This window comes from Hirsutella rhossiliensis (genome assembly GCF_020360975.1).
Source record: "Hirsutella rhossiliensis strain HR02 chromosome Unknown scaffold00020, whole genome shotgun sequence".
Taxonomy (NCBI): domain Eukaryota; kingdom Fungi; phylum Ascomycota; class Sordariomycetes; order Hypocreales; family Ophiocordycipitaceae; genus Hirsutella; species Hirsutella rhossiliensis.
The window spans coordinates 316,206-388,294 of NW_025408686.1; the positions used below are offsets into that span (position 1 = coordinate 316,206).

The 72,089-nt window shown below is 38.9% G+C and overlaps 4 protein-coding genes across 4 annotated transcripts; all 4 read left to right on the top strand.

The window, feature by feature from the left end:
- Positions 1-9,449: 9,449 nt before the first annotated feature.
- On the top strand, positions 9,450-11,784 carry HRG_11334 (modin protein; the record flags this gene model as incomplete). Its single annotated transcript, XM_044869804.1, has 4 exons — positions 9,450-10,542; positions 10,610-10,917; positions 11,017-11,277; positions 11,332-11,784. The coding sequence occupies 4 exons, from the start codon at positions 9,450-9,452 to the stop codon at positions 11,782-11,784; spliced, it is 2,115 nt and encodes a 704-aa protein (XP_044715066.1).
- Positions 11,785-14,833: 3,049 nt separating this feature from the next.
- HRG_11335 (f-box-like domain-containing protein) lies at positions 14,834-18,259 on the top strand (the record flags this gene model as incomplete). The annotated part of the gene is made up of 3 exons (XM_044869805.1): positions 14,834-15,106; positions 15,270-18,080; positions 18,149-18,259. 3 exons carry the CDS (start codon positions 14,834-14,836, stop codon positions 18,257-18,259), a joined length of 3,195 nt encoding a protein of 1,064 aa, XP_044715067.1.
- Positions 18,260-20,645: 2,386 nt separating this feature from the next.
- Positions 20,646-22,481, top strand: HRG_11336 (uncharacterized protein; the record flags this gene model as incomplete). Its single annotated transcript, XM_044869806.1, has 3 exons — positions 20,646-20,702; positions 20,814-22,087; positions 22,133-22,481. 3 exons carry the CDS (start codon positions 20,646-20,648, stop codon positions 22,479-22,481), a joined length of 1,680 nt encoding a protein of 559 aa, XP_044715068.1.
- Positions 22,482-23,841: 1,360 nt separating this feature from the next.
- On the top strand, positions 23,842-24,770 carry HRG_11337 (uncharacterized protein; the record flags this gene model as incomplete). The annotated part of the gene is made up of 2 exons (XM_044869807.1): positions 23,842-24,058; positions 24,232-24,770. The coding sequence occupies 2 exons, from the start codon at positions 23,842-23,844 to the stop codon at positions 24,768-24,770; spliced, it is 756 nt and encodes a 251-aa protein (XP_044715069.1).
- Between the last annotated feature and the right edge of the window lie 47,319 nt (positions 24,771-72,089).

The following is a 72,089-nucleotide window of genomic DNA, read 5'->3' on the forward strand; positions in this document are numbered from 1 at the left end:
CGTTCCTTTAAGACTATAAGGAAGGAAACTTAGTTATTTTTAATACTTAGAAAGAAGGATAGTACGCTAAACTCTATATATTCCTATAAGTATAGTAATAGTTTCTTTATATCTTCTAAGTTCCTTATAACTTTACTTATATACTAGTCCCTTATACTACTTAGTAAGAAGGGTAGGAATATAGCTACTTAGCCTTAATAATAATTTAATACTAAGTTAAAGGTATAGTTAAGCTATACCTTAAGATAATTAAGTAGCGATACTTAAAGGTTAAAGTAATTCTAAAGTAAAGGTATAGGGTAATATAAGAAGCCTTATAAATAGATAAAATCTTATACTAAGACTAGTATTTCTTTAAGCTAGATAAAAAGATAAGTATAAAAAGCTATATTAATAGGCTAATATATAGAATCTAAGCTATTATAACGAATAAACTTAATTATATATAAGCGATATTATAGGGTAGTAGAGTTTCTTAGTAGTTTAATAGCGGGGTTAAATAACTATAAAAGATACTATTTAATTAAGGTTTAATAACTTTCGGCGGAGTCTTTCTTATAAGGATTCCTAGGTATAAACGGATTTACTAATATAACCGTATTATTCTAGGGGATTAAAAAAAATAAGACTTCTAGGAAGTCCTAGAAGTAGTTAACTTCTAAGATAGGCTTAGTAAATAGAAACTACTACTTTAAAAAGATATAGAACTAGCTTATATAATAAGGAGAGCGAGAAAAGAGCTAACTATACTAGCTACCCTTATAAAGTAACCTAACTTAATTACTTAAGCTATACGCGGTTTCTTTATAAAACTCCTCCTTAAAAAGACCCTTAACTATCTAATCGCGCTAATAGGAATTAAGAATAAGCCTAGACCTTTATTACCTTAAGCGTTAACTAAATTAAGCTCCTTATTTAAACTAAGTAGCCTTTCCCTAAGTAACCTTAAGATAGGATCCCTACCTTAAAATCTATAAAGGAGAGAGCTAAGCGCTTTTACTAGTTCCTTTATCTATATAGAAATAATGCCTTTATTTTCCCTCTTAGATATATAGCTAATTAAGCTTACTCCTTACCTATTATTAACGACCCTTTTAAATATATAAAGGAGCGAAAGACTTATAACTATACCCCCGCTAATAGCTTAATAAGAAGCTAGTAAGGAAAAAGGGTAGATAGTATAGCTACTAACTCGTCTTAGGACTCTAAAATTACTAGGCGCTTAGTTAATTACCCTAAGGCTAAAGACTTTAGTAACGCTTATAGCGCGCCCTTTTACTTCTTAGAAATAAAGTATAGTAATAGCCTCTCTAGCTATAGTCCTTATAAGGTTTATACTAAGCTTTAAACCCTCCTAAGTTAAAGGAGTTAAAAACCTAGGAATATATTAAAACTATCGCTAGGATATTAACGACTATAATTCTATATATTTATATAGGACTATTAATAATATAATAACGACTAGTTTATAAGACTTTATAGCTTATTTAATCTAGCTATACCTAAAGCTATAGACTAGTAAAGATACTAACTACTTTATTTCCTTAACTCCTTTAAGAATAATAAGCGTAAATACTTAGGAGCGTATATAAGGGGTAGTAGATAATTATTTAAAAAAGGAAGTACGTAAGTAAAGATAGAAAAGAGCTAAATAAGTAGCTTATAGGTAAAGGGAGGAATAAATAATATAAAAGGAAAGGATTATAGTAAAGGAGAAAAGTTCTATTAACGGTTTATTTACTTACTTATATACTTAGGAAGAAAGCCTTACTTATTATTATCGCGCCCTTTCTATTAGTATCTTAGGTCGGAAAGTCGCTAGGGAGGAGTTTAATAAGTAAGATCGTACCCTTATAGATATTAGCCCGTTAAAGGGATAAGACCCTTAGTACTCCCCTTTTAACTTACTTCTAAGTATACTTAAAGGCGTTATAAAGACCTTAATTATTTAATTAAGTATCTTCCTTAATTATAGTTAATCTAAATTTTTATTTTTCCCCTTTAAAGTAGAGCCCGCTAGTTACGCGACTCTAGTAAAGATAAAGAGGTATAGAGTAAAGAAATCTCTAAGACTTATATTTATAACCTAAGGCCCTTAAAGCTATATATAGGACCGATAATTAAATAATTATATAGTTAATTGCTCTATTAATCCTTAGCTATATACTATATATACTTAAGGTATATACCCTTATCCCTATTAAAGTAGCGGGCGCTCTTAAGAGGCTAAAGGGCGTTATAAGCTACTTAAATAAGCTATAGCGTATATAGAACGCTATCTTTTACTTATTACCCTTTAAGATCTATACCTTATAGAACGCCTATTTTATATTTAGCTTTATAAACTACTTTACCTTTAAGAGGTTATAGAGCGTATCTAAGATTAAAGGTAAAGGGTAGCGGTCTAGGTTTATAATTACGTTTAAAGCCCTATAGTTATAATAGAACTATATCCCGCCCTTTAGTTTATATATAAATAAGACTAGCGCTCTTACTTTAAAGCTACTTACTTAAATAAAACCCTTATCTAAGAGGTCCCTTAGCGTCTTTTTTAGTACTAGTAGCTCTATATATAATATACTATATAGCGGTCTAAATAGTATAGGTAGTTCTTACCCCTTCTTATTAATATAAAGTACGATCTTATAGTTTACTCTTAGCTTATATAGGTTAAGCTTATCTACTTCTTAGGACTTAAATAGTAGTAGAAGGTTATAGAAGCGCTCTAATATCTACTACTATAGCTTAGTAGTCGACTTTAGCTTTTTTATTTATAGGGCTTTATCGATATCCTCTAAGCTAACTATATAAACTACTACGTTAGCCGCTACCTAGCCTTCCTCCCGCTCTACCTATTATATAGTTCCTATAAAGATAGAGGCAAAGACTTCTTAGGCTAAGTATAAAGCTTATATACTTAGTCCTATACTTATAGAACTATCGTCGTAGTAGACCTATTATTATATAGGCCTAAACTATAGCTTCTTTTAATATAGAACTATAAGAATATACTTTTATATTCCTATTTTACTATTATAAAGAAATAATAGGTATAGGGAGGCTCTATAGAATAAGCTAGTAAAAAGAGGCTCTATAATATAGTCTAAGGGAATAACCCTTAAAGATAAAGACCTCTACTAGATATCTATACCTTCCTTTAGGAAAAGCGGGTTAAGATAAGCCTATCTTAATAAAATAAAATATATATAAATTATATAAGTTAATTATAAGTAGAACGGATACCCTATTACCTATTTTAGCTTAGCGGTTCTAAAGATATCCGCGATATAAAACTAGGTAGGGCATAGAATATTCTAGTTAACTCTATTACTTATACTAGAACCTATAGTCTTACGTTAACTATTACGTTATAATTAGACTACCTACTAAGTTAGGAAGATATACTATAGATAGAGCTTTTTAAGCACTATAGAATATACTAGAAAGCTAACTAATTAGTCTACTAGTAGGCGAGCAATAGTCTATAAAAGACTAAGGATTTCCTTAGGAGTAGTAGATAGAATAAGTAAGTTTATAAGTATCTTTTATAACGCTATTCTTTTAATATATTATTTAGCCCCTTATATACTCGTTATAAATTCCGGACGAAATCCTACCCTATACTCCTTCGACCGATCTTTCCGCTTATATTATTAAGAACCTAATCCTACGCTTATTACTTATACCTTTTTATAAGAACTTAGTATAACTTTATATATAATAACTAGGGTTTCCTAAGGATTAAGGGAAACTTTAGTTAAGGGATTATATAAGCTACTATAAGCTTATAGTAGCCGTCGACCTTTATAGCTAGCTATATAATACCCTTAATTACTATACCTTTTATTGCGCCTAAGGTACCCTTTACTCGCCTTAAAGCGATCTTTTCTACTAGTACTTATATCTCTTATATAAGCGCCTCGTCGAATATAGCGTAGTACTAGTAGCCCTTATTTATAAGGGCGGCGATAGGTAAGGAGTTATTAATTATAACCTATATTAAAGTAGGCTCCTCTTTTATATAAGTAGATAATTCCTCTTTCTCTCTTATTAGTACTAGTAATTAGGGCTTTAAAGCCTATCTTTACTCTAGAGCTACTCTTTTTCCTCCGGGCCTAGGGGGGCGGAGTCCTCCTTATTATCTAAGGTAAGGAGTAGTTTTATCTTTACTACTTAAACCGCTATAGGCCGCTTAGCTAAAAGGAAGGGGTATTTTAGTATAAAGTATATAAATACGCCGTAATATAGGTAGCGGCCGTTAGCCTCCTTCTTTTTAATTTCCTTACTTATTACTTACTTCGCCCGCTACTTAAAGTATAGGGCGGTATAGGGGGTAGCTAATAGCGTCTTCTTACTACGTTTAGCCCGGTCTATATAGGTAGCCGATATTAAAGTATCCCTATTTATATTAATAGCCGGTTATTTATTTTATAGAGGGGCAGCAATTCTATCGCTATTATATAGCGTGCGCCTATAAAGCTTTTAGAAATATAACGTCTACTTATAGCCCTATACTACCTTTATTAACTAGCTTATATACTTATTATAGTTAGTAGGTATAATTATAAAGATAAGTAGCTCTTATAGGGCTAGTATAATCGAATTCTATAGCTATATAAGCTTCGCGCTATCTTCCTATACTATAGTCCCTACTATTTATAAGAGCGTCTCTTTAAAATTAAGGAGGAATTCGCTAAAGGTTTATCCGTCTCTTTACTTAAGGGTTTATAGCCTATCTTATACCTTCTCCTACTCTTATACGTTGCCGAACGTATATATAAGGTATTAAAAGAAGTCTTATAGGTTACGTCTACCCTTAGGGCCGCCCTTATCCTAGAATCTAAAGATCTACTATATCTAGGGCTTTAGTAGTATATAAAGGAGTAAATACTATACTATATTATAATAGCTATTTAGGCCTTATTTCTCGTTAGTTATAAACTTTATTTATAGCTAGCTAAGAAAGAAGTAAAAGGACTCCGGCCTACTATCTTAAGTCGGCTAAGAGAGCGGCTTTTACGTCGGTAGTATCGCTACTATAACTAGCGGTATAGAGGTCGTAGGGGTTAAAGCTAGTCCTATAAATAGCTCCCTTAGTATAGCGAGAACCTTATCCTTCTCGCTAGCCGTCGCGCTTTTAATCGCTTTTAGGATAGCTATAATACTTCCTATCTATCTAGGGAAAGGCAGAGTACTTCCTTAAGGAGGTAGCACCCTCTTTAAAAAGATATCTATTAAATCTATTAGTTAATAGCTTATACTATTACGGAGTAAGTAGAGGCGTATATATAGGTGCTATCTATAGGATAATATTAATAAGCTATATAGAGCTCTCCTATACGCGGCTAGCCTATATATATATATATAGGATCTAGCCTTTTATATATAACTATATAGCTTAGGCTATAGCCTAAGCCTATAACCTATAATAGTTAAAGACTCTTATACTTAGAGCTATAAAAGGAGCGTAAAGGCACCTATAAAGATAGCGAAACCCTATTAATATTAAACTTAAAGGATAATAAAGGTAAATAAAAAGTCTAAGAGATTAAAGACTAAAAGAGATTTAAGGGTAATACCTTTTTCCTTATTAAATAAAAAGGATAGCTAGCTAAGTATAACTAATAGGTCGATATTAAAGATATAGTAAATAGCTAAGACCTTATTAAAGAATATACTACTCGCTTAACTAGGAAAAAGAAGTATAAGACTAAGTAAGGTAAGGAAACTTATTAGTATAGGGAGACGCTACTAAATTAGTAACGAATCCCTATTAAATTACTACTAAATTATTAATATATTAGTACGCTTAAACGTCCTATAACTATATATAAAATAGTAAAATAAGAGAATAAGGGAGAACTATTTATATTACCTATTAAATATTATTAAGGAAAATAAAACTAAACTATAACTCTATTAAGACCTTAATAATAAAAAAGAGAAAGATAGTTATAATTAAATAAAAGAAATATAAGACTTATTTATTACTTTTAACTACCCCTTTTCTTTACTAGCGTAATAGGAACTAACTAAGGCGCCCCCTCTATTATACTAAATACCTTTAGAAATACTAAAACTACCTTATCTTTTACTCCTTCTTTATCTTCTATATTAAGACCTATCTTTATTAATATAGTACTTACCTTAGCCTTAGTAAATAGTAAGGTATATTACTAAGAAGTATAGCTTATATCGCTATTAATAAGGTAGAGTTTTAACTAAGATTCCTAGGCCTAGTACTCTAGGCTTATATAGGCAATATTAAATAAGGGTATAAGGTTAAAGCGAATAATAAGCTCGTAGCGCTTATTAATTAATATATAGTAGTTAATATACTTAACTTAGTATATCGTTAAGCGGTCGCTAATAAAAAGGTTAGATAAAACTTATAATAATAGACTTCTATATACTTATAGTCTTAAAGGACTTATAATAGGCCGTTTTAGCGACGTTAAAAGCCTTAGTTAAATACTATACTATAATAGTAAGATAGCGCTAATTAGCCTCCTCGAAAATAAGTATACTTACGTTTAAGCTATTATCCTTAGTATCTTTATTACTAGTTTTTAGCTTATTAAGCTTATATAGGTACTTAACGATAGCGACTATATTAGCTTAGTTATTAGATATAAGAGTAGTAGCCTTAAAAAAGATTAGCTTATTAATTATAATATTTAAAGTTAAAGGGAAACTTACTTAATTATAGGTCGTAGTATATCTATAGTACTACTTATAGCGCGTTAAGGAAACCCTTAAAAAATATAGCTAATTAAGAGCACCTTAATAAGCTTAAGCTCGGTTATACTATACTCCTTAATAACTATCCTAAAATAATATATATACTAAAGCTTATAAGGAATAACCCCTTAGGCCTTAACTAAGTAGGCTTTAGCCTTAGATTAAGTACGCTTCTTTATAGGAGCGCGACTACCTTATACCGCCGCCTAGGTACCCTTATCTCTAGCGCTGCTATTCTTAGGTTTATTAGTAAAAGGAGTTAGATCGCGGCTATCTTTATTATTACTATTATTATTATCTTAGCCCTTATTTAGCTAGGTATTAAGATAGTCTTAGCCTTTATTTAGCTAGGCCTTATTATTAATATCGGCCTACTTATTCTAAGGAGCGGCCTAGGCGATAATCTCCTATTAACTAAAGCCGCCCTATTAAAATAGAGTAGCTAGGTTATTAATACTTACCTAGGAGCGCTTAAGTATAATCTCCTTACTAATATTAATATTACTTATAAGGGTAATAGACTTATAAGTTTCCTAGCTTATAAAGGTAAGCTTATTAGGGGTTAGAGTTAAGGTATTTAGCGGGGTAATAAGGGCACGACCCTTACTAATATTAAGTCCTAGACTAAAAGTCTCTTAAGACTAGGATCCCTTATACCTTTCTTAGCTTTCTTTACTAAGGGGGAACTAGCGTTATTATAAGACTTTTAGGCTAATTACTTATACTTTAAGGGCGAACCTCCTACTACCTACTCTTATATATAGTATAGGAAATTAGTATTATAGTCCTTTATCTTCTTTAGCGTAAAAGGTATTATTATTAATAAATCGTTAATAAAAAGTAATATAAAAAAGTATAAGGGATTAATAAAAAAAGGCGTAAAACTTTATAATAATTATAAGTAAAAGAGTTAAAAAAGAAAAGAAAATAAAAAAAGTAAGAGATATATATATACGCTCTTTATATTATAGTTATATAGCTAATATATAGGCGATATTATAACGGTTACTTAGTAGTAACCGTTAGTATAATAACTATTAACGTTATAAAGTATAAACTAATATATACTTATATAGGCGTATATATATAATATATAACCGAAACTACCTCTCTTCCTAACTAAATATATATAGTATAGTAAAAGTAATATATATTAAAGTTATAGCTAAGACGTCTATATAAAAAGGGAGATAATTATAAGAGTACTACTAAGAGGTATAGGCTAATAAAGTACTTAGGTATATAGTACTAAGGTATTAGTAGGGTATTAATAGGGAATCGTGCTTACCTTACTTATAAGTTATAGACTACTCGCTACCTTAACTAAAGAAGAGAAATTCCTCTTCTTATAAGCTTTAGTCTTATAACGAGGAGAATATAATATATATAGCGTAGTACCTCTAGCTATCTCTACTACCTAAGTAATTATACCGTGATATATATTCCCTTATAATACTAGCCCTTAATAATAGCAAAGATATCGATACTAGGAGTCTCTAAGAGGTTAAGAACGCTCTAGGCTACTAGCTTAGTCTAGTTAGTAGGAAGGTTAGCTAATTTAATAAGTAGCTACTTAAAGTATAGGGACTACTTATCCTATTAATTTAAAAGCTTCTTTACTATATAAGGGGCCTTTATTATTATAACTATATTACCCTTATTTAAAATTAATAGGGCTAATATAGCTAGTTTTCTTATAGCCTTATTAAGCTTATTATAAAGAGCGATAAGGCTAATAGTCGGCGTTAACAATCCTTTTTTTAGCTTTAGGATAAGCTAGAAGTCCTCCTTTACGTTTCTCTTAGCTAGGGCCTTAGCCGGGGCCTTAGCCGGGGCCTTAGCCGGGGCCTTAGCCGGGGCCTTAGCTAGGGCCTTAGGCGCCTTCCTTACGGTAACCTCAGCCCACGAGCTAGCTTCGAGGTTTCCCTAGGTAGCCTTAGGCTGCCGGGCGGCCTTAGGCTGTTGCAGGGTACCTTGAGCATCTATTGCGCAGTGTGAAGCCAAACTCGCATATGTCCCGATCTGCACATTCATCTCTGCATCGAGGACGAGGGAGGCCTCTCACATCAGACAGAAGATTCGCAAATGGCAGGGAATTTTGCGCCTCGCCACCGCCTTCTTCAAGCTTCTCTGTGCCACGCATCCAGGCAAGATAACAGGCTGACTTGGCGCCTCGAAGCTGACTCCGCAGTACGAAGCCAAACTGCTCCCGGGCTCACACAATTGGGCCGTGGGCAGCTGCATGTGCTGCAGGAGGCTGCGGCCAACAGGACGAGGACCCCTGTCAGATGGGCTGAACGATGGCCGGCAAGTAATCAGCGTGTGTCTGTCCCACATGCTTAGCCATATAGTATTTGTTGGCTTGCCCGTTTTAAAGGCAGCAGACGCTGACTTGAGCCGCCAAGACGCCGTGCTCGCAACCTCCTACTGCCGCCGCTTTCTTCATAGCGGAAGACTCTCCTCCTCGTCGAGTCGGGCCATCGTCCGGTACGCGTGGCTATTAACGGCTGCCGACCAGACAGTAGCTCCCCCGCCATCAGCTGCTCACCCTGGTGGCGACAGGCGGACGGGTCGAGGGAAAGACGAGTTGTCCCAAGGGCCATCAAGCTGCAGTCGCTCCGCCGGGCCCTTTTCGCATCCAAGCCTGCTCCCGACGCCAGGTACGGCCGATTACATTGCTCTTGGCAGTCTCATCACCAACCGATACTATGGGAAGCACCGAACCCGAGCTCATTGTGGCCAGTGTGGCCCTCGTCATCTCCTTCGTCGCCCTAACGGCCACCTTTATGCAAGTGCTCCAGCAATACTATGCTTCTGCATCCGGCTACTCGCAGTGTAATCAAGAGGTCATGGGGGCATGGGCAAAGTCCAAGTCCCGCCGCTTTTCCTGGGAGGAGCTGCGGTTTGTCGTGCAGTTCGACGCTCCGGTCATCTTTGTCTCGCCCCCAAGCAATACCAAGGGGCCCATTTCCAACGCGCCCATTTTCTTCCTCGACGGCACGCCCAAGAGTCGCAACGAGACGGGAACGCGCGAGAGGGGGGACGAACCGGTAACGAGACAGACTCCTGGTAACACCATCATCTTATCGCCCAAGGATGGCAAACCCACCGAGGCCAACGAGAGGATTCAAACGGCCGACCACGAGCGAGCCTCGTGGCTTGTTCTGCTGTACAACGTCCAACGGATGGAGGCCGAATCCTGCAAGTGGCAGAAGGATCAGTACGCTGCTCATGGGCCGCCCAACCCGGCGTCGGAGAAATACGGATTGATGCGCGCTCCGCCGCCTCTTCGAGAATGCCATACCTTGACGGTAGCTGTCCAGCGGAAGCGCAAGAGCTGGGACACGATGCCAGCCTCTGTTTCCCGACCCTATGCCACCACCACCATGTGCCACCTCGTCGAGACCATGGCCGCCCTCGGCGTGTATTGGAAGGAGTTTGACCGCAGTCGCGATCGATACCGCGCCGAAGGCAACGGCTTCATGGTCTTGGGCGAGAGGGTGAGCAACCTAGGCCTCATGTTCTCTTTCCAAGTATACGGCCAGTGCACCTTTGAGCGGAATCGCGTCATCCCGGTCGACGAGGTCAAGGAACTCTGCTTCGGCTTCGTCCCGACCATCTACCGTGAGTCTTCGGACCCAAGACGGCTGGCGGCGCCTAGCGACGAGCTCCGGGACCTCGGCTCCCTGCAAATGGCCACCAAGAGTGAGATTGCGCAGACGCTTGTGGTCATTGGTTGCAACAAGAACTCTGTCCAACACTTCTTGGACGACAACGGCAAGACGGCCCATCTCTTTCCCAGTAAGCCTCCCTTTCAAGTCTGCCGAGGCCTCTGTAGTCGTCGAGACGCACTGATGCTGGTACACAGTGTCTTTTGAGATTGTGGGCATGCTTGCTCGCACATTCCACATTGACGATAGCTACTTTACATACCTTCCGAATCCGACTCCTGATCGCTGGGATGAGATGTCTCTGTCCCTCGTCAAGATCATGCAGTCGTACGGGACGCTGTTAGGAGCTGAACCAGTCGAGATGACGCGAAATGGCGTCATTTATCGTCGCGTTAAGGATCATGTTGATGAGATCTTGAGACATCAACGCGATGATGTCGTTGGGCGGCTTCTTCTCCTGAAAACGCTGCATGCTGCCCTTGCTGATGCCGACGAGATCTTGACAGCAAAACTCAGGGGCCGCCGTCACGCCCATGTTGGCACGCTGGCCCGCCCGAAGGCTAATGCATCGCCTCGGGTGGGTGATGAAGAGGCAAATTTGCAGCAGCGTCGGCGCGAGGTGGTCCGAGATGTGCTCCGATCCCACTTCCAAGAGGTTTTGCGACTACTCAACGAACGTGACGATAGGGGCTTTGACACTCAGTCTCTGCTTTTGACGGGCGTGCGGCCGGTCTCCCCCGTTGGATTCCGGCAGGTTGATTTGCCAGCTGACTTGCCGAGCTTTGAAGAGATCAACGAGGCAAGCCCGGACGACCGACAACACAAGTTTATGCAAGTGTACTTTGAGGTTATACGGCCGCATGTGGTGAGACATGCTCAAGAGTCGACAAATCGCCGAGCAAGCTCGAACCGTCCGCAGCCTCGGCACCGCAGAGCGAGCGATCCCAGCGCTCCCGCAGGCTACGGCCTGAGAGCCCGGGGGACGGGCGGGACGCAGGCCAGTGTGGCCGCATGGACCGATCCAGGAACGGTAGCGCCGAGTGCCGTCCCGGTCTCTCCAAGCGCCTTCTCCAGCGGGTTGGATGGGGCGTCGAACAGTCGGCTGCTGCGGAACGAGGTGGTTGTTGAAGGCAACGAAGGCGATGAGACGGACGAGGAACATGCGGGTCAAGACATGGAGAATCTCGGCGGGCAAGAGCAATGCGCAGAGCCGATGTCGCTGGCGAATGAGCCTGCGTCACACGACGACATTTGGTGCGTGCTGGTTTTCAGGATGATTTGCTGGCTGATGCTACACGATTTCCACCGGGAGGACCTTCAGGTGAGCAAGAGCGAGTTGCTGGGTAGCCGGATGCCTGTGTACATTGCTTGAAGGCGGAGTGAGGGCTGGTTGGATGTACAGGAGATTTTATGTCGGCCGACAATGAGCACTTTACGCACGAGCCAAAGCACGCACATCGAAAGGTTTGATGGCTATTGATCCTCCTCTCCACAATATCCCTGGATGACAATGTGGCGGTCGAGCCACGGCAAAGCGGACGGTAAGTTGAGGTTTCTGGACAGCCGGCCGCTGCAAGCCTTCCTAATTGCCCGGCACCGGCCCTGCCCGGGTCCGCATGAGCGTTGTACCAGGCACGCCAACAACGGCCACAGGCGAGAATGGAGAGAGATGGCAGGACCAGTGGAAGCCGAGTCAGCGACGGCGTCTCCGTCGGCGACGGATGGCTTAGCCGGCGCCGAGTCGCCCGAGGTCGGCCGCGCCGTGATTGGACACGAGGCCGTCGGTTGGTGAAGGACTGAGTCGGTGTTGGTTCTATAGCGACGAATTCTGCCGCCGGGATTGCGCAAGGGTCGGCGCATGCACTTTGCGCGCAGATAACAGCTGGCTGCTATATATCCAAGGTACCCCCACAATGCAGCAAGCATTAAGTCGAGGCGACTATTGTCCACCTGTCTCCCTTGGCCTGCGGACGGGGCGAAATGCTTTGCATGTACATCTACCCCTTCAGCTAGTGCTGAGGATGAGGATCGATCGACTGCGGACGAGAATCGCTGATGCTTTCGCCTGCTTGGGCGGCTGCAGGGCAGAGATGGCACGGCACGTAAGCACAGCTTGATCTTGAGACGTGATGGGTCTCAGGAAGAGAGGGGGTGAAGAGGACGATGCGAGACTGAACAATAGTGAAGTCGCTCTGGAAGCGAACGGATTCATGGTTCCTTTGCTTTGCAATGACGATAACCAACTCGAGCTAGATGCCAAAGAAAGGCTTAGAAAAAAGAGGCACCCCTCAAGATGGGATGAGGTGCTCTTGAAGTACTTTGTGCAAAGCATTACCAAGACTTTAAACTCAAGAAGTCCTACTTGGTAAGGAGAAGCGGAACTGGCGAGCGGTTGATTCATGTCGGCGCATCGGGGCGTCGATGCACGATACGCCCCTGTCTCTTTTATATATTGAACCGGGGGCGTAAATCTGGCGATTAAATAGTCATCTCGTGTCATGTCTTGGTCGCAGAGGCGCGAGGGAGAGACAGTCCTCGCTCCGCCACGATAACCGAGATGGGACTATCGTTGACCGAGGCTCTCGCATGAAAAACAGGTATAGTAGAAAGCGGCCGCTACCAGCCAAGTTGGAGACATGGATCCATGTTCGGCGTGGTTGAGTAAGTGGCCAAGACAAGTTTTGCGTCCCACCTGCCGCTAAGTGAGAAGCCCACGGGTACATTCAACGCTCGGAATGGCGACAGGTGCCAAGAGGAGTGGGGGGAAACCAGGTGATGGACTGCCGGCTGCCAATCCTATTGCGGTCTTGTTGGATCGACGTTTGGCCGTATAACCGACGTCGTGCTGGCTGATCCGAGCGTGTGCGAGACGCCTTGCAAAGGTAACTCGGAGGAAGAAGGGGCGACGTTTACCAGCGGACGAACCAGCACTCGAGAATTTGTGTTATAGGTGCTGTGGGTGTTGGGGTGTGTTGAGACGCGCCGAAAGAGCGCTGGAGGAGCGCTGAAAGCCCAGTGGACGTTGGCTGGCTGCAACGCCTCTCGGATGCGCGACTCGTCCATTTCCTGTTGCCTGTGGCCCCCGGGGCATGGCTGCCCGCTTCGGCCAAGATTACCAAGCACCAGAGGCGCGTCTCGGCGCCTAATAAAAACACTCTACACAGACACCACTGCTGCTGGCAGGGGGATCGATGAGCCCAGACCGAAAGAAAAGAGGCACTGTCTCACGGCATGTTCATCCTGTTGCACTGGAAAAGCGCGGCCGTGCTAGTCGCGGGCAACAGATGCGTGCGCCTCCCTCCAGATTGAGCGCGGCCGACTAAAAGTGGAGGTACCGCCAGCGAAGCGGAGAGGTATCTCCCGCATTTAAGGTACTTAGTTGTGGGTAAGACGGGTACAGGGGGCACTTGTACCAGTCTCCCTGGCAGAGGGGCAGCCTTCGTCTAGTTTGCACCGCCCCTCGTCGACCGTCATCGTGATCAAGGAGAAGGGGTGGCGGGGGGGGGGGGCAAGAGGCCGTTGAAAAGCAGTGGACAGAAGGCGTCCGGACCGTTAAAAGAAGCAGAGCGCCGAGCGGGAGAGTCAAAGCATTGAAGACGAGTGTTAGCCGGCTTCGTTTATTCGCCACCGCTTGCCCACTTGGCTTGCACGAACTGGAGATTTATTTTATTTTATTTTTCTATTTTAAAGCCGCGCCTAATCAAGAATCCGCAACAAACAGACTGTCTTTCATCCTTGTCTGTTGGCGCCAGCCTCGGCCTCACCTACCAAAGCCATGCCCCCATCGAGACTCGCACGCGGAGGTACCGACGTACCAGCTGCTAACCAAGAACCCCTAGCCCCAAGTTCAAGTACTGTAATGCCGCGGGCCACGATACGTGGCCGACGATCCCAGCAGGTCCTCGGCGCCCCTTGACGGTACCTATGAGCAAGGTACCTAGATAGATACCTTAGGTACTCGCTTGCCCGTGTACCTTACAGGCCGAGGCGGCCTGAAGAGGGTGCTGTGGGCTTTTTCCCTCTTCCAAATCCGCCCCCCCCCGCTCGTCGCCATCGGAGAAGGCACCATCCCGGCTTGCGCGCGACACCCACGCGCTTCCTTCTCCTCCATCGAGCCACGCAAGAGAGACGGCAAAGAAAAAAAATCGCTCGTCCTGTCCTCGTCTCCCTGACCGACACCCCAGGCGAACACATCTCCCCCTCCTCCCCTCTCCTCTCCCCGTCCCAAGCGTCTGCACATCTGCGGCTGTTGTCCCCTTCCACCGCTGCGTTGCAACCCCGACCCTTGGCCTGAAGAGGAGAGCGAGAGAGAAGCGCTCATCTGGATCCTCCCTCCTGCAACCACCAACCAGCCCATGACGCCCTCGCCTTCGCCTGTCGGGCGGCCTGGAGAGCCTCGGCGTCCCAGGAGTGCCCAGGGAATGGCCGACCACAGCTCGAACCGCCGCTTCCAGCTCCAGGTCAGCGAGTGCGTCGAGACCAAGACGGTCACAACCACGACTCGCCTCACCCGCAAGTTTCCCCATGTCTTTGTCCGCGACCCGACCCCGCTTGAGAAACTCGACTCCAAAGAGTACCCGCTCGCCCTGAAGCCCACGCCCCCCGAGCTGCTTGGCTTTTCGTACAACCTGCTCGACGGCGGCCGGCACGGTGACGACGACCAAGACGACGACGAGCAACAGGACGCCAAACCCGTAAGCATCCTGCTTCCCCAGCCCTGACCCGACCAACCGCCCCCCCCCCCTCCCCTCCCCCCCAAAAATAACACCGGGGGGGAGAGGGAGAAACAAAACGCGGCCGCCTTGCGCCGCTGCGGTGATTGCACGCCCTTGACTGACAATACACTGTTTCCTCCAGATGCATCGATCCGCCAGCCGTGCCATGACGCCCATGGCTGTCAGGTTCGAACCCGTCGCTCCTCACTCCCCATCCGCCCTCGACGGGCCGAGTCGAGCTACCCGATCTCCTTCCGAAAAGTACCCCCGACGCACGCGACAGGCACGTGCCAGCCTCGCCGAGCCCCCAAACACCACATCCTCAGCTGACGCCGGCGCCGGCGCCCCCGTGTCACAGTTTTTTGTCAAGTCCACCTCTAATAAACCTTCGCGGGGCCTTGCTCGGTCGTCCAATCTCAACGCCGTCTCGGATAACCTGCGTCGTTCCGTCGTCCAAGGCGGTGGCACTGCCATCAATTCCGAGGCAAGCTGCAGCAGCGGCAGCGGCACCACGAGCTCGAGCAGCCGCCGCGTCCTCGCGGACCGGCCCGTCCGAGACGGCCCCGGCTTCTTGGCTACCCCCGACACATCTGAATTACCAGGCCCCTCTTCCTCCTCGCAGCGTTCGTCACGGCGACGCTTGTTGCACCTGGAACGTCTCCAGAGCTCGCCGCCCGACTCGGCCCCCAGCTTGTCGCAGTCTGCCCCCTGCGACGCCGCTGCGAGTCCCTCGGGCAGCGACTCCCTCACCGTCTTCAGTAGCAATGTTGCCACGCCTCCCATCACCGACGCCGATGCGGCCCCATTCGGCCATGTCGACGTTGACGAGTCTCTCCAGCAGTCTGTTCGCTCGTTGCACCACCGACCCGCCATCGACGTCGTTGCTGCCCAGGATGCCAGTCTTCCTAGTCCGAGGTTGTCCCCAACCCTGGCAGCTTCCCTGCCCCCTTCTGCCGACCACGACGATGATGCCACCGCCAGCTTCCACACGTCTATGGCGGACCCTGGCTCGGTCTGGATTGACGACTCTCAGGTGAAGCAGGAGGGCGATGCTGTAGATGCAGGCTCCTCCTACCGAGATCTCGAGGACCTCCGCGTCGCCAACCCTGGTTTGGTGGATCTATCGCCCTCTCCCGTTGTCATGGACACGCAGACCCTGCTCGAGGCTTTTGATTCCATGAAGACGGACATGAAGACGTTCATGATGTACCAGTTCCTCCGCCGCTGTCCTCGGCCCACGCTCCGCGTCATTGCCGACGCCGTCAACCCTGCTCTGAAGTGCGACTTCCTCCAGCAGCTGCCCCTCGAGCTTGCCTACCACGTGCTCTCCTACGTCGACTGCCGAGACTTGTGCCGGGCCGCCCAGGTGTCCAGGCACTGGCACAACATTGTCGACCGCAACGAGACGGGCTGGAAGGAGCTCTTTGATCGGGAAGGCTTCACCCTCCCCACTGGCGAATTGCAGAAGGCCATTGATCAGGGTTGGGGATGGCAGGACCCTGTCGGTGCTTCGGGCTATGAGAAGGATCTGAGCATGCTCAGGCGCCTGACATCCTCGGAGGCAGAACTCACCCGTAACTCGCGTCAGGATGCGCTGCCAAAGCTGAGAACCCCGAAGCGAAAGCGTGGCCTCAACACGTACTCGGCCACGGAACGATCGAAGCGACGAGCTGCCGCTGCCCAGGAGGCGCCCGCCTCACGCGAACAGACGGCGTTAGACGAGGTGAAGCAGTCCAAGTCCGAAGGGCCGCTAACGGCCGCCAACCAGGCCGCCCAAGCCATCCCCGACCCTCAGTTGGGCCTGCCCAGTCTTCGTCAGCTGCATCTCTTCAAGTCCCTGTACCGCCGGCATCACATGATTCGTCGGAGCTGGACAAGCGGCGAAGTGAAGCCCTCACACGTGGCCTTTGCTGCCCACCCCCGGCATGTCATCACCTGCCTGCAGTTTGACGACGATAAGATCATCACGGGAAGCGACGACACGCTGATCCATATCTACGACACCAAGACGGGCAAGCTGCGCAAGCGGCTCGAGGGCCACGAAGGGGGCGTCTGGGCTCTCCAGTACGAAGGCAACATACTCGTCTCCGGGTCGACGGATCGCTCGGTACGCGTGTGGGACATTGACAGGGGTCTCTGCCAGCAGGTGTTTTATGGCCACACTAGCACTGTGCGCTGCCTTCAAATCCTGATGCCGACCGAGACGGGCAGGGATTCGACTGGCCATGCGGTCATGCAGCCGGAGAAGCCGCTCATAATCACGGGCTCACGGGACAGCCAGCTGCGGGTCTGGCGGCTACCCCAGCCCGGCTCGCGCCGATACATCCAGACGCATCCGCCGGCCCAGGAGTCGGACTGCCCGTATTTTATCCGCGTCCTCATGGGCCACACGCACTCGGTGCGGGCCATCTCGGCGCACGGCGACACCCTCGTCAGCGGATCGTACGACAGTACCGTCCGGGTGTGGCGCATCAGCACCGGCGACGCGCTGCACGTGCTTCGGGGACACTCGCAAAAGGTATACTCGGTCGTGCTGGACCATGAGCGAAACCGATGCATCTCGGGTTCCATGGACTCGCTCGTCAAGATTTGGGACCTGACGACGGGGACGTGTCTTTACACACTCGAGGGACACAGCCTCCTCGTCGGACTCCTGGACCTCCGCGACGAGCGGCTCGTGTCTGCAGCGGCGGACTCGACGCTCCGGATATGGGATCCCGAGACGGGCCGGTGCAGACACACGCTCATGGCCCACACAGGGGCCATTACGTGCTTCCAGCACGATGGTCGGAAAGTGATTAGCGGCAGCGAGAAGACCGTCAAGATGTGGGATGTGCAGACGGGCGAGTGCGTCCAGGACCTGTTGACGGACCTGAGTGGTGTGTGGCAGGTCAAATTTGATGGGCGGAGATGTGTGGCAGCTGTCCAGCGCGACCAGCTGACGTATGTCGAGGTGAGCCGAACCACCCTCCCTCGTCTGGCTCCCAGGGTGCCATTTACTGATGTGTGTTGGCGTGGCAGATTCTGGACTTTGGAGCGATTCGAGACGGCCAACCTCCCGAGAACCTGGGCAAACGCATTCTGCTTAACGAGCACGAGGTGCGGGATATTGTCGAAGACAGCCTGGCTTAGACTCTCGGGACGAAAGAGCAGGCAGCGACATGGAGGAGCGGGAAAACACATGCGACATACGGCTCGGTGAAAGGGGCGCGTCCCCAACGTGGCATGGCATGGCGAGGCTGGCGCACTCTTCAACGACGACAGGCGATATGAGCTGCCTGTCTGATCTTGCCTGGGAACAACTCATAATACCCCAGGGTGATCTTGTCTGGCGGGGACCGGACACGACCATGTTGGATCTTTGGAGTCTGGGGTGCACGGGATCCGAACTGGCGGGAACCATTTCTGATTTCACCATCCATTGTCTTTTTCTCACGTTATTATGTTTGCCAGACGGCGCCATGACGGGCTGATGATGGCGCGGCGCGCATGGGAGGCCCAGCAGCCCGAGTTGGGATGCCCGCAGGCGATGGCAATGACGGATACTGGAGCATTGCTTTTCACGGTGCATAGAGCTTTTACTGTACATGACAGAGGTATGGACAATGCTATGAAGTCACGCATTGCATCCTCTACCTTTGGCATGGTCGAGAGACGAGCGTGGTGAAATTGGGATGTGTTTGAGCCCGGTGATGTTGACATGTAGTTGACGAGATGAGCGAGTCAAGATGGGCCGTAGACGCCGTGTCCAAGTCAGCCGCGGGCTTGGGAGGTATCTCGGCGTGGACGCCTAGATGTCTTTCTCATCAGCCCCATGGGGAAAGTAACTTGACAAGGGCAAGGCGTGAGTGGGTGACCGGATACAGCTTTCAATGTTTTTTAAGCTTGGGCGCGTTTATCTTGTCGTGAGAATGGCCTGTAGAAGCGTCGATTTGTCGGCAGCTTTGCCGCCGCGAGGCGGGAAGCGCAGCCACAGACAAGCCGGAGACGTCGAGGTCCCGCCAACAAAGCTGAATAATGGAATGGCTTAATTGCTCAAAAGAGGGAACCTAACTGGTCTTAGGGGAAAGTGACCGTGGCTGAGGCTGTGTGAATATGGACTGCAGTAGCCCATCATTGGGCACCAAAGAAGAGTGCTATTAGGGCAGATGGATGCGTCTAGTAATTTTGGCCCAAGGACTGCCCGCAAATATTAAGGCAGGCGCGCGATTTGCTCGCCGTGGAGACGGCTCGCAGCCATGGCCAGCTCCGTGCTTTTCGAGAGCACATGCTTTTTTTACAGCTGCTATCCGTACTATTTGTACAGTCTCGGTACGTACTTGGGCCACAGACCGACTAGCAGATTGATCTCATGTCTCGTGGAGGCCTCCGCGTGTCCGGGAAGCGGGCGCTTGGCTGGACACATCGCAAACCCTAAGCCAGTCTCTCTTCCTTTGATCTCGACCCGGAGCACAAGGATAACTTGAGAGTCGAGGCAGGAAGGTAAATAGGGAAATTAAGCCAGTGCAGGAAGGTTGAGAAGCCGTGACGTGGCCGGGGACGAAACGATGGATGGATGGGTGGATAAGTGGATGGATACCCAACGGAAGCTGGGGGAATGATGCAATCGGCAATGGGCTCATTCACGGCTCTGTCGAGCCTTGGGCTCGCGTCGTGCGGCCCAGTGGTCTGGTAGCCTCGTGGTTGGCTGGCTGGCGCCGAGTCTTGGCGCTCTCGTCGTCACACGCTCTTCATACCCACCTAGGCCTACAAACTTCATTCAGGCGTGTAGAATGGAAAAGAGCCCTGCGCTTCATGCAACAGCGCCCGACGAGGCGAGGCGGGCGGAAACCAATCGGCTGGGCCACAACGCTGATCGGGATATGCGCGCACCCGTCCATCCATTGCCTCACTCCCTTGCCCATCGGCGTCTCGCCCCGTGTGTTGGCAAAAGCGATGCCGGCATTGGGTCTGGTGTACCGGTACAGTACATACACGGGGTTGACCAGGGGGTGGAAGATAGCCCTTTTTTGTTCCATCATCTTTGGGTATCAAAAGGCAAAGGACTGAAGTGGCTCCGTGCTGCTGTTTGGTTTGCTTTTTCTTGCGCGTCAACCACTGGTTCCGCCCCTCCCCCCATGCGATCGTCGCCAGTGAGTCGGCGCTTCACTTTTCCCTTGCAACAGACAGCCAACACGAAGCAGGCAGGTAAGATCCATCGTCGGCGGGAAGGACGGCGGCCGTCCCGCGGTGGAGTCGACATTGCGAGCTGCTCCTCTTCACCGACTCTCTTCCGTCTTTCTCTCTCTCTCGCCAGCGACCCTCTTCTCTCTGGATCCTTTGTCTGGACTGTCTAAATTCACGCAACCTTTCCTCCCCTTTCTTTACTTCAACCCTTGGTTCTTGTAGCATCCTTGCGGTTCCTCGCTTCTGCTTCTCCGAGTTGATCGAACTCTTTACATATCCCTCTTTCGATATACAGGCATCAAGGGAGAATCGACTCTTGGCGCAATAACATCGACAAGGCAAGGACCGAAACATGCCTCTGGAACAGACCGTCACTATTGTCAACAACTCGGGCAAGATAATCAGCACGGTATGCTTTTTCGTCATCCTGTCTCCTCCTTTCACTACGCATCGTACGAGGCCAAGTTGGCTACCCTATACCGCAAACCGCGCTAACGCCTCGCCGCTCCCTCGCCGACAGGGCAAACAACTCCTCTCCATCTTCAAAGAGGCCAAGGGCGCCTACCAGGACAAAAAAGCAGAGCTCCAGTCGGAGCGCTCCGTCCGGCGATCCCAGACCTTTGACGCCGCTCGCAGCGTCTGCCGCCACGACGACTCGCACCGCTCAAAGTCGGACTACGACCCCAGTGCCCGCCTCTACGACCGTCGCCAGATAAAGGACGGCTACGACGACGACGACGACTACGACTACAAAGACGACCACGGCCATGACTACAAAGAAGACCACGGCCATGACGACTACTACTACAGCTACGGCGGCCGGCGCCAATCGCACGATGCCTACAGCGAGACGGGCTCGCGGAGGAGCCGCCGTTCCTCGAGGCACCACCATCACCACCACCGACACCCTCGTGGCGGGGCCCTGACGGAGATCAACCTCAAGACCCTGAGCGAGGTGTCGGGCCGCCCCCCCAGCAGAGCGCCCCGGCAACAGCAGCAGCCGCCGTCGGTCGCCTACCGAAGCCCCTACGCCGAGACGATGCCCCTCGACATGGCCCTATCCAAGCTCGACGTCTCGCAAGCCACCGCCGACGCCATGCTGGTCCCGCGCCGTCGCTCGGAGCCCGATATAGCCACGGGAGGCAAAGAGATCGACATGAACCTCGCCTACGGCAACATTCCCCCCGATCTCGCCGACCGCGTCGACCTCGACCCGGGCCGCGGCTCCGAGCTCGACCGCAACCGCGCCCAGCAGCTCGTCCATAAGGTCGAAGGCCTGCTCGATGAGGCGCACTGCCTGCAGCACTCGGCCACCACCATAATCAAGAGCCTGCAGGAGAAGCCCGACGCCGCCGCAGAGGTCGCCCTGACCCTCGCCGACCTGTCCTCGGCCGTCGCCAAGATGTCGCCCTCGTTCCTCGGCCTGCTCAAGGGCGGCTCCCCCGCCGTCTTTGCCCTGCTCGCCTCGCCCCAGTTTCTCATCGGCACCGGTATCGCCGTTGGCGTCACCGTCGTCATGTTTGGCGGCTGGAAGATTATGAAGAAGGTCACGGACGCCCAGGCCCCACGTGAGGCGAGGGCCCTCGAGGGCGTTCCCGAAGACCGTCCCGCCCCCCTACGCACCCAAAGCGACTACGCCCACCAGAGCAGCGGCGTCGAAGAGGCCCTCGTTTTCGACGAGGAGCTCAGCACCATTGAGACGTGGCGCCGTGGCATCCTGCCTTTTGGCCCCGGGGCCGAGAGCGCAGATCTGGAGCTCATCACTCCCCAGGCCGACCGCGCCACCCGCGAGAAGTACGCAAAGGACGACCTCGACATTGACCTCAGGTCGTACCGCAGCTCACGTACGCGCAAGAGGAGCAAATCTCACCGCAAGAACTCCAAGGAGAAGGAGGCCTTTGACCCGAAGAGCAGCGGCGGCAGCCGCAGACGCTCGCCCCCGGACGCCGTCTCGGTCAGCGGCGGCAGCGATGCACGGAGCAAGCGGTCGGTCAAGGTTGGCAAGGACAGATCGACCAAGGCCCTCGAGGACGGGCGTGGCAGCAGCAAAGGCGACGGCGACGGGCTCGACGTCGTGTTCCGGCCCCGGGCGCGACACGGGGACAACATGCTCAAGGCCATCTTCCGGAACAAGAAGGAAAAGGAGGCGGACGGCGGCGGCAGCAAGAGAGAGCTGGTCCTGGCTTAGCAACTTGGTAGCTGCAGGGCGGCAAATCGAAGAGGGTCGGCCGTGCTGATGTGTCCGAGTGTCCTCTTCACGATGCTTCTCGCTTGGGCTGGACATTCAGACTGGAGGGCATACTGAGGTTTTAACCTGATGCCGGGCAGGGTTTGCTCGGTTTTATAAGGTAATGTGACGGGTGCTTATGTAGGCCCATGGGCCACCATATCTTTTGGCATTATCGGGTGGTTAGCTTTTTCGTTATTTTTCCTTCATAGACAGTGCCGGTCATCCGCGTTGTCCAGGCGCAATTCAACAAGACGGCCATGCGGCAGTCGTCGTTTGGATTGGCGAAAGGAGCCTGCCTCCGTTTCTACACTGCTTCTGGGTGGTCTATTCGTCGGACGACGAGCTGTCGCAAGCATGGCACGGTGCAGGACGAGTCAAGCCAGAGCTCGGTGGATTTACAACTTGCAAGTCCTGCCCGACACACCGAAAGTCATGATGAACATGGGCGAGAGAGCCGGCGGCAAAGGTTTTGAACAAGTCAGCGAATTGCGAGAAGCGCGTCGGAAGCCGAGCAAACCGTCCAGGAGCGGCTGTAACGGCAAACATCTAGTATTTGGCTGCGACCCGCTCTCACCACTCGAGCTCATCTCAGGGGCTGCATAGTATCTTATGCAGTATTGAGATCGGCTTTGTGCTAGAGCTTACAAAGGCGGAAAGGAGGGGAATAGAAAAGAAAAATTTCTTAAAGTGAGAAACGCGGGAGCACTGGCAGCAACATGTGAGATGAAGGATAGCGGAGGCTTTCGACTCTACCGTGTATGTCCCTTCCCCCATCGGCTTTCTTTGCACGGCATGGGATTGCCGTGACTCCGAAGTCCGCCGCCCGGGACGGACCTACGAACTCCTCCGCCCGGACCCGGAGAATTCTCAAGGAAAGGGTCGCGAACCATCATCGGGACCTATGCGGTTCAGACCAGTAAGATTCGTGGAAAAGGAACGCAATTTCCCCAACCAACGTGGCATCGTGGTGGCAAGGGCAGGAGTCACTGACAGGTAGGCCTGGCAGGAGCCGAAAGCTTGCAAGCTTGTCCTTTCCTAGGTGCTTCGACATCTCTTTGACCCGTGCTCCGTCCTCGAGTCACGGCGTCTCCATCTAACACTTCTATGCCCTTGATCCATTCCTCGCATCGCCTCCGCGTCTGCATTCTTTCCGACTTACACGGGGCTCCCCCCTTACTCCCATTGACGTGTCCACGCGAAGCCCTTCGTTCAATACACAACCCGTTCTCGCAAGCCTCTTCCTGCGTCGCCGCGAACACGCAGTCACAGCCGGCCGACGGGGCAGCGGCGCCATCATAACCCCCTCCGCGCCCACGTCATGTTCTGGCAGTCGCCGGGCGACGATGGGGCGGGGCGGGACGCGGAGAGGGTCGATGCCGTTGACATCGACGACAAGGACTGGTGCTCCGGCCACGGGGGGCAGCCGGCGGAAGCGAGCGCCTGGTTGACATGCCATCAAGTCTTTTACATGCTTGTCCTCGGCGGGCTCGGCGGCATGGCAATCTCGGGCAGCATTAACTTTGCCCTTGCCTATGGTATGCTCACAGGATCTTACTTGCGTGCCCCCTCATCGACAGTTTTATGTTGTCTGTTGGCTTGCCATACTCTGCGCCTTTCCTCCCACACACACAACTATTCATGTATATCTACATTCATGGGTTCTCATAGCGCGCTACATGGGCATTCCTCCCGCTGACGAGCCCACCAGCCATGTACACGACACAGGACACAACCAAAGCCCCTATCCGACTCTTCCAGTTCCCAAACACACTGGCCGGCGACGCCGCAGTCACCATCATTGTCCAGTGCATCATCACCTGGTTCATCGAAGCCGCCCTCGTCGCCCACGACCTGGCCCACCGCGCCGTCCAGCCCATCGGCTGGGCCGGCCGCGAGCCCAAGCACCACCTGCTGCGTGCCTTGTTCCTCCTCCCGCCCGACCACAAGGCGGCGCCTGTGGCCAGGGTGCGCCTGTTTAGGCTCGGCCCGCTCATCCAGCATCTCTTGCGCGCCTTGCTTGTTGCCGTCGTCGCTTTCGTGCCCCTCTGGCCCGCCGCCGTCGGCCTGCTAACTGTGGTCGGAGAACGCGACAGTGGCGACTGGTGGTATCAAGGTCGGTGGACGCCACAGGTCTTCAAGCTGATTCTTGGAGGGGCGCTCAGCCTGCTCACGACGCCGCTCATGGCCATGTTCTGGCTCGTCCGTGCCGGGTGGGTGGCCAGTCATCATGCCTCCTCGGACCTTTGAGCGCTGCCTGAGAACGGATGCCTACGTTGCGGTCCTGAGTCGAATCACCTCGCGATTCGCTTGAACAGCTCTCTGATACGTCTCGTTTCGCTCATTTGCACGGGTACATACATCACGCAATCACCCGGCCGGCTTCACACTGGCAGGCGCCTACAAACGACCGGAGAAGTTTCACTCTGTCCCTCTCTCCATGGACTTCTTGCGCCGCAAGGCAGTTCAATATGCCACGGCGTACGGCGACGAAGATGCACCTGAGGGTGCTTTTGTATAAGCCTAGCTGAGTATGAATGGAGAGTTGCAGGGGCGCCGGCGCTACTGAGATCAGACATTAGAGGACGTAGCTCGTTGCCGAGTCTCCCACTATAAATCACAATGAATTCTCGACAGTATTAAAAGATTATTATTTCGAAGGCGCGGGTAACTCGGGACTGGGTCTGGCGTCATCCTGCTCGGGGCCTCACGAACGCCATTGTTGAACGCACTGCTTGTACAGGTGTTATCCGATCCTCATCCACAAGCCTGACGGCTAAGTATGTAGTCAACTCTCTAATATTGGTTGAATACGTACATCTGTAAGCTAGAAACCTAATGGGTATTCAGAATACCGCCATCTTGCGGCAACTATCGTTCAACGGCCTAGGAACAGCATCTCGGCATCTCCAAATAGCACAATGGCCCTCTTTCTCATCTCAGCTCGGTAGGAACACCTTCTCCCTAAGAACCGGACACATGTTCCTGTTGCCGTACTGCTTGAGCATGGACCTGAAAGAGGGATCTTGGTGGTAGTACCACTTTATATTTACCGACCAAATGTCCCGTCCTGTATCCAGAGCTTGATAAGCATGCCAGTTTCAATCGCCATGCGTTTTGAAGGATATTACCCAGATGCACCAGTGCAGCCTCGAATGGCACCGGAGACGCTCACAGCAATCCGAGTCGACACGACAGCCACGCAAGTAAGCACGACACTCTGCCGATCCTTTCTTCTGGTCTTGCTCTGGTAGCGCTAGGCTGAGCCCGGTAGTAAGTGTCAAGAGGAGGATTGCGGCCTTCATGTTCGCCAAGGATTTGAAGTGCGGAAGGGAAGGGGCTGAAATTTTGGGCTTGGTGTCATGGGACTGAAGCGCAATGAAACTCCAAGCGACGATGAATAAGGGAGAAGGCAATCCTTTTATACTTTGACTCGGGGGCTATACACTCATGAGTGAATGTAGCCATGAATATCGAGGCATTTAGCAAGTCGACGGGCTGACTGAACTGCAGCAAACGCATCGCAATGCGATACATTCAGTCGCCCTACTCCCAGACTTTCCGCATCATGCTGGTCCCAAACGTAACGTTGCGTTACTGATAGCTTCCTTTCGGTACAATTTCCAGGCTGGGGAGGAGAATCGCGGCAGCCCTTCGCCAAGAGAATGTTTTCGGCGAGTTGCTCAAGCACGAGGAGGCGGCTATACAATGTCCTGGAATCGGTGGTGCCGTGCCAGAGAGCGAGATAGTCCACTTAGCGGTGCTTCTAACTAAGAGTATTCGCCGAAGACCTCCAACCATACCATCGATATTCAGCTGCGTGTTCTTGTTGCGTCGACGCAGCGCACCGTTCGTCTTTCACAATGCTGTTTAACCAACACCGAGATGCAGTGGCCTTACACGTTTGACGTCTTCTCTCTGGCATCTTTTGACGTCGTATGCAAGCTACGTGCAGAAGACACTTCACACTTGCACGGAGGTTCTCGAGACATATTCAAAGGCCCTGAAAGTTTGGTTTGGTACCTGGGAAGACCGCAGTCCCTGCTCTATGTACTTCAACAGTAGCCGGCCAGTGATTCTGTAAACAGTGCAGGGACGGGACTTATTGAACTGGTACTACGGCCATGCACTATCGTATGATGACGTGTTTATTCCCAACTATATGGCTGGTAATTGCCTCAAACCAGCAGCAGCTATCGAGTCGAGGCTGGATGCATTTTCCGTTTAATTTTCTGAGTGCTACACCCGTCATTGTTCGTCCGATATTGGGAGAGCCAGGCAATTAACAGTGCGTAGGAAGTAAAATGATTCGGACCAAGAGTAGATATTGGCGGGCTCCATCCCGTACTCAATCTATTTGCAAGGATAGTATATGTCACATTACTCTCCAGCTTACCTTCACTCTTATCATCGCGATGGACTAGTCGAAGGTTGGGTGGGCCAACCTGCCATCGGTGGAAGAGCACGCTACAATAGTCTGCCCAGCTGGGCGCACTCGACGGAGGGGCGAGAACCAGGCGGAAAGCCTCATAGTCATTGGGGGCGAAAGCTGAGTCAAGAAAACGGTAGGAGTGGCTCAGAACTTCAAGAAATGGATTGAAGAGTCTGTGAATTGGCCGGTTAGGTCAGGCGGCTTCGTTAGGCGCGGGCAGCCGAGTTGACGCACATCAGAGTGTGTAGGTAGTAGCTATAGAAACATGTACCGATGAGGCAGAGCGCGTTATTGGCACGTGGTCTGGTCGGCCAAGACTTCCTTTTTTGCGCTGTATGTTGACCAGGATGCTATTGCATGGTCTGCAACATGTGGTACAGCCCGCCAACGAGCCCCTTTGGCTTCTCCCTGGCCGCAACGAGCTGCCTGCGTCAACCAGGTTATCAAGCTATAAGCTGCCGAGACAGGCAAGGCAACGCCTAAGAGAAGCCAAGACCATGTCACGACCTAACATTGACTGATGCTCTGGCGTTCGAGTACTCGACCGCTGCAATAAATTGGATGTAACTAGTGTAGAATGTAGAGCTTGCGTTGAACATGCCCTTGAACACCCCACAAAACGTTCGGCGACTATTTTAGCTGCCTGCCCCAAGACTATCTTCCGAAGGGCCTGTGCTCTCAAGCCTTGATTTCTATCATGAATCGAGAGTAACTCGTTACTCTTCTGTGTCGGGCAATGGCGGTCTTCCCTTCTGGGGGAAAGTGGCCGCATGTTGCAGGCCCAGACGTTGTATTGAGGCAGCCAGACCCCACGCCGTGGCACCTGGAAAAGAGAGACCAACCTACAGATATCAAGTCGACCAATGACCTGCATGCAAAATCAATACTTCTGTTTCTTGGCAGAAGCGCTGTTAAGATAGTTAACTACCTACTATCCAATCACGTCTTTTCGGCCAACTTTTCGAAACCAAGCCTAAAATACAAAAAAAGCATACGCCTAGAACCCTCGTAAATAGCGTATTACGCCCTCCTAAGTGCAGCCTCGCGCAGCTACTAGTGAGTGCGTAATATGCTGCCGAAGTTCACGACTTAGGCTAGGTTTTCCCCTATACGGGTAGAAAACTCTTCCCCGCCCTCGCTAACTAAGGGTATATACCGTAGCTAGGGGTCTTCTTTATATCTAGGCTCCTATTTAAATAATATATCGAAAAGAATATAGCTTCTATATAAGCTGCCTTCGAAGGGCTATCCCGCTTAGTTTCTATATAAAAGGGCCTATTATTTAAAGCTTCTAAGTAGCTCTATTAAGCCTATATAACCTTTATAGTAAATATAAGGGAATATATATTACGGTATAATTAGTTAGGTAGTAGAGATAGCTAGAGGTACTATACTATATATATTATATTCTCTTATTATAAGACTTAAGCTTATTAAATAAGGTATTTTTCTCTCTTTAGTAAGCGTAGTAAGTTACCTATAACTTACGAGCAAGGTATATATAATTCCCTACTAATACCCTACTAATATATTAGTCCTATATACCTAAGTACTTTATTAGCTTATACTTTTTAATAGTACTTTTATTACTATCCTACCTTTTATAAAAGTATCTTAACTATATCTATAATATATATTACTCTTACTATATTATATATATTTAGTTAAGAAGAGAGGTAGTTTTAAGTAAATCCTTTTTATATTATTACTTATATATAGCCTCTAGGGCTATAGTAAGGCTAATAAGGGCCTAGGCCCTTATTAGTAGTACTAGGTAGCTATAAAGCCTAGGGGCTTATAACTAATTATAGAAAGGGTAGCTATAAAGGTAAAGATAAAGGAAAGGTTAGTTTAGTTCCTCCTATATAGTATTTCCCTCCCCTAAGCGCCCTAGTGCCCCTAAGATACTCCTTTTTAAGCTACTAAGCCGTTCCTATCTTTATTTTAGCTAAGAAGGTTAAAAGGGCTTCCCTTTCTTTCTTAGAGCTATAGAGAAAAGGTAAGCTAAGGGCCTCCTTTTATTATAAAGTAAGTAAAGGTATATATATAAGTACCGTTTATAAGATAATATTAATAAGCTATATAAAGCTCTTTTATATATAGATAGCCTATATATATATATATATAGGATCCGGCCTTTTATATATAACTATATAGCTTAAGCTATAGCTTAAGCTTATAACCTATATTAGTTAAAGACTCTTATATAATACCCTCCCTTAAGCGCGGTATAGCGCTACCTTATTAATAGCTTCTATATAATTAGGCCCTAGGCTCTATATACTACTAGCTCTACCTTACCCTTTCCTATTAATTATACTAGCCCTACTAGCCTTATTATCCCTACGCTTATTAGCTTAGGTAGCTAGAACCTAGCTCTATACTTATTAGTTAGCTAGCTAGTTAAATAAGGGCGTAACCTATTATATATACCCCTAAGTAGCTGGCAGCCGGCCTAGACCTATATAAGCCTTAGGTTGCCTATCCTCTTAGCCTTAAGTAGCTTCCTTTACTAAGGGGTATATAAAGTAGTATCCTATTTTCCCTCTTTCCTTTCTTTCTCCCTTTTCTTTAACTATTATAATAGTAGTAATAAGTAAGTTTTACTTTACTTAAAGCGTTAGTTTATTCCTAGCTATATAAGCTACTCTATTAATATATACTTATAGTAACCGCTATAATAGTAATAATAGCCTTAATAATAATAATAACTCTAACTAATAAGTTCCTTACCCTATAAAGTAAGAAGCTATATTTTATTATACTAACTTTTATAATAAATATATTTACCTCCCCTTCCTTTACCTCTTCCTTCTTAAAGTAAATAGAGTCGTTTATTAACGCTATATTAAGTATAGCCGACGATAACTCTACCGCTACCGCTACTCTTACCTACGCCCCTACTACTATGCCTACCGCTGCCGCTACTACCTCCGCTATACTAGCTACCCTTATATCGCCCTTTAAAGTAATAATACTATCCCTACTATTACCTTTAACGCCTAGCCCCTTAGCCCTTACCTCTATCTCTACTACCCCTATAAGTCTATAGTTAAGTAAGTATAATAAACGTTTTCTATTAACTTTATAAAGTATAAGTGCTAGGTATAGGCTAGAGCCGCTTATACCGCCTCCTATATATAGTATACGTTATAGGAGCTCCCTTACGCTAACTAAGTTAGGCGCTGCCGCGGCGGTAGTTATTACTAGTATATATATACCGGCCGCGCCTATAAGGCAGCGCCTCTTATCTTACTTACTATAGTATTAGCTTAAAAGGCTAGCGTATATAGGTAGGTATAAGGGGCTACTAAAAAGCGCCTTACCGCCGCTATAGCTACTTACTATAACCTCTGTGCCTTAGAGCGCTAAGGGCTTATCCTTAAGTAGGTTCTTCCCCCTCTACTCTCTTACCTCCGCTATTAACTCCCTTAGTATTAAGGATACTACCTTTATCGCCTTATTAGCGGTCTACTTAGCCGTGCCCGCCGCCGCCGCTATTATTACCCCTACTACCGCTACTAGAGCTAGCCGCCGCCCCTTTGCCTTTAAAGCCGCCGCCGCTACTAACTAGCTCGCGGGCTTAAAGGGCTAAATTAGCGCGCTAGAGAGCGCCGCCGCCGCTATTAAGGAGGAAGAGGAGGCTAATAAGGATAATAATAATAATAATAATAATAAGGATAAAAGTAAAAATAAGGAATAAGCTTAAGAAGTTTAAGGGCTTTACCTTAAAATAAATACTATTTTTATCTCTACTTATATTATTATACTTATATTACTATAATTACTTACTTTACTTTACTTACCTTATAGTCTTAGCTTAAGCTACTATTAATAGTTTATTATTTTATTATTTTTATTTACTAGCTTATATAAGGCCTTAAACTTATTAAGAGCTATAGCTCTTATAAACTTATATATAAGTTCTTATATAAGGTTAAGGTACCTATACTACTTAATAAGAACCTTTTAATATTTCTCTTAGCTTACTTTCTTATAGCGTATAGCCTATATCTCCTTAACCTTAAATTTATTATCCTTCTTTACTTTAATTATAAGTAGCTAAGCGTTTATTATTTCTTATTTAAGTAGCGGGTTAAAAGATACTTAGTAAAGAAGGTTAATACTAATCCTATTATAGACCCTTATTAAGAGACTATTAAGCTTAACTACTTATAAGCTAATAACCCTTTATACTATAAACTTTATATATAGCTAGTTTAGCTTTTTCTTTAATTACGCTAACCTATAATTATAAAGGTCGAGCTATACCTTATCTCTTATTATAAACCTATCTATTAGCGCTTTAGTCTTATTAATATACTACTTTTAATCTTATACTGTTATAGCTATCGTAGATTAATAGTATTCTATAGTTTCTTATAGCTTCTATATAAATATAAAAGTATAGCTCTTTAGTAATATACTACTATATTACTTTACTACTTTATTTATAGTAAATAAAATTAAGGAGGGTAGCTTAAAGCTATATATTAAAAAAAAGGGGGCTATCTTAATAAAGGTTTACTATTTACTATTTAGTATAAGCTAGGTAGTAAGGAGCTAGCGGTCTTAGTTTACTTAATTATAAGCTATAACTACTTATAGGTATACCTATACTTCTTAGTTAACCCTCTTAGGTCCCTTATTAATCTATAGGTATTAAGCTATACTAAGTATCTATATAATTTAAAGTAGCTAGTATAGGTCCTATTAAAAGTTATTAGTTTAATTTAACCCTTTATCGCTTATAATAAAGGCTAGCTAGCTATATAAGTAAGCTTAGTATTAAAGAAAGCGCTTTATATAAGCTTTTATATTTATAAATAGTATTAGCTTTAATATTATTAATTTACTAAGTCGGTCTTTAATTACTTATATATAGTAGTTACTACTCTTTATAAGCGGGAGGTCTATTATAAAGTCTATTAAGATATATATATATAACTAGTTTAGTACTAAAAGCTATTTAAGTAGCCCTTTAAGCTATACCCTTTAAATCTTTATATAGCTATAAGTATTATAGCTATAAAGGAAGCAATAAATATAATACTTTAAGAGGGGCTAGTAAAAGTCCCTTATAAGGCTTATTATTATATCTTACTAGCCTAAGTAACTTATAATACTAAAGTTATAAATAAGCTAAACTAGCCTCCCTTTATTTATTTAGCTTTAGCGGTCTATCTTTTTAGCTTTTATAGTATATAGTACGCTTAGTACCTATAATCTCCCTTACTAGCGTAGATACCCTTATAAGTTAATATAGTAGTCGGCTACTTATACTTTTAGCTTTAGCTTTAAGTCTAAGTATTAAGTACTAAACTTTATAGTATAGCGCCCGCTCTTATAAGTATAGTCTAAAGCTACTATCCTATCTTATAAGTATTAAAAGGCCTTATTTTAAAATACTTTTACTATACGCGTTCTTAGGCCGGTCTATCCTTCCTTACTAAACTAAGGTAAAGGTATAAGGAGAAGCTTATTTATTAGCACTACGCCTTCTTTTACTAAGGACGCTTTTATATAAGTTTATAGTACTTCTTATAAGATAAGCTATAGATCCTAGGCCTCGATATCCGCTCTTATTAAGCGGTTATAATCCTTTTAAGAAAGTATATTTAGGACTATAAAGTCCCGCCTTAGCTAGTACTTAATTAAGAAGTTAAAGTATAAAAGGTACTTTACTTAGTAAGCTTATTACTTTAAGAGTTACTAGTAGGTTATAAAGTACTTAAGGTTCTTATAGTTTATAAGAACCTTAAAGCTCTTATAACTTTAAAGGTCTACTTACTATTACTTAAGGTAGCTAATAATTATTAGTATCTCTTTATTATAAATAATATAATTCCGCTTTACTAAGGTTAGCTTATAAGAGTAAAACGCTACTAGTTACTTCTACTTATTTACTTTTTAAGAGAGCATCCGTTTAAGCGCTTAGCCGTTATAGTTTACTTTAACTATTATAGACTAGTTAAAGTCCTACTAAAGTAGTACTAAAGCGTATAAGAATAGGTCCTTAAGCGTATAAAACGCTCCCTCTTATATAAGCCCTTAATAAAAGGCGGTCCCTTTCTTAATAATCTTGTTTAAGGGTAATATAATATAAGAAAAGCCCTTAATAAATATCTTATAATAGTTTATAAACCTAAGGAAGCTTTATATACTTATATTTATAGTTAAGGCCGCTTAGTCTTATATTACTTAGATCTTTATAAGGTCTACTTATATACCTATACTTATATAAATAATAAAGCCTAGGTACTTAACCTTCTTAACCTTAAATTTATACTTATTTAAGTTAAGGTAAAGCTTATAAAGTTAAAAGCGCTTTAAGACCTTTTATACTTTCTATATATAGTCCTTATAAGACCCGCTTATATAGATAAGGATATTATTTATATATATAAAAGCGAACTTATTAAGGAAATCTTAAAGTATATTATTAATATAACGCTAAAAGGTAGTAGGCGCTCTTAAGAGGCTAAAGGGCGTTATAAGCTACTTAAATAAGCTATAGTATATATAGAACGCTATCTTTTACTTATTACCCTTTAAGATCTATACCTTATAGAACGCTTATTTAATATTTAGCTTTATAAACTACTTTACCTTTAAGAGGTTATAAAGTATATCTAAGATTAAAGGTAAGGGGTAGCGGTCTAGCTTTATAATTACGTTTAAAGCCTTATAGTTATAATAAAACTATATCTTACTTCCTAGCTTATATATAAATAAACTTAATACTCTTACTTTAAAGCTACTTACTTAAATAAAACTTTATTTAAAAGGTCCCTTAGTATCTTTTTTAGTATTAATAGCTTTATATATAATATACTATATAGCGGCCTAAATAGTATAAGTAGTTCTTACCCCTTTTTATTAATATAGAGTATAACCTTATAGTTTACCTTTAGCTTATATAAGTTAAGCTTATTTACTTCCTAGAACTTAAATAGTAATAAAAGATTATAAAAGGGCTTTAGTATCTACTACTATAGCTTAGTAAGCGACTTTAGCTTTTTTATTTAAAAGGCCTTATCGATATTTACTAAGCTAACTATATAGACCGCTATATTAGCTATTATATAACCCTCCTCTTACTTTAACTATTATATAGTTCTTATAAAAATAAAGGTAAGGACCTTTTATATTAAGCGTAAAGCTTATATACTTAGTCTTATACCTATAACGCTTTTATTATAGTAGACCTACTATTATATAAGCCTAAACTATAGCTTCTTTTAATATAAAATTAAGTATAACTTTATATATAATAACTAAGGTTTCCTAAGAATTAAGGAAAATTTTAGTTAAGGAATTATATAGGCTATAATAAGCTTATAATAGCCGTCGACCTTTATAGCTAGCTAAGTAATACCCTTAATCTTTATACTTTTTATTATACTTAAAGCGCTTTTTACTTACCTTAAAGCGATCCTTTATACTAGTACTTATATCTCTTATATAAGCGCCTCGTTAACTATAGTATAGTACTAGTAGCCTTTATTTATAAGGGTAGCGACTAATAAGGAGTTATTAATTATAACTTATATTAAAGTAGGTTCCTCTTTTATATAAGCGGATAACTCCTTCTTTTCTTTTACTAGTACTAGTAATTAAATCTTAAAGCTCATCTTTATTCTAGAGCTATTCCTTTTCTTTTAAGCCTAAGGGAGCGGGGTCCTCCTTATTATTTAAGGTAAGGAGCGGTTCTATCTTCGCTACTTAAACCGCTATAGGTCGCTTAGCTAAAAGGAAGGGGTATTTTAATATAAAGTATATAAACGTACTATAATATAAGTAGCGGCCGTTAGTCTTCTTTTTCTTAATTACCTTCCTTATTACCTACTTAGCCTACTACCTAAAGTATAAGGCGGTATAAAAGGTAGTCGATAGCGTCTTCTTATTATATTTAGCTTAGTCTATATAAGTAGCTAATATTAAGGTATCTTTATCTATATTAACTATTAAATATTATTATAGGCTATACGTATAAAAGGCTAAGGTTATACTATAGCGACTATACTAAAGTTAAGCTAAAGTAAACCTATATATAGGTAGGGCTCGACCTAAACTTAGGCCGAATAGCACCTAAATATAAGTTAAGCTAGGGACTAAGGAAGATAGATAATAGTCGTAACTAAGATAGAGTTTTCCTCCTTTCTCCTTAGCTTTAGATAAATAATTATTTAGCCCTATACTACTATACTAAGTATACGCCGGCCCTTAATATATCTAAAGCTCCTTTTAAATAAGGCTATAAAGCTTAAAGAGAGATTGGACTAAAAGGATATAATATAGATATCTTAACGACCTAAAGGAGGGAGAATAAGCTTAAAGATAGTAAGGAGTAGTAATAGGAGGGCTAGACGCCTAGCTAATAATAAAGTAAGCGATACTCTTACTATAGGTAGGAGAGGTAGAGATAAGGTATTAAGTAATATAGAGCTAACTATAAATATAAGAACTAATCGGCTAAATTAAGAGGATATACTAAAGGATATATAAACTAATATAGATAGGTATATAAGAGGGGGCTAGGGGTAGGATAGGTAGTTTAATACCGCCCTTAAGGGCAACGGGGGGGGGCAGCGATACCTATAACTAAGGGGAAGGTAGTAAGGAAGAATAGCTATAAGAAGCCTTTCTTAAGCCTAGGAAAATTTAACGGATAATAACGGTACTATACCTTTTAGGTATAATATATATAGGAAAAGTATAAGATTAACGAAGAATTCTTCTTAAGCTTAAGGGAAATCTTTTACTTTATTTATAACTACCTAAACGCTAAGCTATAATAAACGGTCGCTATATACTATAAAATAGGAATAAAGAGGGGCTATAATTAAAAGGAATTCTTAAAGTACCTTAACTTAATCTACTTTAATATAGATATTTAGTTACGCGCGGTAGCGGCGATTTAAATAATAAAATAAAGGGAGAGTTAAATATTTATAGCGTTCCTTTTAAAGTTTAAGTAAAGACTCTTTAAGGCTAAAGGCGGGTCCTAGCTATATAATATTTAGATCGTCTTCCTAGAAAAGGCTTTAAGAATCTAGCTCTATAAGGTATTAGCTATAGTCGACCTCCTTATATTAAGCTTCGCCGCTTATATTAATTAGGTAGTGTAAATAGCGGCTAAGCTAAAGAGGGTCTAGTAAATAAGATAACTACCCTTAAACTAAAGGAGACTAATAGATATATACCCCTAAGAAAGGAAGGATAAAGATAGGGATACCTTAATAACTAGTATTAACGCCTTAAATAGATAAAGGGAGGGGTAGAGCTAGCTAGAGAATTAGATATACTTTAACTATAGAGTTAAAGGATATATCGCGCTTTATTATAAGAAGAGGAGATAGGAACCTTAGAGGGCAGGCATAATAAAGAAAGAGAGGGGCGCTAAGGATAATAATAACTTAGAAAAAAAAGAACCTTAGTATAAAGTTAGGCGCTAAGGGTATAAGAGAAATAGTAGGAAGCTTAAAAGTTAATAAGGGACTACCTTATACTAAGCTTAGTAACGCTAAGGGTAAGTATTAATAAGAAGAAGGGACTTAATATACTTATAAAGACTAGCTATAATTACTATACTATAATAAGCGAGAGGGTAGTAAAGAAGCTATAGATACCTCTCGCTAATAAAAAGAGAAGATAACTAAGGCTATTCTTAAAAGATACTTTAGCTTTATAGATAAAAGGAATTATAGTATTTAAGATAGATATTAACGGCTATATAAAGTAGACCTTTAAATATATAGTCCCTAAGCTAAGCTATAAATATATTCCTAAGAAGGCTATAGATAAAAAAGAACTAAGTAATATATAATATAGTAAGGGATCGGATTTAATATAGTAAGGCTAAGATCTAAATAAGCTTATAAGGATTAGAAGTAGTAAGGAGGGTAGAATAGATCTAAGGGGCAAGGATTATTAGCGCGGTAGTATTTATAGTAGAATATTAAAGGGAGAAAAAGGTAAGGGATAATAAAGAAAGGTAAAGAATAGTTAATATCTAAGTAATTATAATAAAGAATATAAAGAGAGCACTCTAGCTAAAAATAGTAGTAGACCTAGCGGACTATATCTTAAAGTAGGCGCTAAATATATACCTAGACCTCTTTATACTAAAAAAGGCTTTAAAGATACCCTTATATAAGCTAAGGGTAAACTATAAGATTAACTTAATACTAGATAAGGATAAGGTAGAGCCCCCCTTATTATAAGGACCCTTTTACGATATATTAAGGGAGGAACTCTTAGTACTAAGGAAGACCCTAAGCGAGCTAATAAAGGTAAACCTAATCCGCTTTAGTAGCTCCTTAGCCGCGGCCTTAGTACTCTTTACTTAAAAGTTAAACGGTCGCTTACGATTTTACTATACCTACTAAGCCTTAAATATAATTATAAAGAAGGATAGATATATACTACCTTTAATTATAGAGATACTATAGATACTTATAAAGGTAAAGTAGTTTATAAAGCTTAATATTATAGTATTATTAACGAATAACTTAAAAAACTTCTTATAAAACTAATATACGCCTATAGTAAGTATATATCGCGACTAAAACACTAACTAATACTAGGAATTAATTTAGTAGTATTAATTACCCTTAGTAACGATACTACGCTAAGGCTAAGGGGTAGGTAGACGTAGTAGCGGCCCTCGACGTACTAGGCTTAATTAGAGCGCGTAGTATAAAGAGACGCTACCTAAATTTATATACCCTAATAGGGCGAGTTAATAAACCTAAAGTAGCGATACGATACCGGCCTAGGCGCTAAGCGACCCTATAGAAAAAGTAGTATACGACGAACTCGCGGGCTTTATCCTAAGTATATAGTTCGGTAGGGTATAGGCAGTAGTCGAATAGCTCTCTAGGGCGAAGAGCCGCGCTAGTAGCGCGTCGTCGGCGGTGCTCTACGTAAACGAGAGCTTTAAGATAATAATCTAAGATATAATTAAGGAGGTAGTTAAGGAAGAACTCCGCCTAGGTATTACTTTAGGCTTAGGGGGCCTTAAGCGAACCTAGGCCGCGGTTATAGCCGAGACTAAGGGACCGACCTAATATAAAGCTATAGTAAAATAGGTCCTACCGCGCTATAAACGTAAGATTATTATAGTCCCTACTAAGGCACCGCCCGAAATCCTAAGCCGTAAACTAAAGGATATAGTAAAGGCGGTAAATACGGCCCTAAAAGCTATAAGCGCTATAGCGGCGAGGCGCCTCTAAAGTAAAGATATCGCGGTTATATTTAATACCGCGGCGAGAGCCTATTAAAGGGACTAAGGCTAGGTTAAAGCCGTATTTAGACCGGAGGCTACGATCTCTTACCGCGCGTATATAGTAGTTACTAAGAACGTCCCTTTAAGGGTAGCGATAGTAGATAGGGAGCGATTACTCTATAAGATTATAGAAGCGAATAAAGTTAAGGTCCTTTAGGCCTAGGCGCTACGCCCTTAATCTAAGATATCGACGGTAATAACTATACTTATTAAGGTTAGTAGCCTAAAGGAGGCTAATAAGCTCTATAACCTAAGCTTAGTCCTTAAAGTATAGATCTTTTAATATAAACCCTATAATAAGTCGGTCTAACTATAAAAGTACTATAACTACTATAGATATAGCTATATTGCTAGGCGATATATATCAATATAACTCTATAGCTAATATAAGAGTATAGTATATAACGGAGGCAAGGATAAATATAGGGCTAAGAAGGGCGAAATCCCCTATAACTATATCTTATACTAAGGGGACTACCTATTATAGACCTAGACCTACCTTATAACGAATAAAGCCTAGGAAAAAGTAAGGGAAAACTACCTATATTAACCTTAACGGTTCGCGAATACCTAGATATACGCCGAGTAATAGGTGCTCCCTACCGTCGAAACCTAGAGCGTTCTTAAATCGACTATAGTCCGGAAGCTAGGACTAGGTAGACCGCGCCGGGATAAGAGGTCGAGCTCGAGATACCCGCCGGCTAGTAAGGCTAAGGAGGCCGAACCGAGTTTAAATAATATTCGTAGGTATAGTAAATAAAGAAGCGCTAGGAGATAGAGCGCCTCCCTCCCTATATAGACGACCCCTTTTACCTTAACCTTACTTATATATAACTAAAAGTACTATTTTAGAATATATAGAAGAGATATAAGCTAGCTTAGTTAGCGTATTACTATTAGGCCGGCTTCGACTTAATAGTATTATAGGAAGTAGAAGCTATACTAAGAGGCGGCCCCCCCCCCTTAGAGCGGCGCCTTATAGCCTAGTCTATAAAGAGGGGAGGTACGCGCTATATATATATAAAAAGCTTAGGCTAGGGACTTAGTCGCCTTAGTCTAGACTAGACTAAAGCGAGGTAATTTTTAAGGATAGTACTAAACTATAGGCGATTTACTTACTACTAAGGGCCGCGAGGGTAAGAGCGCTATATAACCTAAGCGTAATTAAACTAAAGCACCTTATAGTAATAGTAAGGGACTTTAATATCTATTACCCGCTCTAAGATAAATATAATAGAACCTTAGATAGCGTGATATAACTTATATAAGAAGCGATAAGACTATAACTTAAACTCGGTACCTTAAGAGGGGAGTATATAAGATTTTTCTATAGCTAAAGGGATAGTACTATCGACCTAGCTTAGGTAACGCTAGAGACTAAAATATAGTATACTAGGCCCGACCTAGACTTAACTAGGTTAAACTATATCCCTTAAACTATTATACTATAGGTCGATACCTAGGCCTAGGTACCTAAACCGGCCCTAAGGTAAAAAGAAGTAAAAGTAAAGCTAGTTAAAGCCGAGACTATATCCTAGCTAGGACTATACTAGCTAATACTCTAGACGCCTAAGGATATCGACGAGGACCTAGACTATATCTTCGCTACTTTAGTATAGATCGCGATAGCTATAGTTCCGCGCTAAAGGGTAAGTATTACCTAAGGGCAATATATAGTTTACCCTAAAGGTAAGGAGGGTAATAAGGGAGGCTAAGAGGGCGAGGAGGAAGTATAGGCGGGAAAGGAATAAGGCGAACTAAGAAGACCTATATAAGGCGTCTATAGCTTAGAAGTAGACCGTCCGCGAGGCGAGGAGGGCCTACTAGCGCGAGTTCCTAAAGGAATTTAGCGCCGATAATACTAAGCTCTAAAATATAAAGAGGTAAGCTAGACTCCGTAGTAGGCTACTATTAAAACTAACCTATATCCTACCGCTAATTAAGGAAGGTAAGGACCGATTAATAGAAACCTTTAAAGGGAAGGCCTAGCTATTAGCCGCTAAGTTCTTCCTACTAAAGGCTAGCACGACCTAAGGGCTACCCCGGCCTATAGCTAAGGCGACCCTTATAGTTAACTAATAGATCTAGCTAGCCGACGTTATAAGGGCGCTAGGTAAGATAGTAAGTATTACGACTACGGTAACCGTAGTCGTAATAGTAAGCTAGAAAGTAGTAGGTCTAGACGGCGTCCTCTTAAGGTTTATTAAGAAGTACGGCCTAGCTTTAGTTTAGTAACTAGCTATAATCTTTAACGCCTATACCTAACTTTTATATTTCCTTAATCGGTTCTATAGCGCGAACGTAGTAGTTATCTAGAAGCTAGGTAAAAGGCTAGACGCCTACCGTATAGTAAGGGGTTAAAGACTAATTTCCCTCCTACCTATAGTAGGAAAAGTACTTAAGTAGATACTAGTATAAAGGATCGCGGGAGTAGTAGAGGCGAACGGTATCCTATTAAATAGATAAATAGGGAATAGGAGGGAACGCTTTATAAAGGCAGCGATCCTACTAATAATAGAACTAGTATATATAACGTAAGCCTAGAAGGGCATTATATCGTTCTTATAGCTAGATATTAAGAGCGTATTTAATATAGTTAATTATAATAAGCTTATAAGGGAACTTAAGCTTAAGGGATACCTTAGGTAGCTTACGAGCTTAATATAGAGCTTTATAAGTAATAAGAGATCGACCCTTTACTTTAATAGGAAGACCTTAGAGCTAACTTAAGTACTAACGGGAGTCCCTTAGGGCTCCCCCTTATCCTTAATCTTATTTCTATACTATATAACCCCCTTATCTAAAAAGCTTAGCACGATATATAGTATTTATACTATTAGCTTCGCTAACGATATAAATATAGTTAGTATTAGACCTAACGAGGCTACTATAGTAGCACGCTTAAAGGAAGCTTAAAGGGTATATATAGAGTAAGTAACTAAGTTCGCGGTTACTTTTAAACTATTAAAGAGCGAATTATTATACTTTATATAAAGGAGATAAGCGATAATAACGCCGGTCCGCTTTAAGGCTAACTTAGTAACTTTAGTCTAAGAGGCCCGCCTATTAAGGGTTTAGGTATACTAGAAACTACGTTAAAAGGTATACCTAAAATAACTCTAAGCGAAGTTAAAGCGCTAAACTATAGCCCTAACTAGGCTCGCGGTATCTATATAGGGCTATACCCTACTATATACTAAGGAAGTCTATAGTAAGGTAATCCGGTCCTTAATCTCCTACGCTATAGTTATATTTTATAAGATAACGCCTATAAGGGGGAAACTATATAGAATCGCGCGGGACCTTACCTAGGACTAGTTAGCCTACCTCTAGGTAGTAATAGGCGCCTACCGCGCGACCTTAGTCTACTAAGTTAAAGTAGAGGTATAGGTGCCCTTAATCGACCTCTACTTAAACTAAAGAATAATAGATACCCTTTAGAGGCTAGAGGACTTAAGGCTCCTAGGCTAAATCTAATGCGCGTTTAACGCGGTCGCGGGTATACTTAAAAGGAGGCGACGCTAGAGAGAGAGTAGACCCTTAGTAGTACTACCTCTAGGTAAACCCCCCCCTCGCGGAGGAGATTAAGGGGGTCTAGGGCTAGATAGGATCGGACGACCTCTTAAATAAAGCTAAGTTACTTAAAAGGCTAAATAAGAAATAGGCCGCCTAATAAAATACTAAGGAAGACGCGATCTAATAATACCGGACTACCCTCTACCCCGCCGACTTCCCGCCTTAGTTCGATAAGGCGATAACGCTAGACCGTTATAAGGGCCTCCTTAAGTATATTAGTATAGTAATTACCTAGATATATATAAGAAAGATCGGGCTTAACGACTTCCTTTTTAACTAATAGGTCCCTAGCGTAGTTTCGCTAATATATACCTATAGATAAAAATAGGATACTATCTACTATACGATAATCGACTATTTACTAATAGTAGAGGTAAGGGAGTCCCTCTTAATATAGGCCTAGGATATAGGCGACGTAAGAGCGGGCCTTTAAGGGAAAAGGATAGCGGCGCCGCTAGCGTAATAGTTCCTCCGCTTAAGTAGGCTCCGTTAGTTCGACCTAGCTTAGAGGCTATATATAGATATACCGGATAATAGGACCAGGGTCGCGCTAGGGATAGAGCGGCCCTAACTAAGACTACCTTAGCTAACTAAAGTATAAACTCCTTAGTTAGACTATATACTATAATAACGAATATATAGTATACTTAAGCGATAAGAACGGTATTAGATAGTTCTTATAGCTACTAAGGAGAACCCTTATAATAATATAGCGAAGGGATCCTAAAATATAGAAATAAGTTAACTTCGTAGAACTAAAATACCCCTATCTTAAAAGAGTCTCTTAAGACTAGATTAAGAAGAACGGTAAACGATTCTAAGAAGATATATAATAAAAATCGACAATAATAATAAGTAGTCTATAAATAATATAATAAAGAAGATATAGATATAGCCCTTATACTTATAAAACTTAGATAATAACTTAAGGAATAACGAAGTATTAACGATATAAGCTTTAAAGAATAAGAAATACTTAGAGAAATAGAAGATAAGAATAAACTTATACTACTACCCTTGCTATTAAGGGAGAATACTATAATTAGAGAACACGCTCTATACTTTAAAGAATTTAAAGAAATACTTAAAATTAAAACCTAATAAACGCCTTAAATTCTTATAGAAAACTAATAAGCTATATTAATTTAATACTAACTAGTATTATATAAAGGAGACTACGCTATAGCTATTACTATAGTTAATACCTTTATACCTCTATAATAAGAATAGTAACTATAAGGAGAATTTAAAGACGATCTATAAATACTACTTACTTATAAGTACTATAAGTATATTTTATAGATATTATATATTTACCTAGATTATATAATATACTTTTAAATAAAGGCACGATATAATGCCTTCTTAGTTAGGTTTAAAGGATAAGTACTTTTAAAACCCTACCTAAGTATAAAACTAAACTACTAGAAAATTGATTAACGCTACTTAAATAACTAAGTTATATTATTAGAACCTAATTATAGTATACTACTTAAATCCCGCGATAATTATAGTTTATTAACGAGATATCTTTTAAAGATATATAAAATCTATAAATACGCTAAAATAAAGGAATAGTATAATACTACTTACTTTAAGGTATCTAAACCCTTAATCTTTTAAAGACTTATATAATAAGTTAAATATAATAAAGAAGATTATAACGAATATATATACCTAAACTATAGAGTTTACGAATATAAAAAAGTATAAGTATAGTATAAACGATATAACGGTATACTAAAAGATTATTAGTAATATATATAAAGGCTATAAGCTATATTTAACTAAGGAAAAATTAATATTAAAAACGCTACGTAAAAAATAAAAAGACGCTAAATAAAAACTTAACTTTTAGTATAAAAACGAATAAAATTATAAAGTATAGTACGTAATTAACTACGAAGTAGTATAATATAAACGATATAGCGTTAAGAAATAAGAAATCTTTAATTAGCTATAAGAAATTAAGCTCTTAAGCCCTAATATAATACTATATAACGAAAATATAAAGAAATAATATTAATAATAAATCGAAGAAGAATACCTAAATAAAACGAATAAGGACTAAGTAAAAAACAAGGTATATTATCTATAAAAGGGCTATAGACTAGCACGATATAATAAAATCTAAGGACCCTATATATAGTAACGGTAAGCTATAGTAACTAAATAATATTAAATATTTAAATCGCGGGATATTACGCGCGTATACTTTTAGACTATAGTATAATAGGTAATTATATTTTACCTAAAGTCGTTAATCGTTACCGACTTATATAGAGATATAAGAAAGATCTATATAAACTTATAAATATCGAAGGAGAGGCCTTTAACTATAATAATAGAATTATTAATATAGAGATTAATTACCTTAATATTAATATCTAAGGCTATAACGAATAAGTTAACTTTAATATTATAGATATTAAAGAATATAACCTTATATTAAGGCTTTTATAGCTATAGGAGAGCAACCTATTAATTAACTAGAAAACTAGCTAGCTATATTAAAATAAAGATATAAGTTTCTAGGACTAATAGATTTAAAAGAAAGTAAAATTTTACGATAATTTAGCTATTAAATAAGATAAAAGGGATAACCGTTTAAGTAAATTATTATAGGCTTTAGTAATATAAACGAAAATAATAACTAAACTAGCGGATATAATAAAATCGACTAATAAGACCTATATACTAACTAATATAGCTATATAACCTAGTATCCGATATAAATAGAATAAAGGATATAATATAAAGATTTAAAGAGTTATTATTACTTTAAGGAAAGACCTTAAATAAATTAATAAAGAGCTTAAGTTAAGAGAAACTAGCTCTTAAAAGAAAGAATAAAGCCTATAAGATAAAATAAAGAATATCCCCTAGGAATACTAGAAATATAATAAACTCTTTAAGGAAGGACTTAAGATAAGGTTACCTAAATATAGCTAATAAGACTATAAAATTTATCTTAAGGATAAAATAACGCCGACGTTCTATAAAATCTATAACCTAAACGAAAAGTAACTATAAACGCTATATAACTACCTTAATAAGAATCTATAAAAAGGATATATATAAACGTTAATATCTAAAATAGGCTACTTAGTTATATTTATTTTAAAGAAAAACGGTAAGCTATAACTAGTTATTAACTATAAACGCTTAAACGATATTATAATAAAGGACCGAATACTATTACTACTTATATTAAAACTATAAGATTAACTATATAGTAAAAAATAGTTTATAGCCCTTAACCTTAAAGGCACTTATAACTTAATATATATAAAAAAGGGATATAAATAGATAATAGCCTTTAAAACGAAATTCGGACTATTTAAATATCTAGTAGTACTATTTAGACTTATAAATATACTAGCTACCTTCTAACGGATAATTAATAATATCCTATGCGAATACTTAGATATCTTTATAGTAGTATACCTAGATAATATCCTAATCTTCTCGGATACCCTAAAAGAATATAAGAAATACGTTTATAAGGTACTCCGCGCACTTTAGAATATAAAGTTACTAGTTAAACTAAAGAAAAGTAAGTTCTATATATAAGATATAGACTTTATTAGATATATAATCTTACTAAGAGAGATATAAATATAATAAGATAAGATTAACTTAGTTAAAGAATAGCTAACGCTAAAGAACGTTAAGGACGTATAAAGTTTCTTAGGATTTATAAATTACTACTAATAATTTATTAAAGATTTTAGAAAGATTATAGTACTACTATACGACTTAATAAAGAAGGAAAAAGAATTTATATAAGACGATAAAGCTAACGAAGCTTTCGAATATATTAAAACTATAATTATATAAGAATTAGTCTTAACTACCTTTAATTTAGAATTATAAATTAAACTTAAAACTAATATATTAGACTTTACTCTAAGAGTATAAATCGGATAAAAAGATAATAAAGGAAGACTATAACTAATTATATTTTACTCGAAAAAGCTATATAGTATAGAGCTTAATTACCCTATCTATAATAAAGAGTTTCTTATAATTATTTAAGCTTTTAAGGAATTTTAATACTACCTTCTTAGAAGTAAGTATAAAGTTAAGGTCTATATAGATTATAAAAATATCTTATACTTTATAACTATATAATAGTTAAACGGATAATAGATCTAATAGGCTAAATACTTATTAGAATTTAACTATAAAATAATCTATAGAAAAGGAATAGAAAACGGTCGAGCTAATACCCTTAGTTAATAAAGTAACTATAATATAAGGGCACTTAAAGTAAAAGGATAGCTCTTAGAAATTACTAAAAATAAGAACTACTAGTAATAATAGCTAAATATAATATTTAAAGTATAACCTAATTTAACGGGGATAAGGGTATATACCTAAAGTATATATAGTATATAGCTAAGGATTAGTAGAGTAATTAACTACGTAATTATCTAATTATTTAGCCTATATATAGCTCTAAGGGCTTTAGGTTATAAATATAAGTCTTAGAGATTTCTTTACTTTATACTTCTTTATTTCTATTAAAGTCGCGTAACTAGCGGTATCTACTTTAAAGGGGAAAAATAAAAATTTAAATTAACTATAATTAAGGAAGATACTTAATTAAATAATTAAGGTCTTTATAACGCCTTTAAGTATACTTAGAAGAAAGTTAAAGGGGGGGGGGTACTAGGGGTCTTATCCTTTTAACGGGCTAATATCTATAGGGGTATAATCTTACCTATTAAACTCCTCCCTAGCGACTTTCTAACCTAAGATAAGAATAGAAAGGGCGCGATAATAATAGGTAAGGCTCTCTTCCTAAGTATATAAGTAAGTAAATAAACCGTCGATAGAACTTTTCTCCTTTACTATAATCCTTTCCCTTTATATTCTTTATTCCTCCCTTTACTTATAAGCTACTTATTTAGCTCTTTCCTATCTTTACTTACGTACTTCCTTCTTTAGATAATTATCTACTACCCCCTATATACGCTCCTAAGTATTCGCGCTTATTATTCTTAGGGGCGTTAAGGAAATAAAGTAGTTAGCGTCTTTACTAGTCTATAGCTTTAAGTATAGCTAGATTAAATAAGCTATAAAGTCTTATAGGCTAATCGTTATCGCGTTATTAATAGTCCTATATAAATATATAGAATTATAGTCGTTAATATCTTAGCGGTAGTTTTAATATATTCCTAGGTTTTTAACTCCTTTAACTTAAGAGGGTTTAAAACCTAGTATAAACCTTATAGGGACTATAGCTAAAGAGGCTATTACTATACTTTATTTCTAAGGAGTAATAGGGCGTGCTATAGGCGTTACTAAAGTCTTTAGCCTTAGGGTAATTAACCGAGCGCTTAGTAATTTTAGGGTCCTAGGGCGAGTTAGTAGTAGGGCTATCTACCTTTCTTACCTACTAGCTCCTTATTAGGTTATCGGCGGGGGTGCGGTTATAAGTCTTTCGCTTCTTTATACGTTTAAAGGAGCTATTAATAGCGGGTAAGGAGTAAGCCTAATTAGCTATATATTAAAGGGGGAGAATAAAGGCGTTATTTCTATATAGATAAAGGGACTAGTAAGGGCGCTTAGCTCTCTCCTTTATAGGCTCTAGGGTAGGGATCCTATCTTAAGGTTACTTAGGGAAAGGCTACTTAGTTTAGATAAAGAGCTCGATTTAGTTAACGCTTAAGGTAATAAAGAACTAGGTCTATTCTTAATTCTTATTAGCGTAATTGAATAGTTAAGGGTCTTTTTAAGAAGAAGTTTTATAAAGAAACCGCGTATTACTTAAGTAATCGGGTTAAGTTACTTTATAAGGGCAGCTAGTATAGATAGCTCCTTTCTTACTTTCCTCGCTATATAAGCTAGTTTTATATCTCTTTAAAGCAGTAGTCTTTATTTAGTAAGCCTATCTAAGAGGTTAACTACCTCTAGGACTTCTTAAAGGTCTTATTCTTCTTAGTCTCCTAAGATAATATAGTTATATTAGTAAATCCGCTCGCTCTTAGGAATCCTTATAAGAAAGACTCCGCTAAAAGTTATTAAACTTTAATTAAATAGTATCCTTTATAGTCGTCTAACCCCGCTATTAAACTACTAAGAAACTCTATCGCCCTATAATATCGCTTATATATAATTAAGCTCGTTCGCCGCGATAGCTTAGATTCTATATATTAGCTTATTAATATAGCCTTTTATATTTATCCCTTTATCTAGCTTAAAGAAATACTAGTCTTAGTATAAGATCTTATCTATCTATAAGGCTTCTTATATTGCCCTATACCTTTACTTTAAAATTACTTTAACTTTTAGGCATCGCTATTTAATTATCTTAAGGTATAGCCTAACTATACCTTTAACCTAGTATTAGATTATTATTAAGGCTAAGTAGCTATATTCCTACCTTTCTTACTAAGTAGTATAAGGGACTAGCGTATAGGTAAAGTTATAAGGAACTTAGAGGATATAAAGAAACTACTACTATACTTATAGGAATATATAGAGTTTAGCGTATTATCCCTCTTTTTAAGTATTAAAAACGACTAAGTTTCTTTCTCTATAGTCCTAAAAGAACGCCCCTTAGTAGAGTCCCCCTTTATTTATACCTATTAAAAAGTTAATAACTCTAGTTATATACCTTTATTTATACGTAAAGTAACTAAGGTTAAAGGTAAGAGTAGTAAACTTAATTAAATACTCCTTATTATTTAAGTATTTATAGTACTTCTTATATCTATCTTTTATATCTTCGATAAGTTCCCCTTAGTAGTTAGTATAAACCGATAGCGGGTAAGGTAAGGGGTATACTATATTCTTAATACCTCTTATTAAGATTTTAATTATCGCGCTAAGGCTAAAGCTTATAGCTTATCGTTTATCGATAGCTCTATAAAGAAAGTTATATACGTTAACGATATACTCTTCCTAGCGGGCCTTATTCCTAGCGAATCTATTTATCTTTTTAACGCCTTTATATATTATCCGAGCGTCTTTAAGGGTAATATCCCGCCGCTTAATAGGGCCCGTTAGTATTAGGTACTAACGATCTTTATAGACGTACTAAGGAGGTTGCTTTTACTTATAAACGTCTCGTCGGTCTTAGTCTATAAACCTTTCCTTATTTTTAGTATAGAAGCGCCCTTTGCTGCCTTTTACTTTTACTTCTCTATAGTAAGTAAGTAAAATAAAGCTCTTACTCCTAAATAGTAATACGCTAAAGAAGATAGCGGTATTTTTAAGGAGGTCTATAGCTAGGCCTAGGATACTATTTAGGTTCGCCGCTATATCTTAGAAAAGGGTAGAGTAAGTAAAAGAGAGGGAGAAGCTAAGATTAAATAGTTAGGGTAAGTAGTTTTAAGTTATAACGCTAAGAGGCTAAGAGGGTATTATATATATATATAAGAGTTATATTAGTAAAGGGGATCGTTATAAGTAGGGAAGCGTACGGAGTATATATATATATATATATAGAAGGAAAAAGAAGGAAGGAAGAAGGAGGGTATAGTAAGAGAAATAAATAGTTATTAAAGCGCGCGGTTATTAGTTACTTTAGCCGGCCTCTATAATAGTAAAGTCTTAGGTATATTTAAGGGTTACGCTTAAATAGCTTCTTTTACTAGTTATCGATTAAGGAGCTATCTAATCCCCGCCCTTTTCATTTACTCTTTACTCTTTTTATTCTTCTTTTTTCTCTTCTCTCCTTTATCTTTTTTATTTCTTTAGACCGCTACCTCTTATCTTCTCCTTTTACGACTACCTCTTATTCCTTATTATATCTTATAAGACCGCTAAACTTAAAACTAAAGAGCTACTAAATATCGTTAACCTCTCTTTAACTACTCTTTTATAACCTTCCCTTATTACTACTACTCTTCTTACTTAGAATTATCGTACTAAGGTCTTTCCTTTTTATATAGAGTACTTTTAAGTAATAACTATCTAACTTATTTAATCTTACTTAGCTTATTCTAACCGTCTTTTTTTATAGATCTATAGTTACTTTAAGACCTAGGTCTATAATAGAAATAATATCGGTTACTAAGGGTTTTTAATTTATATAAAAATCGCCTTTTAGTTATAGGTTCCGTTAAAAGCTCTTAATATTATTAAGATTAAAGCGCGCGGTCGCTCCCCTCTCTCTTACTTTCTCGAGAGCACGCTAAGTTAGTATAATTAAATCGTCTTCTATGCCCTTTATTATAAACGTCGGCTAGTAACCTATATCCTTATAGAAATCGCTTATCTACGCGGATACTTCTTTTCTTAGCTTAGTTTAAGGCAGTAAGAATACTCTTAAGTAGTCTTAATTACTTTATATAGAACTTATAATCCTTACTTTTATTAAGGGTATATTCGAACTTATTAAATAACTATAACTTCCGCTTATAAGTACGTTATATTTCCTTTTTATAAGTATATCTCTCTTTTAAGTATTACTAGTAGTTCTTACGCTAACTATATTTAGGATTTAATTAAGGCGCCTATTTACGAATAGCGGTACTTCCTTAGATACTATAAGGCTACTTATAACCTTAATAGATTCGCTAACTATATATATAGTTATAATTTCTATACCGACCTTAAGACTAATAAATTTAATAATAAGTATATTAATAATAAGACCGCTCTTTATTTTCTTTATAATATCCTTAATCTCTTTAGTCTTACTAAGGATTTAAAGGAAGGGGAGGAAATTAACCTTATACCCGTTTTACTTAGAAAGAGATTATATAGGTTTAACGAGCTCTCTCTTAAGTAATAATTAGATAGTCTTTAAGTTCGCTTTATAGTAGTCTATAATAGGTTTACCGGGAGTAGGTAGCCTTATTTAGTCGCTATCTTTAGTAGTAAAAGTTTTTCTCTTAAAGTTATATATATTTAATCTAGTAAGTTAAAAATATATTTAAATTTATCTTATAGGCGCGTTTATTTTCGCTATAGTAGGTCTCCCCTTCTATAATAAAGAATAGATATCCCTATCTATAAAGTAAAAACTCTTATTTTTAAGGGAGGTAGGTAGTAAGAATATTTATTTTCTTACTCTATTATTTAATTATATCTCTATTTATCTTTTTTAAGGTAGTAAAGGGTAGGTTATTATTAGGGAAGGGTAGGAAATATTATCTTTATCTACTTAAGGAGCCTTAAGTAGAAAATTTAAAATAATAAAGTAATAGGTAGGGCGCTTATAAATATCTTAGCTACTATAGTTATCCTTTAATTAAATAGTTAGACGGTGCCTTAGTTACTAGTTAGGTTCTAGTATACTTCTTATAATAGTTATAGATTTTTATCTTTACTACCTTTTCCTCCTTAGCTCCTTTTTACCTCTTTCTTTTCTCGTTAAATTAGCGTTTTTAAGGCTCCTATATAGAGATCCTTTTTTACTTTACTAAGTTACGGTAGCTAAACCTTAATTATATACCTTAGGCCTTTCTTAGGTATCTATAGTCGCTCTTCTTTCTCTTCTTAGCTTTAATCCTTTTAAGGTTTATTAAGGAGTCGTTGCGACTATAGTACTATCTAATCTAAGGCTTCTTTACTTAGTAGGAGTAGTAAATTATCTACTTTATTTATTATTTCTTCCTTCCTCCTTTTATCGAGAGTAATCTTATCCTAGAATAACTAGTCGTCCTTAGTAAAGCACTACTAACCTTCTTTATCCTTTTTAAACTTCTTTAGATACTCTCCTAGGATTATCTTATTAAGTATAATTCTATCTAAAGTCTTAATCCTATATACCCTAGACTACTCTAAGCGCGATACTACTTAAAAGGGACCGTTCTACTTTATTTAATACTTAACTTACCTCCTTAAATTATTTAATCGTCTTATATTAAATAGTAAGATAAGGTCTTTAGGTTATAGGCTTTCTTTCCTTATTATATACTTATTAGCTTTATCTATCCTCTCTATTAATTAATTCCGATATCTTATTACTCTTTTCTTAGCTTCTTTTACGTCTTTCTCTTTCCTTTCTAAAACTTATACTTATACTTTAAATAATTCTTCTTTTATCTTTACTTTATCTTAGTTAATTAATTACTAAGTTAGGTATTCTACCTTAAAAGGTAGTACCGGTTCCTATCTATATATTAAGTAGAAAGCTAATATTCTATAAGACTCTTTAACTACTATTTAGTTTATAAGAATTACTTAGTTAAGGTATTTAATCTACTTACCCTTTTTCTCCGCTATTTTTATAAGCGCTATTATTAACCTTTAGTACCTTTATTTTACTACCGCGTTTACCTTTAGATTATATACTAAAGTTTAAATAACTTTAACGCCTATATCCTTTAGGATATACTTAAAGTCTTTCTTTATTTTAGGCCTTCTATCGATTATAGCGTATAGTATTACGCTATACCTATAAATAATAAAGAGTATAAATTTAGTTATAGCTCCTATAGTAATTCCTTTAACTAGGGTTACTTCTACCTATTTAGTAAGGTTATCTTATACTTTTATAAGGTACGAATACCTATAAGTAAATAGTATATACTAGCTATCGAAGTAAATCTTACTTATAGGGTAGCTAGGCGCGGTTATAGTTATAACTTCCTAGGGTCTCTTAGTTATAAAGTATTAGTATTCTTTATAAGAAGAGATTATACTATAAATATCGTTCTAAAGGCTAGCCTATTAATACCTATCCTTTACGAACGTATATATAACTTATCGTCCTTTATATCTTATTTACGCATAGTACTTTATAATAATCCTTTTCTATTCTTTTAGGTTATCTATAACTAGTATAGGTCCCCTTTCCTCCTTCCTAGGGAGTCGCTAAAGCTTTTAATCTTTAATATAGAAATTTAGACTCTTTAGATATAGCTTCCTATAGTTTTATTTAGAAAGGCCCTCTAGCCGTTTTAATATTTAAAGGAAGTCTATAATTATCCTCGATTCCTTTAAGTAGTCCCCTTATAGCTTAGTCCTTTATACTATATTTAAGTAAAAGTCTATAAATTCTTTAATATCGCTTTCTATTTCCCTATTTAATATATTAGAAGGTCCTTTAAGCTTTCTTAAGAGTCTATTAGCTATACTATTCTTCTTACCTTCGATATATTATATAGTAAAGTTAAAGAGGAAAATATAGCTTATCTAGCGAGTTACTATAGCTCTAAGGACGTCTTTAAGGGCACCTTTTAGTTAATTAACTAAGACCTATACGTTAGTTTCTAGGATAAAATATACGCTATATAAGTATATTCTTAGTTTCCTAAGTATACTTAATATAGCCTTATACTCCCTCTTTATCGTATTATATTTAGTTTCTATTAGTAACTACCTTTTACTTTCGAACCTTATAGGGCGCCTCTTTTATTCGACGATTTATATTAAGACTGCCCCTTAGCTAAGCAAACTAGCATTATATATTAAAATAATATCTCCTCTTCCTAGGCCGACGTCGAGAGATACTAGAAAGACTAGATTAGTAATAGCTTCCTTAAAGGCAGCTATTACTTTTATTTATTTATCTTCCTATTTCTAATAGACTTCTTTCTTTAATAGGTCTATAAAGGGTTTTACTAAGATAGTAAACTATTTAATCTAGATTTAATAGTATCTTACGATACTAAGGAAAGCTCTAATATACGTTATATTAAGGTATCTTATCTATTCCTTAATTTTAATAACTTTAGCTTTTATAGGGCACCTTCTATTAATTCTATAGATATAACCGATAACTTTAGTTACTTACTAGTAGAATTTCGATTTAGCCCTTATAATCGTATAACTAAAGAGTTCGACGTTAACTAGGACTTTATTAAGGTTAATAAGGTATTCGAAGATAAATCTCCTTACTCCTAGCGCTACCTCTTTATTATTATACGTTATATCGGGCCCCTTAATACTTATATTATTAAGGAAATTCCTATAGATACTCGGTATAAGGTTTTATAGGATTCTTTATATTATCCTTATAAATTAGCCGACTAAGTTTATAGCCCCTTAAAGGAGTATATATATATATAAAAGGCTAATAAGTATTGTAAATATCGTTAATTTATAGCTTTTAATATTAAGAGGGATCTAATTATAGCCTAAAAAAAGGTCTAGGAGGGAAAGGATCTTATATATTAAGAAATAGTCGCTAAACTCGTCTATATTTAGCGGTAGGTTTATATCTCTTATTATAACGGTATTTATATATATAGCGGAATTAATTAAGCGTAGTCCTCTATCTTTCTTTACTACTAGGAAAAAAGGGTTCTTATAAGGCCTATGCCCTTCTTTAAGGACTCCTATTTCTAGTTTAATTTTAAGGATATCGATAACTTTTTACTTTATCGCTTTTAGGATTAAGATTAAGGCTACTTACTATACCTTATATTCTATTATCTTAATAACCTATAGTACGGCTATAGCTAGGTCGACTCTACCTCTTTCTATAAAGTCTTAGGATAACGCTACTTCCTTATTAAATAGAATACTATCGAAGATCCGGATTTCTACTTCTATAAGAAAGCCCTTAAATTATTTATAGATTACTTTAAGTCTTTCTTACGTTAGCCGCTTTCCTTTCTATATACTTAAGAATTTTCCTATTAAGTGTTTTAAGTAAGGTCTAGGCTATATCTTATCTTTAACGGTATTCTATTTAGACTTCTTTTAGTTAGGGTCCCTTTCTAGCGTCGAGCTATTTAATAGAGTATTATTAGTAAGGTTAATCTTATTTACTTTTCTTTTAAAGAGAGTATTAACTCTTAGATTATATAATCTAATAGGTCGTTTCCTCCTTATCTTAACTTTAACCTTTTAGATCTTTTAGAACTTCTTTCTAGCTTTAATAATATTTTTCTTAAATTCTCTTATAGCCTTTATAACTATAACTTTAATAATCTCTTTTACTATCTTAGATCTAATAGCTAGAATCGCTTTATCTCCTTCGTCTATAATTAATTACTATTATACTAGTACTATTAAGGGCTCGTTTACGCTAGCATAGGCTAGGTTAAGGACTTAGTTAGTACCCCCTTTATAACTAAGGATCTTGCCTCTTAGTAAGAGAATCTCGGCCGTTTAAGTATCTATAAGGGTTTCTCTCTATAATTATTAAGTAGCTCCTAGGTTATCTTCTTTAACTTTTATTACCGAAGCCTAAAAAAAATTTCTTAGGAGCTAGGTAGCTATTTCCTATATAGCCTCCTTAAGCTTTAGTCTTTTATATATATCTTTATTAACTATTAAGGTCGTAGCCTAAAAGGATTTTACTATATTAACCTTATCTAGAAGCTCCTATTTAATAGCTCCTACCGCTAGCGTAACTACTTAAATAGTACTAATTTAATATTTAACCTATATATCCCCGTTCCTTAAGGAATAATTAAATAATATATACGCGGCTCTAATAAATAGTATACCTAGGATAAAGGGGACTAAGACTTTATCTAGCGTAATATAAAGACGGATTAGTATCTAGGCTATACTTAGATAGAGATTAGTCTTTACCTCCCTAACTATATTTATAGGGGACCTAGTATACGCCGTTATTAATACTCTTATTAGTAGGATTTTAAGCCTATATATATTTATATATCTTTTAGTAATAAGGTTTCCTTTAGACCTAGTATTAATTAGGGCGCTTAGAACTTTAGCTTTCTAGCTACTAAGCTATACTTAAATATAGGGTAGGTCTTATATATACTTAAGTAAGCGGAAAGGTATAAGGACCGTATTTATATATATTATAGGAATCGCTATAAGGTCCTTTAGAGTTATCTCTTAGTATCTTATCGAGAGTACTACTTCCTATATAATAAATTCGTCTTTCTTTAGTTTTATTGCCTTTAGAGTTTATTAATTAAATAGTCCTTAAGCTAGTTACGTTATGCTAATTATATTAGTTATAAACCTAACTTCCTTTAGTACTTATTAGACTTTAAGGCACTTATAATCTAATTCTTTATAAGTAAGGTAAGTAAGCTTAATTAGTTCGACCTAGTATTCTTTGTCTTATTCTTTAACTTATACTAAAGCTACCGCGAGTTTTCCTTATAGATATTCGAGGAGGAGTAAACTACTCTCTATATTATCTTTAGCTACTTTTATAACTATTATTATAGCTCTATAAAGTCTTATATTACTCTTTGCTTTCTTTAAGGTCTAGAATTTAGTGTTTTCTATACCTTAGGCTATATCTACGTATCTTATACTAAGTTTCTCGCTTAGTTAGGGAATAAAGTCGATTAGGTAATTTAAAGGGATCGGGATTCTTTTATATATAATTTCTCTAATAATTTTATCTATAAGTCTATCGAACTTCTTATCTAGATCTACTCTATATCTATAGTATATAGGGATAATCTTTAGGCTAGTTTTTACTATTCTTATTATCTCGATTTCTTTTATATCCTCTTTAACTCTTTATCTTTTCCCTTTATAGGCATTAATCCTTATTATAGTTATATAGATTATCTAATTATATATATCGCTTTATTATATATTATCTATAATTATAATAATTAATATCCTTCTTACTTCTTTTCTTATATCGCTTACTTTTAGATTCCTTAGCTTTTACTTATATAGGCTTTTATATCTCTAGAACTAGTCTAGGAAACCGGATTCTCTTTTACTAGTAGCTTAATTTAAGTAAGATAGTATAACTATAGCTTTAACCTATTTTATAAGTAGTAATATAAAGGAGTCTAGCTATATATTTACTTAGTATATAATAAGCCTTTAAATATATATACTTATTTAAGAAAACCTATTAGTAAGTACTAAGGGAATTACGCTTTTATTATCTTTTCTTTTAAGGTAAAGAGTCCTATTTACTACTTTATATATTATAAATCCGATCTTATAGTCCTAAGAGTATACCTTATACTTTTTAAGGTAGTATCCTTCTTTACTATAATAGAAGTATTTCCTAGGCTAGTTAAAAGTATTAATCTAAAACTATATATATTAATTAGATAGGTAGTAAAATCTAATAGTATTTACGCTACCTCTTTATTTACGACTTAAAGAGTAGCCTTTACTACTAATATATCTTTATTCCTTATTAAGCTAGTTAAATATCTATTCTTACTAGTAAGTAAGGTTAATCTTTATATCTTTAAAGGCTTTTATTAGGTCTAAGATCTCCTTTATAGGCTATCTAGGTTTCTTATCTATTTTCTTTAGCTCTTTAAGAAGTTTTTCTTTGCCCTTATTAGATTCGGCTTCCTTTATTACTTTATTAATTTCCTTAAAGAGCTAGTCTTTCTTTAGGTTCTTAAGCTTTTAATTATAGACTTTAGATACTATATCTTATCGCTTAACGTCCTAGCGAGGTGCTAAATAGTTATTAATTATATAGATAAGGCTTTTATATAAGAGTTTCGAGATAACTTTAGATATCTTCCTATTTCTCTTTATAATATTAATAATAAGCTCTTTTAGTATTATATAGTAGATAAAGTATAACTAGACTATAGATTCTTCCTAGCTATTAGGTTATACTTTACGCTATAGGTATAAGTAGAGACTAAGCTATTCTATAACTTCCGTAATAGTCTTAAGCTTTTTAGTATTATAATAGTCTAAGCGGTTATTAGTAGTTTCTAGTTATTTAATATTATATATATAGTAGTATTAAAGGAGTTTTTTCTTTGCTTCTTTCTAGGTAAGTCTATCTATAAGAATTTTAATAGTAAGGGCTTATATAGAGGAGATATAGACTTTAAGCTAGTCTATTTTATCCTTATTATAGATATAGTTAACGTATATCTCTTATTCGAACTTTTTAAGGAATTTAGTTACGTTTTTACTATTAAATTTATTAATAGGTAGGAGTTATAGTTAGTAGAGTCTTCCTATAAAGTTATCTTAGCTTTTAATAAGTATATCTTTAAGTCTATTAGTAATCTTATTAATATCTACCTTAATTTTCTTTATATCGCTAGTAGTAGGATTTAATAGTCCCTTTTAATAGCTAGCGTTTCTAAATATAATATACCTATAGATTACGAGGTTATAAAATTTAGAGTTAGAGTTTTCGGAGTTAAAGGATATCTTATTATAACTATCTTATTACTTACTTTCTTATTTATTAATAGGAGGTAGTCGTTCTCTATAAGCTACCGCATAGAGGAGAGCTAAGGTTAAGGTTATTAGGGTATCCCTTATTAGTACCTATATTAATATTATTAGTATATATATAAGTAAGAGATCTTAATAGGGTTCTAAAACGGTCTAGATTACGCTATTATCGTTATTTATATCTTTTAAAGTATTATATAAGGATCGTAGTTTCTTAACTAAGTCCTTAGTATTAGGGGTTATAGTACTAATAATAGGAGCTTAGGGTTTTTTAGTATTAGCTTATTACTTTTCCTTTACTACTAGTAAAGGCATTATTTAATTATTTATTTCCCGGTAAGTCTATCGCTTTATTAGGTCCCTAACTCTAGCTATTAAGGTAGTTACTGCTTTAATTATTAAATCCCTAGATTTTATTTTTTTCTAAATAGTACCGTCGTCCTCTAGGTATTCTTAGCTTTATAAAGCTACTTGTCGCTATATAAATAGAACGGAATAACGATTTTACGCCCTAGAGACTAGTTTTAACGGGGACGAGGGTATATACCTAAAGCACGCGTAGTATATAGCTAAGGATTAGCAGAGTAATTAACTACGTAATTATCTAATTATTTAGCCTATATATAGCTCTAAGGGCTTTAGGTTATAAATATAAGTCTTAGAGATTTCTTTACTTTATGCCTCTTTATTTCTACTAGAGTCGCGTAACTAGCGGTATTTACTTTAAAAGGGAAAAATAAAAATTTAAATTAACTATAATTAAGGAAGATACCTAATTAGATAATTAAGGTCTTTATAACGCCTTTAAGTATACTTAGAAGAAAGTTAGAAGGGGGGGGGGCTAGGGGTCTTATCCCTTTAATAGGCTAATATCTATAGGGGTATAATCTTACCTATTAAACTAACGACTTAATATATTAGAAAATCCTAAAATAAATAAAAGAATATAAAGTACTAAATAGATATAATATAGAATATTTAAAAGTTCTAATATATAAAAATAAAATCTAGATACTACTAGAATTATAAGATAAAGTTATATAAGATATATATAAATATTTAATATATAGATACTAAGGAACCTAAAGGATAATAGAACGGATTAAACGATAATATAACTTCTTATAGCTTAAGGAAGTAGTATAATAAGTTATTAAAGAATACGAACTTTACGTATAAAGTAAAGCTAAACGATATAAACTATATAGAGAATTATAACCGCTATTAGTACTAAAGAAACTATAGGATTTAATAGCTTTTAAATATATTATAAAGCTACTACCGTTAAAAAAACCTATAACTAACGTTAAGTATAATAGTATATTCGTTATTACTAATAGATTAATAAAGTATAGATACTTTTTACTATATAAAGAAGTAAGTAATATAAAAGAACTAGTATATATATTCCTATAAACTATTATTAGTAATTATAGACTACTAAACGAGATTATCTTTAATAAAGGAAGTACGTTTATAGCTAAGTTTTAGTAAGCTTTTATAGTATAATTAGGGACGAAATATAACCCTAGTATAGCTTATTACCTATAAATAGATAGATAAATAGAATAACTTAACTAAACGCTTAAATAATATTTACGATACTATATTAGCTATAAATAAAACGATTAAGTTAAATAGCTATTAATAGCGTAACTAGCTTATAATAGCTTAGTTACGGAAATAACTAAGCTCTTACTAGTATACGCTAATTATAGATATAACCTAGAAGTATTTAAGGTTACTTAATAAAAACTATAAGTAGAACGAGCGATACTATAAGTAGATTAGCTATAAAAATTATATAAAGAAATATAATAAGAACTTTAATTTATTAGAGAACGAATATCTACTTACTATAATTAGAAAAAATTATAGGGACTAATCTTTTAAGAGGGAGATATAGTCTACCTTATATAATAAAATATTAAAATAAAATAACTAAGTAATAAATTAGATTTTAAGAAACTTAAACCGTTTAAGGTTAAGAAAACTATTTTAAAAGTTAACTATAAACTTTCGCTACTAATAATAATATAGATATACCCGATATTTTATATCTTATTATTAGAACTAGCGCTATAAAACGCTAAATTATAGGAAAAAATCGAAGTTAATAATAATTAAAAATATAAAGCCGAATAAATACTAGATATAAGAGAATAAGGTTAATAATAAGAATACCTTATTAAGTAGAAGGGATATAGACTAAAGGAAAATACCTAGGAACTACTTAAGTACTTAACTTACTATAGTTCTTTACTTTAATAGTTCTACTAGTAAAATCTACCCTAGGTATCGTAAAATCGCTTAATAAACTAATAGTATTCTAATTAATTATATTAAATCTACCTATAAACTAAATATCGACTACCGCTTTAGATTCTTAGCGCTTAGCCTCGTTAAGGTTATCTAAGGAACGAAGGCCCCGATAGACTATCTTAGTACCCTTTATCTTTAGCTAGCGCTTTTAACGGTAAAGCCGCGCTAAACGAGCTAAGGCTTTATTTAGATCGGCTTAAGCTTTTAATATTCGCTCCTTAGTAATTTCTTCTTCTTTATCTAATCGATTAGACTCTAGATTTATTTAGGATACTAGGAAACACGTTAGCTATAAATAATAGGTAAGATAACGAAGTTGCCTATAAGAGCTAATCGCTATGCCCGATATATTATAGGAACGACCCCGCTATATATATTTAGTATACTTAGAAGATTTCTCTAGTATTTTATAGCGAAAGCTATATAACGAATAGAAAGAATATAGTATAACGTTAAAACTAAAACGATTAATAGACTTAGCTAAATAAATACGCTTAAAGGTCTTATAAGAACGATCCTTTAATATACGACTAAATATACTATTAGTAGTATATCCTAAGGGATAGAAAGGACGAAACGGGGAATATATATACGCGCGATAAGGGTATATTTATATACGGCGGCTAAGGTAGTAGTAAGTCTTATAGATAAGACTAAAAGGAAGGGAGATATTATATTACGACTACGGTTAGCGGGCTATAGGAGAGCCGGCTATATTTACGTAATAAGGCAGCTTAGAATAATAGTTAGGATAAGAAGTTATATAGGCCTAGCTTACCTAGAGCGTATATAAGCTAAGTAAGCCTTATATAAATAGATTACTACTTAGAGTATAGCTTATAAGTAAGCTATAGTAAGCTACGAAGGGGATTACGGCTAGGACCGTAATCTAAGGATAGTCTCTATAGGTATATATAGCTACCTACTTTTACTCCTTTAGATAGATAGCTCTCTAGCTTTTAATATAGATCTTTATTATAATTCTATCTCTAATTTTAATTACCTAGTTATAGTCTACGGTCTACGACCTCTAACTTATTACTAATATAATATACTTATTATTACTTAGACCACGCCCTATTATATCTACTAATATAAACCCCTTAATAGGTTTATCCCTTAAGAATAATACCGGTCGTTATAATAAAGGTACTTTAAAAGCTATAAGAGGTAAGCTTAATACTAAACCTAAGGAAGTATAACTTTATAATAAAGAAGGTTAAGTACCTAAGCTTTATTATATAAGTAAGGGGTAAGGTTTAATATAATTTAAAGAAGATCTAGGTAATATAAATATAGTAGGTACCTTAGAACGTAAGAGGAGTCTAGAGCTTCCTTAGCTTTATAAACTACTATAAAGCCTTTATACTACTTTATATAAAGGTATCGGTATACTTAAACGGCCTTTATAAGAAAGGCGCGATCTTTAAGTAAATAGATAAGTACTAAGCGGCGTTTAACTTTATTTAAAACGCTTTTTATAACGCCTTAATACTATAACTCTATAACTTAAAGAGAGAAATATACTTAGAGGTAGACTATTTTAAATATATAATAAGGGGGGCGCTAATATAAGTAGGGCTAGATAGTATATAATACTTAGTAGGATTCTTCTTAAAAAGACTAAACCTAGTAAAGTATAACTACTTAATCTATAATAAAGAGATACTTATAATTATATAGTACTTAGACTTTTAAGGAGTAGTACTCTAAAATATACCTACCTTTATAGTACTAACTAACTATAATAACCTAAGGTACTTTATAATAAAGAAAAAGTTAAATAAAAGATAAAGCTAATAGGTAATAAAGCTTATATCCTATAACTTTATACTAGAGTTCTAGCTAAGAAGGCTAGTAGCGGTACTTAACGCGCTATCCCGCTATAAGTAAGATCGGCTAGTAGGCGAAATAAATAAAAGGGAGATAGGGCGGGTAGTCTAGATAATTCTAGAGACCGTATACTTATAGGGCCGCTTAGTCCTTACTAAGGGCCGATATACCGACTTACTAAGACGCTTAACTTAAGATAGGGCGGTAGTAGCGGCGCTATAAGTAGGTAAAGGAAGGGTAAGCGTAATAGTATATATTAGTAGAGCGAGGGGGCCTGCTAAACGACCTAAGGAAGAGGCGAATAAAGGTAATAACTAACTAAAACTTAACTTAAACTTAGGCCGAGATATACCCTAGGAATAGGCTAACGTTATACTAGTATTTAATAACTAAGAGCTATAAGAAAAATAGATAAAGGCGTTAAAGAAAGATAAAGAATACTAAGCGGTATTTTAAGTAGTATATAAAAGGGAGAGATCGCTAGTATTAAAATAGTAACTAAAGGTATAGCTAAGTAAATATATAATCGATATTAAAAGATAGTTATACTTTTAAGAGAGGCTATAAGTACTAAGGAGGCTAAAGTATAGTAAAGGAGAAGGGGCTAAGGAATAAGATATACTTTAAGTATAAATAGCTTAGCGGATATATAACTTAATAGTAGTAAGATACTTAAAAAGAAAAGGGACCCTAGCGATACTAGCCTAAGAATTCTTCTAGCCTAGCTAGTTAGTAATAATAAGGTAGCTTATCGCTAACTATAGACTATATAAGAGGGGGTATATATAAAAGTAACTTTAAAAGAGACTCTTTAAGCCCTTACTACCGCTATCTTAACTATTTATATACTTATTAATAGACTTTATAGTTAAACTACCGCTAACTAAGATAAAGGGTATAAAGTACTTTTAAGTAATTATAGACTAGCTAATAAAGGTAGTAACGCTTAAAGTAATACTAATAATAAGGGTAGTAGTATATATAATAAGGTTTTTTTAGGCTTACTTTTACTTTTATAAGATACTAAGGTCGATTATATTAAATAAAGGGATAAACTAAATAAGAAGCTTTTAAAAGGAGTTTTATAAATAAATAGGAGTATAAAGGTAGTTAAGTTTAGTATACTACCTATAAATAAATAAGTTAACTAAGCGCGCGAACTAAGAAGTATAAGTATACCTTTAAGTATATATTTACTATAGCTAGGATAACTAAGAAGTATAGCTACTATATATATAAGCTATACTAAATAACTATATAGCGTTAATAATAAGTATAAGCTTATTTTTTATAATATATAAATATTATATCGAGCTAGTTTAAATAGTAAGGGTAGAGGGGCCGCTAGCGCTAAAAGTAAGAGGGGTAAGGGAGCTTACTTAAAGGATAAGAGAGGTAACCGACTTCCTATAAACCGCTATTATCGCGGCGTAAGTAAGATAAAAGGAAATAGTAAACTAAAAGAGAGCCCTTATAGAGAGGTTTAAAGTAGGCGATAAGGTATAAGTAGATATAGCTAAATATATAACTAACTAGCTATATAAGAAGCTTAACTAGCTATACTAAAAGTATATTATAATAAAGGTATAAGCCTATATATAGTTAAGCTTAATATACTAAGAAGGGTATATAGGAGGCTCTATATAGAATTTCTCTAGTAAGTAATAAAGAACCTACTACCTAGATAAGTAGTTAAAGACTACTTACTATTATTAGTAATTAAGGAGGATAATAAGCCTAAGTATATTATTAAAGAGATCTAGTAAGTATAGTAGAAGTAAAGGGGGAGGGGTAGATAGCGATAAGTGCTTATAAAATAATAAAGGTATATAAACCTATTATAGTACTTACTAAATAACTTCTAAGAGACGGAAGCTTTAAAGGGATTTAAGAGATAATAAGGAAACGTAAAAAAGAATAATAAAGAAGGGGCGAGAAAAAGGGACTAAGAAGAGGGCGGAAGATAAAGAAAGGGAAATAAAGGATAAAAAGGGGAGAAAGAGAAGAAGGTAAGAGTTAAAGGACGCTTACTAAGAAATAAGGAAAGGATAAAAAAGAACTATAGTACTAAAAGGAAATAAGAAAAGATAAATAAGGGATAAATATAAAATAAATAGTAATAAAAGATAGATAAGGATAAGGATAAGGGTAGGATATAATAAGATAAGATATAAATATAATAGGATATACTAAGGATACTAACTTAATTTTAACTAACTATAAACGCCCTTTAACTACTACTTAATTACTTAAAGATATTAAGGTACGTTTAGGCTTAGCGTATAAATATAATAGCGCGGGTAAGCTTAGTATACTAAAACGATAGTTAAAGATAAATAGTAAGATAAAGTTAAAGGGAAAATAAAGTATATATATAAAGGTCGCTTTAATAGTTATTAAATATCCTTTAAGATATATAGTCTTAAAGGGCGTTAATAGCGGCGATTATATCCTTAGTATACTACTGTTATATTACTATCTTATTAAATAAAGTTAAGGGAGAGTAATAAATAAGGAGGTAGTATAATTTAATATAAGTATAGGTAAAGTAGTTATAAGTATAAAATAATACTTAATTCTAGTAAGTACTATATTATATCTTAACGTTTAATAATATTATTTAGCTTATATAAGCGAAATAAAGTAGCTACTATATAATAGTACTATAGGTCGCGCTATACTTACTAAGAGATATAAGTAAACGTATTAACTAGTATAAGGGCGGTAAAGTATAGTCGCTTAGTATACTAAGAGGCAGGGTACCGATATATAAAGTAAAGAAGCTAGTAAGTATATAATAGCTTATAATAGTTATAATATAGCGCGGCGCGGCGATAGAAGTTAAGTAAAGTAAGGGCGCGCGTATAAAAGGAGTAAAGCTTAAAAGAGGAAAAAAAAAGGAAAAAGAAGAAGGGAAAAAAGAAAGGTATTTATATATAGTAGGGTATATATATAGTTAGTAAGGTATAGGGGTATATATATAAAAGAGGGAGGAATAAGGCGGAATAAGTATATAAAAGGGCGGTATATAAAGGGATAGGGTAAGTATAAAGTAAAAGGAAGTAACTATACGCGCTAAGGAAAAAAAGGAGGGCAATAATAAAAAGGTAGTAAGAGAGAAATAAGAATATTACTAATAAGAAAGGGAAAGTAAAGGTAGTATTATAGGCTATACTTATAAAAGGCTAAGGTTATACTATAATAACTATATTAAAGTTAAGCTAAAGTAAACTTATATATAGGTAGGGCTCGACTTAAACTTAGGCTAAATAGTACTTAAATATAAGTCGAGCTAAGGACTAAGGAAGATAAATAACTATTATAACTAAAATAGAGTTTTCCTCCTTTCTCCTTAACTTTAAATAAATAATTATTCGGCCCTATACTATTATATTAAGTATATACTAGCCCTTAATAGATATTTATCTTATAAAAGGGCGGTAATCTTATTACTACTATATAGTATATACTTATAAAGCTTTTAAAAATATATTATTTACTTATAGCTTTATACTACCTTTATTAACTAGCTTATATACTTATTATAGTTAGTAGGTATATATAATAACTAGTATTACTCTTAAGAGATAAACCTATTAAAGGGTTTATATTAATAGATATAATAGGTCGTAGTCTAAGTAATAATAAGTATATTATATTAGTAATAAGTTAAAGGCTATAAACTATAAACTATAACTAAGTAATTAAGTAATTAAAATTAAAGATAAGATTATAATAAAGATTATAGTAATTATATTAAAAGTTAGAGAGCTATTTATTTAAAGGAGTAAAAGTAAGTAGCTATATATACCTATAAAGACTATCTTTAGATTATAGGCCTAGCTATAATCCTTAATATTAAATTATATAAAGCTTAGTAATCTTATTAATCTTAGATTACTTAGATCTTTATAATCCCTTTAATCCTATATTTATTAAATAGCTAAACTAACTATTTATTTAATAAACTATATTAAGTTCTTAACGTAGTTAACTATTAATAGCTTAATAGCTATAGTTATAATATAATATCTCCCTTTCTTTTAATCTTATTTATAAGACTTACTATAGCTACCTTAGCTATTATATATAAATATACTTTTATTACGTTATATATAAGTATATCGTTCTTTATTTCCTTATCTTTTTAAGATATACTATTAATAGTATATTTAGTTATATACTAAAAAATCGTTCTTAAAATGCCTTTAAGCGTAGTACTCTTACTAAATATATTAACTTAAGTAAAGATCCTATTAATATACTATATACTTAATACCTTAAAGTAAAAAAGATAAATTATTAAATAGCTAAAAATTCTTTATACTATAATAATTATATTACTAGTAGTTATCCCTATTATAATAGTATTTTAATAGCTTCTTCTTATAGGTATCTTTTAAATTTTTCTATATATAGTAGCTAATATATTTCTTTTAGTAACTAAATTATTAGTAGATTAGTATAAGCTATATTTTAAGGAGTAAGAAGCTAGGGAAGCCTTATTAAAGCTTTAAGTATAGCTTATAAACCTTTAGTTATAGATATCTATTACTATTAATTATTTAGCTTCTATTTAAAAGATTTAGAATTATATAAAGGAAAAGAGTTTTAAGATATCTTATTATAATATTTAAAAAGTAAATACTAAGGATAGCGTTTTACCTATACTTAATATATATAAGTATTAAGTAGTAAATAACTTATAATCGTTAAGTATTCTTAATAAAGTAAATTAGTTTTTATTTAGTATTAGTAAGGAGTTTATAGATCTTAGTCTTTTAATCCCTTTTAAACTATTTAGTAAAATTATTAAAGTAAAGAGCTATAGTAAGATAAGTACTTAAGTAGTTCCTAGGTATTTTTATATAGTTTATATCCCTTTTACTTAATAAGGTACTCTTATTACTAACCTTATTTTCTTATATTTAGTATTTATTTTACTTTATACTCTTAATTATTATTAACTTTAAATTTTTCCTATAGTTTAGCGTTTTATAGCGTTAGTTTTAATAATAAGATATAAAATATTAAGTATATCTATATTATTATTAGTAGTAAAAGTTTATATTTAACTTTTATCGCGAAGCGTGGCCTGATTTCGCAGTTCTCGGAGATATCCCTTGGCACGAGGGACCTAGGAAGCTGAAAAACAGGTTTTGAGGAAGGAGCTAAAAGGAGGTGCAGAAAGGAGGGTAGGGGCAAGAGGGGAAGTAGAAGTGGCGATGGCTTCCTATAGAGGTGGCGAGAGATAAGACGGATGTGCCGGCAACGGCTAGAAAGGAGGGGAAAAACCGGCAAAAAGCTCGGTAGTTGAAGGGACATTAGTGGCTTCTTTAAGCAGGATCTTCTTTGTCAATTGAGATGCTAGAAGGGTATAAAGAGGGGCGTTAGATAGAGGAAAGAAGGACAATCAAGGCAATACAACAATCACTCCCCTACCTTTATTGCTGCCCCCGCAAGAATCAAATCCCTCTGCCCTGCCTGTCCGACCCCTTACTTCCAATTTCACCTTCGTGCATTTTCATGCACTTCTTGCATCTCTCTTCGCGAGAGTTATGAGCCCGGGAGGAATAGAATTCCTATACCTTCCGGCTGCTGCAAAAGGCACTTTACTTGCATCCCTCGTGGCTTCCTTTTACCCCTCTTATTAGAAAAGCCGATTTATACCCGACTTTTCTGCCCCCCCTCTTCCGCAACGATAACGAAAACCGACTCCTCTGCCGTCCCTACGGTCCGTAGGACGATTCTTGCAGAGCCCTAAGATTAGGATAAGTGGGTAAAGGAGCTACGGGCTCGGGTGGATAGAACCATCTACAATTTAGTCTTCTCTGATAAGCAGGACCCTCTCGAGCCCCCTCTTCGTCCTAGGGCAACGGACTTTATAGAGGGAGCTACCCTCTTCTCCGAGCTAACCTCTGCACAACAGAGAGCTTTTTCTGCTGCCTTAGGTAACTACGAGAGTCACCGTAAGGAATACCTTTACGAGACGAAGTTGCTAACTGCTGCACGCACGGCGATAACGGAATCCGTTAGTGCCGTAAAGCTAATTACTCTTCGAGAAGAAGAGACTCCTAGGCAGTGGCTTTTAAAGCTCGAGACCTCGACAGCTCCCTCGAGGGGCTATATGACTGACCGTATTAGGAAGACCTATACGGCCCACCTAGGAGCCTTTTCTGCTAGGAACCTGCTAGCTTCTTCGTGGCTAGCTAAGTGGGAAGAAATCCTTAAGGAAGCTAACCAATACTTCCTCACAGAAGCTCTTTCCGGCCAGTGGCTACGGGACATATCTCTGCTAATAAAGCCTATTAGTGACGGTTACTCGACTATCTTTCGAGAGGCTAGCCGGGAACTAGACGAAGAGGCTGCTAGAGTACAACAGCAAGCAGTCTTATTCCTTCGTGGCCAGCACTCGACCTAGACGGCTCGACCTGCTGCCCCTGCAGCTGCTGCAGCCCCTGTTGCTGCGGCTCCCGCTGCTGCTGCTGCGGCTGGTGCTCCTCCTCCCTCGAGAGCATCAACACCGTCATCAACGGCTGCCCTAGGCCCGGCCCCGGCTCCGCCTCTTGCTCCGGGCCCGGCCCCGGTCCCGTTAGTCAGACCGGCCCGACTAGTCCCCTAATGGACCTTTCAGTCCGTTAGTCGAAAAATCAGGGAACTAGTCGAAATCGAACCTCTTCGTCAAAATCAGCAATAAGGGGTAAAAAGGGGAGGTTTTCAAGCAGACCTTCCGGATCGGGACGAGGATTCCTCGAAGAAACGAAAGACCAGACGAAACGGCTGCCTAGCCTGCAAATCCCTAGGCCATCGATTATCACAATGCTAGTAGGTCTTCGAGGAAAACCGACCCGAAGGATTCAACCCTTTAAAGAGGCTATAAGAAACGATATAACAGTCTCTTAAGGAGGACCCCTCGTTGCAGAAGAAGATAGACGAGATTCGGGTTGCTAAGAAATAGCAACTAACGCCGCTGCCCTTATTCGAGCCGCAAATTCGAGGAAAAATCGTTGGTATAGCAAATCCGGCATTCGTCTTCCCCACGGATCAGCAAGACCAACCGTTAGGACCCTCCGACTATCCCCTATAAAAATTAGCTATCCTTGACTCCGGTGCTTCCCTCGACATCTGCAATACACTCTCACGATTCCGGTCCTTTAAGAAGGCACGGAGGGAATACCTTATTGCCGGGGAATTAACCGTATGGATAGAGGGGTACGGAAGGGTGAATTTCACGATGAAATTACCTAACGGGTCTATACGAATTCTTCGACGAAAAAGGGTAGCTTTTTGCCCTCGATTTTTAACGAGCCTGATTTCCTTCCGCCTTCTTCGAGAGGAAGGAATCTTCTAGGATACGACGTCTAAGCCTACGAGGCTAGTCTAGAAGAATCAGACTATTAGACTCATCGAGGAAAAATTCGGTTAATTTGTTCTCGAATTCCGACCTATCCTTAGGAAGGAATCTCTAGAGAAGTCAGCTTTCCCTGCTAGGAGGGTAGGATCCAAGGACCCTCTTCTAGCAGCCCAAGGAGACGGCATTCTTTAGCACGCACGACTTGGTCACCCGGGCCCCCTAGCTTTATATAAGCTAGGTCAACAACAAGGCATACGAATAAGGGGCCTAAAGACCGTCGAATGCGAACACTGCGGCCAAGGAAAGACTAGGAGACGAATTTCCAGACGAACGCCTTTACGGCCGGACCAGCCGTGTAAGGAAATTTGGGTCGACTAGACCGACGTCTCTAGGGATCAGGAAAGCTTCGTTAGGGTGATGTTTTTTATAGACGCTTTTTTAGGGATGGTTTTCCCCTATTTCTTACGGACCTACCTAAGTAAGTATAACTGGTCTGCCCTCCGGGACTTCGTTAACTAGATAAAATCCCACTTTGGCTACGAGGTAAAGAAGATACGGTCTAACGGAGAGCTATTTACGAAGGATATCTTAAATTGGCTTCGAAAAAGGGGCATTTTACCCCTCCCGTTAGCACCGAATACCCAGGCCCAGAACGGAGGGGCAGAAAGATCAGGGGGTGCTGTGATGGAAAGGGCCCGTACGATGAGACTTACTGCAAGGCTTCCACACGACCTTTAGAGGGAAGTCGTTGAGACCGCCTATTACCTTCGGAACCGGACCCCTAGGGGGACTACCCAAGGAACAGACTGGAAATCCCCCCTCGAGCTCTTTACGAAGAAGAGGGCCTCGCTAGCCCACCTTCGTGCCTACGGCTGCAAGGCATACGCAATGTCTGCCGATGCACAGCTAAAAAGGAAGAAGAAAAGAAAGCTTGATCCTAGAGCCTTTATTGGTTACCTCGTTGGTTATAATTCTACGAATATCTTCCGGATCTGGATTCCTCTTCTATAGAAGGTTATTTCGACTAGGGATGTGATTTTCGACGAATTTAGCTTCTTTGACGGAAAGAGGGATCAATAGCCCCTTTTACTCTCTCAACGTCAGCTAATTTAGAAGATTCAAATCCCCCCTTCCTAATAGTCTTAAGAAGAGGTTCTAGACGAGGAAACGGAAGAAGAAACCGACGTCGAAGCAGTCGAGGATAACGCCGACTTCGAAGAGGAAGCTATTAGATCAGATGATCTAGACGAAGAAGGAGACTATAGGAAAGCGGTAGAGCTAGAATACGCCTACCTACCTACGCCTCCTCCTACGCAAGAAGAAGATCTAGAAGCAGCTTTTTTAGTTAGTCTTCCCGTCTCGGCCCCTAAGGGGGTGGGAAAGGCACCTCTCTCGAAGGATTACCCGGCTGCCTTTTTATCCCTGCTTCGAGAAGCAAAGGAAGGTATAGGGCCCGATACGGATACTAAAGAAGACCAACCTCTCCCCTATTTCGATCGTTTTTCCGACTTCTACCCAACGCCAATAGAAGACGGTTCCCACGGAGCGTTCACAGCAGGCCGGCTTTTTAAGCCAGTATCAGCAAGGAAGGTACACAAAAGAGACCTCCCGGACCCACTAGCAAACCAGAAGCAGCTAGAAAGACACCCCTTTAGAGACCAGTTTTTCCAGGCCTAGAAAGACCACCTAGCCTCACACGAAGAGATAGGGTCTTTCGAAGAGGTCCTTAAGGAAAAAGCAAGAGGAAAACAGGTCCTTGGCTATAAGTGGGTCTTTATCTATAAGACTGATAAACACGGCTTCCTTTAAAAGTGCAAGGCCCGGCTAGTTGTCTATAGGAATCAATAGGAAAAAGGGGATTTACCTACTAGGGCAACTACCCTAGCTAGGATGTCTTTTCGGACCCTTATAGCTATAGCAGCAGAATTCGACCTCGAGCTCGATTAGATAGATGCAGTTAACGCCTTTGTTAACTGCCCACTCGAGGAAGAAGAAGTTGTCTATATGCGCCTTCCACTAGGCTTCCAATAGCCAGGAAAGGTTCTACGGCTTAGGAAAGCTCTATACGGACTACGAAGATCACCCCTTCTTTAGCAACAGCATTTAACAGGTTCCCTCGAAGCCCTAGGCTTCACGAAAGTCCCTTAGGAACCGTGTATAATGTAGAAGGGTAAAATCACGGTCTTCTTCTACGTCGATGATATTATCTGGGCATACCCGAAAGAGGAAGAAGCTGCTGCAAGGGAGGCTATACGTGGCCTGCAACAAAGGTATAAGATGACCAGGCTAGGGGAGCCAAAGTGGTTCCTAGGGATACGAATCCTTCGGAATAGGTCCTAACGGACTATCTAGCTTACCTAGGACGCCTATATCGATAAGGTCGCTTATAAATTCCTCCCTAATTCCCTCGATAAGAAGCTTCCCTCTACGCCTATATTAGACGAAGAGCTTTTGCCTAATCCGTCCTTTTAAGCCAGGGAGCAAGAGAAACACTAATATCAACAGAAGGTGGGCTCCCTGCTTTTTTCAGCTATTTCTACTAGACCGGATATCTCTTTTACGGTCTCCCGGCTAGCTAGGCACAACCAGAATCCTAGCCCTAGGCATCAAGAAGCAGCAGACAGAGCTATCCTTTATCTCTATTCAACGAGATCATATGGTCTGCGCCTAGGAGGGCAGAAAAGAAAGAAATTAGCTACCGAAATCTTCCTTTATTCGAGCGATTCGTCCTTTGCG